Below are 72,089 nucleotides of genomic sequence, written 5' to 3'. Positions count from 1 at the left end.
TTTTGAAAAGAGGATATAAGATGAACACCAACAAAAGTAAATCAAGGATTGTTGTTGTGGTCTTAAGTCCTGAGACTGGTTTGATGCAGCTCTCCATGCTACTCTATCCTGTGCTAGCTTCTTCATCTCCCAGTACGTACTGCAACCCACATCCTTCTGAATCTGCTTAGTGAATTCATATCTGGTCTCCCTCTACGATTTTTACCCTCCACACCGCCCTCCAATGCTAAATTTGTGATCCCCGGATGCCTCAGAACATGTCCTACCAACCGATCCCTTCTTCTAGTCAAGTTGTGCCCCAAACTCCTCTTCTCCCCAATTCTATTCAGTACCTCCTCATTAGTTAAGCGATCTACCCATCTAATCTTCAGCATTCTTCTGTAGCACCGCATTTCGAAAGCTTATATTCTCTTCTTGTCCAAACTATTTATCGTCCATGTTTCACTTCCATACATGGCTACACTCCACACAAATACTTTCAGAAATGAGTTCCTGACACTTAAATCTATACTCGATGTTAACAAATTTCTCTTCTTCAGAAACGATTTCCTTGCCATTGCCAGTCTACATTTTATATCCTCTCTACATCGACCATCATCAGTTATTTTGCTCCCCAAATAGTAAAACTCATTTACTACTTTAAGTGTCTCATTTCCTTATCTAATACCCTTAGCATCACCCGACTTAATTCGACTACATTCCATTATCCTCGTTTTGCTTTTGCTGATGTTCATCTTATACCCTCCTTTCAAGACACTGTCCATTGCCTTCAACTGCTCCTCCAAATCCCTTGCTGTCTCTGACAGAATTACAATGTCATCAGCGAACATCAAAGTTTTAATTTCTTCTCCATGGATTTTAATTCCTACTTCGAACTTTTCTTTTGTTTTCTTTACTGCTTGCTCAATATACAGATTGAATAACATCGGGGACAGGCTACAACCCTGCCTCACTCCCTTCCAAACCACTGATTCCATTTCGAACCCCTAGACTCTTATAACTGCCATCTGGTTCCTGTACAAATAGTAAATAGCCTTTCGCTCCTTGTATTTTACCCCTGCCACCTTTAGAATTTGAAAGAGTATTCCTGTCAACATTGTCAAAAGCTTTCTCTAAGTCTACAAATGCTAGAAACGTAGGTTGGCCTTTCCTTAATCTTTCTTCTAAGATGAGTCGTGAGATCAGTATTGCCTCAAGTGTTCCAACATTTCTACGGAATCCAAACTGAACTTCGCCGAGATCGGCTTTTACCAGTTTTTCCATTCGTCTGTAAAGAATTCGCGTTAGTATTTTGCAGCTGTGATTTATTAAACTGATAGTTCGGTAATTTTCGCATCTGTCAACACCTGCTTTCTTTCGGATAGGAATTATTATATTCTTCTTGAAGTGTGAGGATATTTCGTCTGTCTCATACATCTTGCTCAACAGATGGTAGAGTTTTGTCAGGACTGGCTCTCCCAAGGCCGTCAGTAGTTCTAATGGAATTTTGTCTACTCCCGGGGCCTTGTTTCGACTCAGTTCTTTCAGTGCTTTGTCAAACTCATCACGCAGTATCGTATCTCCCAATTCATCTTCATCTACATCCTCTTCCATTTCTATAATATTGTCTAATATTGTCCTCAAGTACATCACCCTTGTGTAGACCCTCTATATACTCCTTCCACCTTTCTGCTTTCCCTTCTTTGCTTAAAACTGGGTTTCCATCTGAGCTCTTCAAATTCATAGAAGTGGCTCTCATTTCTCCAAAGGTCTCTTTAAATTTCCTGTACTCAGTATCTATCTTGCCCCTAGTGAGATAAGCCACTACATCCTTACATTTGTCCTCTAGCTATCCCTGTTTAGCCATTTTGCCCTTCCTGTCGATCTCGTTTTTGAGACGTTTGTATTCCTTTTTGCCTGTGTCATTTACTGCATTTTTATATTTTCTTCTTTCATCGATTAAATTCAATATTCCTTCTGTTACCCAAGGATTTCTACTAGCCCTCGCCTTTTTACCTACTTGATCCTCTGATGCCTTCACTACTTCATCCCTCAGAGCTAGCCATTCTTCTTGTACTGTATTTCTTTTCCCCATTCCTGTCAATTGTTCCCTTATGCTCTCCCTGAAACTCTGTACAGCCTCTGGTTTAGTCAGTTTATCCAGGTACCATCTCCATAAATTCCCACCATCAACATCTACATCTATATCCATACTCCGCAAGCCACCTGACGGTTTGTGGTGGAGGGTACCCTGAGTACCTCTATCGGTTCTCCCTTCTATTCCAGTTTCATTCGAGGAAAGATGGATTGTCGGTATGCTTTTGTGTGGGCTCTAATCTCTCTGATTTTATCCTCGTGGTCTCTTCACGAAATATACGTAGGAGGGAGCAATATACTGCTTGACTCTTCGGTGAAGGTATGTTCTCGAAACTTTAACAAAAGCCCGTACCGAGCTACTGAGCGTCTCTCCTGCAGAGTCTTCCACTGGAGTTTATCTATCATCTCCGTAACGCTTTTGGGATTACTAAATGATCCTGTAACGAAGCGAGCTGCTCTCCGTTGGATGTTCTCTATCTCTTCTATCAGCCCTATCTGGTACGGATCCCACACTGCTGAGCAGTATTCAAGCAGTGGGCGAACAAGCGTACTGTAACCTACTTCCTTTGTTTTCAGATTGCATTTCCTTAGGAATCTTCCAATGAATCTCAGTCTGGTATCTGCTTTACCGACGATCAACTTTATACGATCATTCCATTTTAAATCACTCCTAATGCGTACTCCCAGATAATTTATGGAATTAACTGCTTCCAGATGCTGACCTGCTATTTTGTAGCTAAATGATAAGGGATCTATCTTTCTATGTATTCACAGCACATTCCACTTGTCTACAATGAGATTCAATTGCCATTCCCTGCACCATTCGTCAATTCGCTGCATATCTCCCTGCATTTCAGTACAATTTTCCACTGTTACAACCTCTCGATACACCACAGCATAATCTGCAAAAAGCCTCAGTGAACTTCCGATGTCATCCACAAGGTAATTTATGTACACAGTGAATAGCAACGGTCCTATGACACTCCCCTGCGGCACACCTGAAATCACTCTTACTTCGGAAGACTTCTCTCCATCGAGAATAACATGCTGCGTTCTGTTATCTAGGAACTCTTCAATCCAATCACACAATTGGTCTGATAGTCCATACGCTCTTACTTTGTTCATTAAATGACTGTGAGGAACTGTATCGAACACCTTGTGGAAGTCAAGAAACACGGCATCTACCTGTGAACCCGTGTATATGGCCCTCTGAGTCTCGTGGACGAATAGCGCGAGCTGGGTTTCACACGATCGTCTCTTTCGAAATCCATGCTGATTCCTACAGAGTAGATTTCTAGACTCCAGAAAAGTCATTATGCTCGAACATAATACGTGTTCCAAAATTCTACAACTAATCGACGTTAGAGATATAGGTCTATAGTTCTGCACATCTCTTCTACGCTCTTCTAGAGACCTACGGTACACCGCTGCAAGAAGGGGGGCAAGTTCCTTCGCGCACTCTGTGTAAAATCGAACTGGTATCCCATCAGGTCCAGCGACCTTTCCTCTTTTGAGCGATTTTAATTGTTTCTCTATCCCTCTGTCGTCTATTTCGATATCTACCATTTTGTCATCTGTGCGACAATCTAGAGAAGGAACTACAGTGCAGTCTTCCTCTGTGAAACAGCTTTGGAAGAAGACATTTAGTATTTCGGCCTTTAGTCTGTCATCCTCTGTTTCAGTACCATTTTGGTCACAGAGTGTCTGGACATTTTGCTTTGATCCACCTACAGCTTTGACATGAGACCAAAATTTCTTAGGATTTTCTGCCAAGTCAGTACATAGAACTTTACTTTCGAATTTATACCGGCCTGTGTGGCCGTGCGGTTCTAGGCGCTACAGTCTGGAACCGCGTAACCGCTACGGTCGCAGGTTCGAATCCTGCCTCGGGCATGGACGTGTGTGACGTCCTTAGGTTAGTTAGGTTTAAGTAGTTCTAGGTTCTAGGGGACTGATGACCTTAGAAGTTAAGTCTCATAGTGCTCAGATCCATTTCAACCATTTTTGAATTCATTGAACGCCTCTCGCATAGCCCTCCTCACACTACATTTCGCTTCGCGTAATGTTTGTCTGCAAGGCTTTGGCTATGTTTATGTTTGTTGTGAAGTTCGCTTTGCTTACGCAGCAGTTTTCTAACTTGGTTGTTGTACCACGGTGGCTCTTTTCCATCTCTTACGATCTTGCTTGGCACATACTCATCTAACGCGTATTGTACGATGGTTTTGAACTTTGTCCACTGATCGTCAACACTATGTGTATTTGAGACAAAACTTTTGTGTTGAGCCGTCAGGTACTCTGTAATCTGCTTTTTGTCACTTTTGCTAAACAGAAAAATCATCCTACCTTTTTTAATATTTCTATTTACGGCTGAAATCATCGATGCCGTAACCGCTTTATGATCGCTGATTCCCTGTTCTGCGTTGTTTCTAATAGTTCGGGTTCACTGGATTCTTTGTCCTTGCCACCCGGTTTGAACGTTTGAGTCTCCCAGTCTATATCCGGCAAATTAAAATCCCCACCCAGAACCTTAATGGTGGGGAAATCTACTCGAAATATTTTCCAAATTATCCTTCAGGTGCTCAGCCACAACAGCTGCTGAGCCGGGGGGCCTATAGAGACAGCCAATTACCATGTCTGAGCCTGCTTTAACCGTGACCTTCACCCAAATCATTTCACATTTTGGATCTCCGTCAATTTCCTTCGTTACTATTGCACTTCTTATCGCTATAAACATGACTCCCCCTTCACTGTCCAGCCTGTCTCTGCGGTATACATTCCAATCTGAGTGTAGTATTTCATTACTGTTTACGTCTGGTTTCAGCCAACTTTCTGTCCCTAGTACTACATGGGCGTTGTGACCGTTTATTAATGAGAGCAGTTCTGGGACCTTTCTATAGACGCTCCTGCAGTTTACTATTGTTGTTGTTGTTGTTGTCTTCAGTCCTGATTGGTTTGATGCAGCTCTCCATGGTACTCTATCCTGTGCAAGCTTCTTCATCTCCCAGTACCTACTGCAACCTACATCCTTCTGAATCTGCTCAGTGTATTGATCTCTTGGTCTCCCTCTACGATTTTTACCCTGCACGCTGCCCTCCAATGCTAAATTTGTGATCCCTTGATGCCTCAAAACATGTCCTACCAACCGATCCCTTCTTCTAGTCAAGTTGTGCCACAACCTTCTCTTCTCCCCAATCCTATTCAATACCTCCTCATTAGTTACGTGATCTACCCACCTTATCTTCAGCATTCTTCTGTAGCACCACATTTCGAAAGCTTCTGTTCTCTTCTTGTCCAAACTGGTTATCGTCCATGTTTCACTTCCATACATGGCTACACTCCATACAAATACTTTCAGAAACGACTTCCTGACCCTTAAATCTATACTCGATGTTAACAAATTTCTCTTCTTCAGAAACGATTTCCTTGCCATTGCCAGTCTACATTTTATATCCTCTCTACTTTGACCATCATCAGTTATTTTACTCCCAAAATAGCAAAACTCCTTTACTACTTTAAGCGTCTCATTTCCTCAGAGGTACCCGCGACGATGTCTCGACAGCAGGGACAGTGAGTGAAGCATGTAGCACCTGGGGTGTACCATGCGACGCATCAGACTCCCCACTGCCGCTACATTCCGAGGCAGCAGCCTGAAGACGGCTGAGCGTGGCCATCAACATGCTCAGCTGTTCGCGAACAGTGGCCAGCTTCTCCTGCGTCCGTATACAGCAGTCACACATCCTATCCATCCTAAGGAATCAATTTTCTGTAGAGAGTTAATCAACTTTTAACTAGACTGCTAGTTCACTAAAGGCGGCTGATTGTTGAATAAACTGTCATTGCTAGCCACTTCTTGTAGAAAACAACTAAAATAGCACCACCTGTCTCTGGACTGTATTGAAAACAAACACTAGCACTACTGGCACTATGGTTGACTAAAGGGACTCTCTCTGACTGTATTCAAAATAAACACGAAATTTATGGAACACTATAACTAGCACTCGACAATTAAAGCTTCCTAAAAGCAAAAACAAACGGAAGAAGAAGTGACAAGTAAGAAAAATGTAGTTAATACTTAAATTAAGGTAGCTCGCTGCACAGCTGGCGTGAAGCATACGGCAGTTACGACGACACTGACACTACTGGCACTACCGCTGACTAAAGGAACTCTCTCTGACTGTATTCAAAACAAACACGAAATCTATGGAACACTATTACTAGCACTCGACAATTAAAGCTTCCTAAAATCAAAAACACACGGAAGAAGAAGTGACAAGTAAGAAAAATACAGTTAATACTTAAATTAAGGTAGCTCGCTGCACAGCAGACGTGAGGCAGACGGCAGTTACGACGACACTGCATATTTTGCAGTTTCTTCAGTCTTAATCAACAGTTCATAAACAATAGATTGTGGTCAGAGGTCACAACTGCCCCTGGAACAATTTAAAACCGGGTTCCTAAATCTCTATCTTACCATTATATAATCTATCTGATACCTACATCTCCAGCATTCTTCCATGTATACAACCTTCGTTTATGGTTCTTGAACCAAGTGGTAGCTATGATTAAGTTATGCTCTGTGCAAAATTCTACCAGACGGCTTCCTCTTCCATTTCTTAACCCCAATCCATATTCACCTACTACGTTTCCTTCTCTCCCTTTTCCTACTCTCGAATTCCAGTCACACATGACTATTAAATTTTCGTCTCCCTTCACTACCTGAATAATTTCTTTTATCTCATCATACATTTCATCAATTTCTTCATCCTCTGCAGAGCTAGTTGGCATATAAACTTGTGGTACTGTAGTAGGCGTGGGCTTCGTGTCTATCGTAGCCGCAATAATGCGTTCACTATGCTGTTTGTAGTAGCTTACCCGCACTCTTATTTCTTTATTCATTATTAAACCTACTCGAACAATGATGGAGCATAATTGAATTAAAACAGGTGACGCTGTAAGATACAGGTTGTGAAACGAGACACTTAAAGTAGTAGATGAGATTTGTTATTTGGGCAGCAAAATAACTAATGGTGGCCCGGCAGTGTTATTTGTTCCTTGACAGAGACTTGCTGCAGTATGGATAGATTTACTGATAAAGGCCGATACGTGCATCGTGTGTGGGTTCACTGCACGCAGTGTGGGAGTCGTGCAACGACGCTACGCTGCTCTGTTCCCATAGTGGCAGCAGTCATACCACATTACTTTGGCATCTTACGGTTTGAATTACTCTGTGTTTAGCGTTGCACGAATCGGCGAATGCATATTACGGAGTTTTCACGTTGAGGAGGTATTTTCACAGAGTTAAATGTAATGGGTGTAAAAAACAGAATTAAACATAGTTATTGTCCTGTAATGAGCCACCAAAGACCATGTTCCCTCAAACTGACATAGAAAACATCCATAAAGAACCTCTGACATTTTGGCGGCATATTTCGGATTCACCGAGTAAAATGTTAGAGGTGCGTCCATAGGTTACCGTACCAGTGACTGGCTACGGGACGTTCCATTAGTTAACGCAGCAGCCGTCGATAGTGTAGTGCCACGGCAACACAGAAGCCCGTCTCGGCGGTGACAATGACAAGCGTCATGCATGTAGGCCATAGCGATGACGCACTGACGCGCTATGATACAGCAGACAGTGTAAATCAAGCATGACCAAACAGCGCTCCGTGGGTGCGAGCGCTCTCCGGCCAGGCTGCTGATTACTGCTCCGAGCTCAGTGTTGAAGGGGGCTGACAGTGAGGAATGAGGAGGGGCAGGAAGGCTGCAGCTAGAGCGAAACGATCACCTTGACGCGCAGCAAGCACTTTACTAGCAATAATACGTGTGAAGAAATATGTTTAAGTTGTGCAGTAGCAGCACTGTGACTTCTACTAAGTTGTGAAGAATGAAATAAATTTAAATAAAATAAAAACACTGGAGAAATCACATTATTCAACTTTTCCTAAAGCTCAAGGCAATGTAAAGTTCTTAATATGCCATCGCACTATTGTAAGATGGTAAGACACTTACTGGAATCTCATTACAACTCAGTTCAAATGGCTCTGAGCACTACGGGACTTAACATCTCTGGTCATCAGTCCCCTCGACCTTAGAACTACTTAAACCTAACTAACCTAACGACATCACACAACACCCATGCCTGAGGCAGGATTCGAACCTGCGACCGTAGCGGTCGCGCGGTTCCAGACTGAAGCGCCTTGAACCGCGCGGCCACCAACGGCCGGCTAATTACAACTCAGTCACAAAGACAGTATCATACAGTTGTCTTGTGAGGAAGGAGAAGGAGTGGTGGCTGAACCGAAGGCGACCATTAGGAGGACACATGGAAACATATCTGAAGAACATTGCATAGTAGACTGTAAAACACAGAAAATGGAAAATAGTTTTACATGCCTAGAAAGGCCGCAACACTAACAGTTACGGCTCTCATTATTAAACCTACCTGTGGGAATCACAGCAACTGCGCGGGTGCATGCCGTGGATACACCTTGGCATGTGGAGGGATGGGTCAGTACTGGAGGCGTGCTCTGCTAGCTGAAGTGGTTCAGGTTACCGCTCTCGTGAAGCGGGAATTCCGAATTCGAGTTCCAGTGCGGTACAAATTTTCATAGACATATGAAAATTGACAGGTGAAGTCTAATCGTACTCACAGTTGCATACACACTTCTTGCATTTGGAGAACGTTTTGGGTGAAGTCTACGTAGAGTGGTGACGTAATTTTTATGGTCGACTTCACCAAAGTTATGAATTCATTAGATCTCTTAATTGAAGGGGAAATCATTTGGTAACAGATATGGCGGTTAAGATTGCTGCTGTCAAGCAAAAATTAAACCTATGGAAAGATCAGCTTCAAGTTCATGACACTAAACATTTTCTGGAACGCCAGACCGTCATTTGTGACCCAGACATGACTACGTTTCAATCATCATCATCATCATCATCATTTAAGACTGATTATGCCTATCAGCGTTCAGTCTGGAGCATAGCCCCCCTTATACAGTTCCTCCATGATCCCCTATTCAGTGCTAACATTGGTGCCTCTTCTGATGTTAAACCTATTACTTCAAAATCATTCTTAACCGAATCCAGGTACCTTCTCCTCGGTCTCCCCCGACTCCTCTTACCCTCTACTGCTGAATCCATGAGTCTCTTGGGTAACCTTGTTTCTCCCATGCGTGTAACATGACCCCACCATCTAAGCCTGTTCTCCCTGACTGCTACATCTATAGAGTTCATTCCCAGTTTTTCTTTGATTTCCTCATTGTGGACACCCTCCTGCCATTGTTCCCATCTACTAGTACCTGCAATCATCCTAGCTAATTTCATATCCGTAACCTCAACCTTGTTGATAAGGTAACCTGAATCCACCCAGCTTTCGCTCCCATACAACAAAGTTGGTCGAAAGATTGAACGGTGCACAGATAACTTAGTCTTGGTACTGACTTCCTTCTTACAGAATAGAGTAGATCGTAGTTGAGCGCTCACTGCATTAGCTTTGTTACACCTCGCTTCCAGTTCCTTCACTATGTTGCCATCCTGTGAGAATATGCGCCCTAAGTACTTGAAACCGTCCACCTGTTCTAACTTTGTTCCTCCTATTTGGCACTCAATCCGTTTATATTTCTTTCCCACTAACATTACTTTCGTTTTGGAGATGCTAATCTTCATACCATAGTCCTTACGTTTCTGATCTGGCTCTGAAATATTACTTTGCAAACTTTCAATCGAATCTGCCATAACAACTAAGTCATCCGCATATGCAAGACTGCCTATTTTGTGTTCACATATCTTAATCTCACCCAGCCAGTCTACTGTTATCAACATATGATCCATAAATAATATGAACAACAGTGGAGACAGGTTGCAGCCTTGTCTTACCCCTGAAACTACTCTGAACCATGAACTCAATTTACCGTCAACTCTAACTGCTGCCTGACTATTCATGTAAAAGACCTTTAATTACTTGCAAAAGTTTGCCTCCTATTCCATAATCTTGTAGAACAGACAATAACTTCCTCCTAGAAACCCGGTCATATGCCTTTTCTACATCTATAAAGCATAGATACAATTCCCTGTTCCAATCATAACACTTCTCCATTATTTGCCGTAAGCTAAAGACCTGGTCCTGACAGCCTCTAAGAGGCCTAAACCCACACTGATTTTCATCCAATTGGTCCTCAACTAATACTCGCATTTTCCTTTCAACAATACCTGAGAAGATTTTACCCACAACGCTGAATGACACTTTTGCAATAGATTGAACTGTTGAAAAAGAAGATCTTTTCCATTGGGCCATCAGAGCTAACCGGGTACAAAAGTGCCCACTGAAATCCGAGTCTGAACTGAAGAACGAAGGAAGAGGATCTGTCGATGTTTGTGTTAACACAGAAGATCTTTGTGTCGCTCGCTGGCTCGATAATAGTGCTGTCACTCTCACTTGCTCATACGTGGGTGCAAACATTATCGATAAAGTGATGGAGTGCAGCAGAGAAGCAACGTCTGGAGGTCACAAGACCAGCGATCGCAAAGGGATTACTGTGCATTTATGGGCGGCGTTGCCAAAATTGATTTTTTGACCTCTCTGTACAGAATACGCATGAAAACTAAGAAGTGGATTGTAAAAGCAATTTTCACATGGTCGCTCTCTCCAGATGCAACTCACGGCTACAATAGCTGTGGGATTTGGGTATCAAACGAAAAAGACATAAAGAGAAAATGTATCTGCTGAAGTTCAGAAACCAGGTAGCTGGAGCTTTAATTCTGATGGAGGAATGAAACAGCTTCACATCGAGGAAAATAGGACGTCCGCGGTCGACTGAGGATGAGTTTGAAGCTAATGAACCTACACCGGATGCGGTAAAAACATAGCAGAGAGAGGTGAGGCTAGTTTCAGATACCAAATATGACGGGTTTTCTCGTTGGCTACATAACACTGAAGGGAGAGAGCAAAGATGCAAGTTAGAAAAATGCACTGGCAGAAGCCGAGTTCAGTGTCCCAAATACCATGTGATACTTTGTTTGAACAAAAATAACAATTGTTTGTTAAATTTCATATTAAATAATTTGTTGTTATAAATTTTGTGATTTGAATGGTGTGCTTATTATTTTTGTACCATGATGCTGTTGACCAATTCTTTAGTTATATGTACCCAAAGCGACACATTGGTGTCAAATGACAACATTACGTTTTTCAAAAACCAATTTCAAAATTTCTTTTTTATGAGAAAACATGTTGAGATAAATCATTTTATCAAGAAATCTGCAAAAATAAATTCTTTCATTGGCGAAGAAAAAATAGGTGATAACACAGCAGAAGTACACCTTTCATGAATTTGGCTTCACTTAGAAGTTTCTCTATGGCAGCATCTTATTCTTTTCTTGAACTGGACGTTTAACCACCAATAGAAATCGCCGTTATTTTGCAGTGTCAAACATTGTTTAGTTTTCCCTCATGTAAATTAATTTTCAGTTGTAAGGTTGCACCAAATTCGTGGCACGCCGCAGCAAAGCAATGACCCTACATTCCTGCTGACCAGCGACTGCCTACTACAGCGTGCTAACTTCTACAATTAGTTCACTGACAAGCTTCGGCCGCTCCAGGCCGTTACAGCGGAAGACGTTATTATTAAAAATAGTTGAAAATTTCATTAAAAGTTTGAAATTACAGGCAGAGCATTCAGAGACTATATACGAATTCACGCTTTGCTTAACAGTAAAATGTTTCTATGAATTAAATTAACTGTGGTGTGCAGCGTATCGCGCGTCGCACGGAGCAGCAGCGGACTAGGGAGTTTACTGTGTCGCCCGTGGAGCCATGTTACTCTGTTCAGTTTCCTGTTCCCTTGCAATTAGAGTGCAGTTTAAAGATTAAACTGCATCCGATTTGCAGGCAATTAGGAACATGTAGAGAGTAACATGACGACACATGAAACTTCATCATGTCGCGATTCTACTGCAACTTGACTCAACCTATAAGTGTAAGTGGATGGCACTGTGGTGGGGGGGGGGGGGGGGGGGGGATGTGTGGTGTTAATCAGGGCCACAAAGTATAAGAGAGCATAAGCTTTTATTTCCTCAGTCTGATTATTTTGACAAAACAAATATATACACCTCACACCATCCTGTTGCACACTATGATACCTCTTTCTTTTCTTTGTGACTAGTCACTTCGTGAGGTCGATGACTATTATGGCCCGAAATCCAAATCTTCCAGCTGGGTTTACATCAGCAGCTGTTGTGAAACATTTGAAACACATGCTACATTTTCCGTAATACTATACCACAGCTGTTTACAATATGCAGTTTCTTCCCACATTTGCCACTGACACTACGTAGCCATGTAGTCGCTATATCCTTTTGTAAGACAATATGATAACTAACAAGTAGATGTCACTGCTTTTACTAAACGATTTGCCTCTTGTGTCATCAGACTTTCCGTTATATGTATATTACCTCTTCAATCAACTTTTCACGTTGTTGTGGTCTTCAGTCCAGAGACTGGTCTGAATCAGCTCTCCATACTGCTCTATCCTGTGCAAGCTTCTTCATCTCCGAGTACCTACTGCAACATACATCCTTCTGAATCTGCTTAGTGTATTCGTCTCTAGGTCTCCCTCTACGATTTTTACCCTTCACGCTGCCTTTCAATACTAACATGTCCTACAAAGCGATCCCTTCTTCTAGTCAAGTTGTGCCACAAATTCCTCTTCTCCCCAATTCTGTTCAATACCTCCTCATTAGATACGTGATCTACCCACCTAATCTTCAGTATTCTTCTGTAGCACCACATTTCGAAAGCTTCTATTCTCTTCTTCTCTAAACTAGTTATTGTCCATGTTTCACTTCCATATACGGCTAGAATCCATATAAATACTTTCAGAGAAAACTTAATGACACTTAAATCTATACTCGATGTTAATAAACTTTAGTTCTTCAGAAACGGTTCCCTTGCCATTGCCAGTCTACATTTTATATCCTCTCTACTTCCATCATCATCAGCTATTTTGCTCCCCAAATAGCAGAACTCATCTACTACTTTAAGTGTCTCGTTTCATAATCTAATTCCCACAGCATCAGCTGATTTAATTCGACTACATCCCATTACCTCGTTTTGCTGTTGTTGAAGTTCATCTTATATCCTCCATTTCGTCCAGCTGCAGTTCCAGGTCCTTTGCTGTCTCTGCCTACTACAAATTTTTCGTTTGTTTCCTTTACTGCTAGCTCAATATATAGATTGAATAACGTCGGGAATATGCTACGACCCTGTCTCACCCCCTTCCCAACCATTGCTTCCCTTTCATGCCGCTCGACTCCTATAACTGCCATCTAGTTTCTGTACAAATTGTAAATAGCCTTTCGCTCCCTGTATTTGACCCCTGCCACCTTCAGATTTTGAAAGAGAGTATTCCATTCAAAAGTTTCAAAGGTTTCTCTAAGTCTACAAATGCTAGAAACTTAGGTTTGCCTTTCTCTAATCTGTCTTCTAAGATATGTCTTAGGGTCAGTATTGTTTCGCGTGTTCCAACACTTCTATGGGATCCAAACTAATCTTCCCCGAGGTCCGCTACTACTAGTTTTTCCATTCGTCTGTAAAGAATTCGTTTCAGTATTTTGCAGCCGTGACTTATTAAACCGATAATTCGGCAATCTTCACGCCTGTCAACACCTGCTTTCTTTGGGATTGGAGTTATTATACTCTTCTTGAAGTCTGTCTCAAACATCTTGCTCACCGGATGGTAGAGTTTTGTCAAAGCTGGCTCTACCAAGGCTATCAGTAGTTATAATGGAATGTTGTCTACTCCCAGGGCCTTGCAAATATATTGTCTAAGGCAGTACAACTAACACATCATTCGGTCCAGTATTGTGCAGAAACACCACTGTACGAAACAGCTGTAAAATATATGTTACACTGTAACTAGAACCACGGCAACCCTCAGTGAAATTATTAAAGTAATTATCTTATCTTTTTCTTCTCTAAGAGTGAAACAAATCTCCAAGGGGTAGAATTCATCACGAAGCTCCCCACTTGCTTCTCACCGCATTAATATCGAGAGGGGACATCAAGTAATCAAAACTGTCCTCGTTGTGGTTCTTCTGATAGATGATTTTAGATGATTTGAACCGGATAATGAGGAATGCATTACCTTGTGTTAATATTGCTGTATTATGTGCTGTACGCTAATTAAATATAGGCTGTCCAGATTAAGAATCGATTTTGTAGAAAATGGTGGCATAGCGGTAAGATGTATATTCTAGTGCACTGCAGCTGCAGCGTAGATCTAAAAATTGTAGCTGTTGCTGTAAATACGGCTGGCTTCTTGGTACCGCTGAATATGTCTTCTGTTGTTAGGTTATAGGTACCTGAAGAAGCTTGATGTTAACTGTGCAGCAGACGATAGCCGTTGTGGCGTGCAGGTTGCAGAATTTGCAGTCGAACGATGACATTCGGACGGGAACTAATCACCTACTCCATATACCTGGATCTACTGACAAGGCAACTGAAAGTTAGTGGACAGGATTAAGTGCACTGGTTACATTAAGAACGAGCTCAAGCAAGGCCGCCCATTATCGTCAACTGACCGAACTGAAGACATTTGTATATCCACTGAACGCAGTCCAAAGTCGTTTCGGCGATTATAGGTTAAACTGGACATTCACGATCGACCGTACCTAAAGAGTTGCTACACACGCTGAAAAACACGCCGTATTATCTGCAGGTTCTCCATCAATTACATGACGAGGATTTGACAGAGCGTATGAACAAGTGCCAGAATTTCATTGGAGCAGATGCAAATCTTAGCATCCTCAACCAGATACTCTTCATCGATGAGTACTAAGCGACATAACTGCATCATCTGGGCTGATGGACTGCCCGTGAAGCTCCTGGAATTCACGCGAGTCTTCCCGAAAGTCAGTGTATGGATGCGAATATCCACACAAAATCTACTGCCCGTTCTCCTTAGGCGAATACTCCATCAATAGGCAATGTACCTGGATGCGCTATAACAGTTTCTTTTACCACTGCTTGGAACCTATGTATACTTCCAACAGGACACTGCACCATACCATTACTTGACAGATGTGAATAAGTTTTTGAATGATGTGTTTCCGGGTGCATGGGTTGGGTGCACGGGACTCATGATCTGGACGGTGCGTTCTCCGTACCTCACTCTCGTGATCTTCTTTGTCTGGGGATTTATCAAGGGAGTGTGTTTCGACGACACCGTGATAGTTCCTTGGCGGAGCTCCAAGACGGAAGTAGATAAACTGCTGCAGCTATAACATCATTAATTTTCAGGAAAAAGCCGGGAGACCGGAATTTTGACGAGATATGACGAGATATGATTGATGCTCCTGCTGAATGTAACATGTGAAAAACATATTCAACTACAAATAACAATAATTCAGCACTTATTTCAATAAAATAGATGCTGAATTTCTGGGTACCTTCTGTAACGATAACTGCCAAAACTGTTTTCCCTTTATTGAAAATTGATTTGAGTTAGCAACGACTTGTACGCAGCAGAATAAATTGGTCTTTTAAAGTACTGGAAGTGACAACTAGCACAGCTGTTGCGCTTTGCCAGATAGTATCAGCGCCACAGCTGTCGGTTAACGTGGCAGCGGTCACATTACAAGAGAACAAGTGGTATCATTGATAATGTTTTTATCTGCAAACTCGATGCGCAGGACTCTCTGCGAAGCCTCTGCCCTCATTCACTCGCAGCTTAGAGAGTTACAGTGACTAACAAGCACGAGGCTTGGAGGATTCTGCACGTGAATACATCCCGTGTCGACATCGTCTGGAGAGCTGCACACTTGCACAGTCGGCCGCCGTAGCTAGTGTGTTTTCTCCGCTTCGCATCTTTCTTCTGAAGATCGAAAACTGCAAAAATGTCATCGGGGCTGCCAGAGGAGAACCCCATCTACGGACCGTTCTTTGGTGTCATAGGGGCATCGTCTGCTATGATATTTTCCGGTGAGTCTCTTGTTTGTCTCGGCTAAATAACAGTTGGTGGCAGTATGCGTAGGCATCGTAGTTAGTATTTCTATGAAATACAAGAGATAGTCGTGTAAAACGCAAGCGGCCGTTTTGCCACGTGAAACAATGAACAGCTGGTCACTGCGCAATGAAGTGCTGTTACCTCTTGTACTACTAATTGCTAATACTGGATAACGAGAGCATCTGTACATGTTCGTGCGACAAGTAGTAAAATATGTATATAATAACACGTAACTGATACCTTCTGGAATAAATTGCCTTGGAAGTCGTACCACTTATTATGGGGCACCACATGAAATATTTGTAGAATCACACATACAACAAGCTGACATCAGTGAACTGTAAAACTGTGTAACATACATTATGCTCGCAAGTGATGATTGTTTTGGACACACAAAAGTCCTCTTAGGAATGAACAGGAATTTGACTAATACCTATCGTGTGAAACTCAACTTCCGTCTTCGTTTACGGGAGTATGAAAGCTGTAGTTGGCAGAGCCGAGGTTGACGCTTTGTTCAGCTTTCTAAAACCAATCTGCAAAAAGTGATTCCGTTACGGCCACTGAGACTGCGTCACTCACACATCCACTTCTTGCCACCAATGAGCCGGCCGCTGTGGCCGAGCGGTTCTAGGCGCTTCAGTCCGGAACCGCACGTCTGCCATGGTCGCAAGTTCGAATCCTGCCTCGGGTATGGATGTATGTGATGTCCTTAGGTTAGTTAGGTTTAAGTAGTTCTAAGTTCTAGGGGACTGATGTCCTCAGATGTCAAGTCCCATGTACTCAGAGCCATTTGAACCATTTCTTGCCACCAATGACGATTAATTGATTAGCAAGAGTATTAAAAAATATGTTCTCTCGATCCCTGCAAATGTATCGGTGCAAGTGAATAAAGCACCGTTCACTCAGATAGTTGCTGTTACATACTTAGTGGCTAATGTTGCACGTCCGAAAGATAAAAGATCTTTACTATTAGAAATTTGGGCAGAAATAAGTCACGAAATTGTAGCGGAAACACGATATTTGAGAAATGTATTCGGATGATATTCTAAAGATGTAACGCAACCAAGAAGCCAATCTTTGAAAACTACGAATTGCACACAGTGATGTTTGGAGACTATGTTTATCTGCGTGTTTCTGGAACTGAAGTGTTAGGATTTTCGTAAATAATGGAGAAAATAAATCACGGGGTTTTAAAATGTTCATAAGTAACTAATACGTAAGATGAATTAAATTCGGTTTCACAGGACTTTTGGTCTTCGTTTGCAACGGTTAGGAAATAAATTCCAGAATTTAAGGTTGGTCGTTGATTATTAAAGACCATGAGCTCTCAAGATGTTAAAAAAATGTCCATGGATGTAATTCCGATTTGCTACATACATCTATCTCGAAAAATCGGGATAAAGTAATAACAACCGTTTCGTATTAAGATGTCATTCAATTTTCGATCTCTTTACCAGAGAAGATAACGTATTGAAGGACATAAGTCATCGATGCCGGATTGTAGTTGCTCTTGGACAGCTCAGTCGTTACACCATGTGCCCGGAGAAGGGAATGGTCCCAAGTCGAGTCCCGGATCAGGACAGAATTTTAATGAGCCAGGAAGTTTCTTACAGACTAGTATAGTAGTTGCAGAATAGATAATAAAATATTTACAGCATACAGCGAAGGTCTGTAGTAGCTTCATCTGCATCTACATACATATTCTTCAAGCCTACGTACGGAGCGTGGGGGAGGGTACTTTGTCCCCCTTCCTGTTCCACTCGCAAACAGAGCGAGAGAAAAACGACCGTCTACACTTCTCCGTATGAACCTTAACTTATCGTATCCTATCGCCGTGGTCCTTAGGTTGGCGGCAGTCAGCTTAAAATGCCAGTTCTCTAATTTCTCTTAATTGTGTTAGTCGAGAAGATCATCGCCGTCCCTGCGAAGATTGCAAATTGAGTTCTCGAAGCATCTATGTGCCACTTGTGTGTTATTCAAATTAACCGCTAACAAATTTAGTTGTCCGCCTTTGAACTGCTTCGATGTCTTCCTATAATCTCACCTGGTACGGATACCAAACACTTAAGCAGTACTCAAGGATAGGTCGCAATAAAGTCCTCCTTTTCACAGATGAACCACACTTTTCCAAAAAATTCTCCCAATGAAGTGAAGTCGATAATTCGCCTTCCATACCACAATCACCGCGCGGAGTGGTCGCGCGGCTAGAGGTTCTTTGTCCCGGTTTGCGCTGCCCCTTCCCCCCGAGATTCGCGTCCTCCTCGGACATGGGTGTGTGTGTTCTTCTTAGTATAAATTAGTTCAAGTACTGTGCAAGTCTAAGGACCAATGACCTCACCAGTTTGGTCCCTTAGGAATTCACAAACACACCCTCCCACAACCCTCACATGATCATTCTTTCGATATTGCTTTGTGGCATTACGCCCACATATTTAAAAGATGTGATTGTATCTAGCAGGATTTTACTAATGCTGTATAGGAACATTACCGATTAGTATTTTCCCAGTCAGCGTCACTTAACTCGTGTTTTCATACATTTAGAGCTAGCTGTCATTCTTTACACCAACTAGACATTTCGTCTAACAAGTGAAACGTCCCCTTAGAAAAATTATGAATTACTGTGCTGGTAAACCCCTTACGTTACTTGATTTTCAAACAGCTGAGCAAAACTGAACGTACTCAGACATTTCTCTCTTTACTTATTCTGATCAACACTAAACTGACACACAATATTTTTACCGCAACGCAATCTGACTCTCAATAATCCCTGCAAAAGAATGGCCCTGACTAACAATAACCTATACCTTTCATGACTAACTTACCTCACAAATATCTTCGTTACTCGAACTACTCCAATACAGAGAGCGCCAATACTGCCAGCAGAAAAAAAGATTCTAACTATGGAAGGCACTAACTACTGATAGGCATAGTTAGAAAACGAAAGATTTTGATAGAGAACAAACAATGTATTTACCTTAATACCGTTCAGAAGTCGTAATATATATGTCAGTACATGACATTCAGTCTTACAAATTTCCTTTTCCTGATGGACACACGTCCAGATCGTCTGCTCTCAAAACTCTGGCATCTCTCTCCCCACATCTACCACTGCTAGAGGCTCACCTCCAACTGCACAACGCTGCTTGCTGTTCACAGCCAACAGCCCAACAGTACACTAGCGAATATTCCAACAAAGAGTCCAACCAGCCACAGACTGCACACAGCACAGTCAGTGATTTTCATACAGAGCGCTACGTAGCGTTACCAACACGAAAACCTAAACAGCTTACTGACACAAGTAGCAGTACCCGAGTGCCTCTCGCCGATTCCGATACATTTCTAGGTCAAAATATGAGAGATGTATTTTTTATACGTGTCCATACGGCCGTTGAAGAGGTGAAAACTCTCCCAAAAATATGCAGTTGTTATCTTTCTGGGCACATGTCGTCGAAACAGTAGGAAATATAACAAAAATGTTGGAACATAATTTTCAAGGTTGCTGCTGCACTTTACAACCCTGAACATTTTTATATATTTCGAAATCCTCCCCTCACCTCACAATTTTTGAAACGGTAAAAAGTTAATGTTTAGTAGAACTAATAGTACATTTAACAACAAATTCAACCATATGTGATAAAGTAACATCCTGAAGTCGCAGTAGTCAGATATAAGTTGCAAGTATCCCTAATACCGCTGTATGTGTACTCTGTCCGCCGTATGAAGCTTGTCATACATGACGATAATGTTGTTTGCAATTGCACAGTGCAACTATGAAAGAGAGGCTTCTGAAGGATTTAACTGAAAAGATATAGTCTCGCTTTCTGACGAATCCGGGAATGGCCACCATGGAGTGGCGAGAGGCGATTCCCATTTTGTTTTCTCGTGGGCTTTGTTTCATTGGTTTCTGTTTCACTTCGTTTCTTTAGTTGTTTGGTTTTGGATATTACGTTTGACCTCTACGCCGTTACTTTACAGTATTTAGGTTGTCTTGCATTATTTTTGACAGTCAGGGGTAGTTGTATTATCCATTGCAAAGAAGTACTGCATACACATACACATTGTGCACCACGCACGTCTGATTATTGCAATATTATTGCACAATTTACAGCATGTATCACAATTTTTAAAGCAATAATTAACAGGAGGATCACATTTATTAGGTTTCTCTGTGATGTATCCGCTCTTGTACCACACATACCTCTGACGTCGATCTGTTGTAGAATTTTAGAACATGTTTTTTGCTCGCGTATCATGTCATTTCTGGAAACCCAGAATCTACTATGTAGGAATCAACATGGATTCCGGAAACAGCGATCGTGTGAGACCCAACTCGCCTTATTTGTTCATGAGACCCAGAAAATATTAGATACAGGCTCCCAGGTAGAAGCTATTTTTCTTGACTTCCGGAAGGCGTTCGATACAGTTCCGCACTGTCGCCTGATAAACAAAGTAAGAGCCTACGGAATACCAGACCAGCTGTGTGGCTGGATTGAAGAGTTTTTAGCAAACAGAACACAGCATGTTGTTATCAATGGAGAGACGTCTACAGACGTTAAAGTAACCTCTGGCGTGCCACAGGGGAGTGTTATGGGACCATTGCTTTTCACAATATATATAAATGACTTAGTAGATAGTGTCGGAAGTTCCATGCGGCTTTTCGCGGATGATGCTGTAGTATACAGAGAAGTTGCAGCATTAGAAAATTGTAGCGAAATGCAGGAAGATCTGCAGCGGATAGGCACTTGGTGTAGGGAGTGGCAACTGACCCTTAACATAGACAAATGTAATGTATTGCGAATACATAGAAAGAAGGATCCTTTATTGTATGATTATATGATAGCGGAACAAACACTGGTAGCAGTTACTTCTGTAAAATATCTGGGAGTATGCGTGCGGAACGATTTGAAGTGGAATGATCATATAAAATTAATTGTTGGTAAGGCGGGTACCAGGTTGAGATTCATTGGGAGAGTGCTTAGAAAATGTAGTCCATCAACAAAGGAGGTGGCTTACAAAACACTCGTTCGACCTATACTTGAGTATTGCTCATCAGTGTGGGATCCGTACCAGATCGGTCTGACGGAGGAGATAGAGAAGATCCAAAGAAGAGCGGCGCGTTTCGTCACAGGGTTATTTGGTAACCGTGATAGCGTTACGGAGATGTTTAATAAACTCAAGTGGCAGACTCTGCAAGAGAGGCGCTCTGCATCGCGTTGTAGCTTGCTCGCCAGGTTTCGAGAGGGTGCGTTTCTGGATGAGGTATCGAATATATTGCTTCCCCCTACTTATACCTCCCGAGGAGATCACGAATGTAAAATTAGAGAGATTAGAGCGCGCACGGAGGCTTTCAGACAGTCGTTCTTCCCGCGAACCATACGCGACTGGAACAGGAAAGGGAGGTAATGACAGTGGCACGTAAAGTGCCCTCCGCCACACACCGTTGGGTGGCTTGCGGAGTATCAATGTAGATGTAGATGTAGATACCTAAACGTGTTCACAGATCGAGGGGATGAAAACTTATTATGAAACAGGATTGAATTTTCGGGACAAATTTACATTATAGCCGTATAGTAGGATTACATCAAAGAACTGTTTCAGAAAATTGTTCCACTGTCTGACTGTGTAAACATCAAGTGGCTGGATTATGCCGGTTGTTGTAGCAGAAGTCATCATACATCGTACGTCCTTGTTTCCTTATTCCACATATTTGCGATACATTGCCAGAATAGGGTATTACCGAAAGACCAATCTACACAGTAAACTATTACAAAGTTTGCGATAACTATGAGCGTGTAGGAAGCATACGTAATTATCGTGGCCACATGTATATTGCGACCTATTACCAGACGGTATACACTGGGTGGGAGACAGCGGCGAGGAGAACACGACGCTCTCTGTCTACACAATACCTCCGCTCATGCGCGCATGGACGCCTCGTGTTTACACCAATACTCGTAATGTGGTAGGGAGGGTATGGACATCGAATCTCTCGGAGGGAACACGATGATGAGGTAAGTACTGGACCGCCGGACAGTAGGACAGGGATGCATTAATGTATGCATGCACTTCAACTGCATGCGTACAGTTGCACGTACTGTCATTCGAAAATCACCGCTCCCATAAACAGGCGGCCGGAATTTGCAGACCGAACGTCGGACTTAAATCGAATAGTATATACAGAGTGTGACACATTGATTCTATACACACTTATTTCAAATATAGCACGACGTATTCGAAGAATGTATTACACCTGTTACCCAAAAGCTTCCATCATCCACATTACGCTATCGAATCTATGATTACCGACAAAGAAACATCGTTCTCATTACATTTAGCTAATCTGATTAAAGAGTCCATCAACACCGACGTATTTGTAGACGTTTATAGTACTTTGACCTATGATGACGCAAGTGGATTTCCTGAGGCTGTCGCAGTTGAAGAGGTGTTTGAAGAGGATTATGAGGATATTGTGGAAGACAGTAAGAAGAGTAAAATAGCAATAGATTTTGAATATAAAAAAGGCAGTTACATTTTGGCGTGGAAACAAGAAAAATAAGAGTTTAAAAACCATCCAACATAATTTCAGAAAAGTTAAGGATACAAAATGACTATAAAGATGGGAAACACAAGTCACTGAATGTGGAACACGAAGCGACAAATTGTTACAGAGTTCCACTTATGTATTGGGAATTTCCAGAAGGCATGAAATATATCACTATCTATTCATGGCTTGGACCTGACACGATGGGCTTTGATGATGACGGTTGAAGTTAGTTTGTCGTGTTATCTGTTATCGACGACTACGAAATAGGTTCATCATTTTAAAGTGAGGCAGAGAATTATTCCCAAAAATATTAATAAATTTGTTGCTCAGAAACAATTAACCAATGCACAACAACTAGTAGTGAAAGCTAATGCACTTGTGGCAAACTTAATACCAAATATTGCATTATTAGGAGAGGACAATATTTACAATTCGGAACAATCTGAATTAATTTGGAGACAGATGCAGGTCATGCCATATCCTTCAAAGGAACACTAACAGTTGAATGTCTCGTTCAATCTTTAAATTTGTTCATCCATAGCTACACCACACAGCCAGTCCTATCTGGTGTTTTATCATCCCCTTTGCTCATACTCCTGCAGGAAATACGTGGCCAGTTTGGACACATTTTTCAACAAACTATGTATAAAGCTAACATTATTGTTGCATTTGCTTCGCCATCTGGTAAATTAACATCATATATCGCTATTAAATGATTGGCGGGGGTTTACTTACCTACTGTGGGTGAACGAACTGTTCAGTGTTTGGATTCCTGGACAGGACAAACAGAAAAGAAGTTTAACAACACAAACAAAGGTAATAAGGACGTAAAAATTCTAACGATTCCTGCTGGATCGTACTGCATAATCCATCGACTTGCTGTTTACACATTCAGACAGAGGAAGAATTTTGTAAAACAATTCTCTGGTGTAATCCTACTAAACGGTTATGATGTAAATTTGCACCTGAGGAGTAATATTCCGAAAATTCAATCCTGATTCATAATCAGTTTTCATCCCCTCGATTGTGAACACATTTAGGTTCGCGTGGTTCAAGAGCGGGTGCTTCACAGAGGAACCTGATAAATGTGAACCTCCTGTTCATTATTGCTTTAAAATAGTGATACAAGGGGAAAATGTGCAATAATATTGCAATAATCAGACGTGCGTGGTGCACAATGTGTATGTGTATGAAGCAAATCTTGGCAATCGATAATACAACGTCGCCGGCCGGCGTGGCCGAGCGGTTTTAGGCGCTACAGTCTGGAACCGCGCAACCACTACGGTCGCAGGTTCGAATCCTGCCTCGGGCATGGATGTGTGTGAAGTCCTTAGGTTAGTTAGGTTTAAGTAGTTCTAGGTTCTAGGGGACTGATGAGCACAGCAGTTAAGTCCCATAGTGCTCAGAGCCATTTGAACCATTTCAATACAACGTCCCCTCATTATTGTAAAGACTATCAGAGATAATATAACACAACCTGAATACCGTAAAATAACAAAGTAGATGTCAAACGTAATACGCAAAAACCAAACAAATAAAACAGACCACGAAAAAACAAAAAGGAAATAGCCTCTGGCCATCTCCATGTTGGTTATTTCCGGACTCCACAGAGAGTGAGACCTTATTGTTTCAATTAAATCCTTCAGGAGCCTAAATTGCAAACAACACTATCACCATATGCATCATATGGAGGAAAGAGCGCGGGTATAGCAGTGTATAGGGGCATTTCCAACTTATATCTGACTACTGCGTCTTCAGGAAGTAACTTTATCATACATGATTGAATTATTCGTCAAATTTACTATTAAATTTGCTACACATAAACTTTTTAGGGTATCATAAATTGTGAGGTGAGTGGAGGATTACGAAATACATCAGAAAGTTTAAATATGTGACCGCACAGTTGTAAAGTGCAGTAACAACAATGGAAATTATGTTTCAACATTTTTGTTGTATCTCCTACTCTTTTTACGATATGTGCTCGGAAAAATAACAATTGCGTTTTCTTTGGCGGATTGAGGGAGGGGGGGTTGTTCAGGGGGGGGGGGGGGGTTGTTCACCACTTCAACGGCCTTCTGGGCACGTATAAAAAAGACGTGTCTCATATTTTGACCTAGACTGCAACATACTCGAAATTTATCGGAATCGGCGAGTGGCACTTGGGTAGCATTAGTTGTAACCCATGTTGCATCGTCCTATAGTCGCTGAAGTTCGACGCTTTACCCCACACCATAGCATTACCAGCAAAAAATTGCAGATTGTATTTCACCATGTCAGCCAGATCATTTATGAATATCGAAAATAATAACGGTCTTATCACACTCCCCGGGGCACTCCAGACGATACCCTTGGCTCTGATGAAAACTTGCCGTCGAGCAAAGCATACTGAGTTCTTTTACTCAAGAAGTCCTCGAACCACTCACGTATCTGGAAACCTATTCCAAACGCTCATGGATCACGGGGTTCCGTGTTCTATTCCCGGGGACTGGGTGTTGGTGATGTCCTCATCATTTCATCATCATCATTCGAGACACTGGCTAGATTGGATTGTGCAAAATTGGACTGTGTAACAACTGGGACTTCGTACGGGCGCTGATAACAGCGCAGTTGAGTGCCCCACAAACCAAACATCATCATCAGACGCTCATATCTTTGTTAAGAATAACAGTACACCTCACACTGCTTCGAATTGAAGTGTCCAGTGAAAATTACGTCGTTGCTGGTGTTAAGAGTCGCTCGGCTTCATACCGAGCTACGGGAGCATGAAGCCATTCAACAGTTTTTTCTCTCTGAAGCCCCTTAAGATGAGCACCAGCAACGAGCTGTCCAATGTCGATATATATTTAGGAATACTGACCGAGTGTCTAGGCAGTGACGAGATGGCCGGCATTTCTGTATCTTAAGTTCGCGTGCTGGCGTGACCGTAGATCGATGCAAGCAGGAATTTTAGTTTTCTGCCCAAGTTCACACTGAGCATGCAGATATCGCGGACTGTCAGTCGACGATCAGTCGAACGACCCGTGGGAGTCGTGACGCGTCACATCCAAGCAATACTTGACCGTCGGTCGCAGGGTCGACATTATGATCAAAAATCTTCGTTGCACCGTTGTACACTCCTTTTTGTGCTACAGGTACCTTAATGTGCAGTAATAAATGTCATTTTTCCAGTTCGTATTGTAATTACACAAATCAATAACAGTTTTGAACCACTCCGGTTCCCAGAACTGAGAGAGACGCTGACTTGGATATTTTATCCCAGACACAGACCCTTCGACTGTTCAGAGATGTCACTAAACTCTCCCAAAGATGTAAAAAACCATTCATGAGCAGCGTGTATTAGACGGAGTGGGTCCGACAGCCGATCAGTTCCAGTCATTCGAACAGGAAGGAGGTACACGGCTCGAGTTGTCCGTGGTTCAACCATGCCTAGGCGTTCGGTACCAGGATTCGATCGCATCCGCATTGTTGCTGTGTGCTAGGCAGGGCTTCCAATAAGGGAAGTGTCCCGGCATCTCGGAGTGAACCAAAGCGATGTTGTTCGGACATGGAGGAGACGCAGGGAAACCGCTGGTGGCCGAGCGATTTTAGGCGCTTCAGTCTGGAACCGCGTGACCGCTGCGGTCGCAGGTTCGAATTCTGCCTCGGGCATGGATGTGTGTGATGTCCTTAGGTTAGTTAGGTTTAAGTAGTTCTAAGTTCTAGAGGACTGATGACATGAGATGTTAAGTCCCATAGTGCTCAGAGCCATTTGAACCATTTTCAGATACAGAGAGACAGGAACTGTCGATGACATGCCTCGCTCAGGCCACTCCTTAAAAAGATGTCTAAAAGCCGATCATGGGTGAGCACCACACATAAAGATCAGGCCTTAGTGTCTCTCACCATATACAACGTTCAAATGACTTACGGGAACACAGACGGGTGGCGTCGTCGACAACGGCCTGCTGCATTCCCGTAAGTTATTCGATCACTGTATACGTCCGAAGAAACTAAGGTCTCACATTGTGTACCTCTACGTGGAGGAAATGTATCTTAGCTTCCGGAGGTTGGATGATTGCAATGTGCGTTGTCGTTTTTGCAGATGTGTCACGATCAAAATATTGTTCCTACGCTGGCCAAAGGTGTGCATCATATAAATTCTCTGGCCACTAATCGTATCAAGCTACGTGCTGGTTTAGCTTTTGTTCGTGATAGGATCCATTACACTCGTTGACAGTTGGATTTTGTTTCAGAGGAATTGTTTCAGCTTCATATAGCGATTGCTTCTAAAGTCTCGTCTTTTTCTTGGGACTGTCTGAGCGGTGTTTCATGGCCGCAGTCTGATTGGGGATTCTTTCCTCTAACTGCCCTGGCAAAGTATGAACTTTTCCCTGGCTCGGACTCTGACTATTTCTCGACTTTCTATGACAAATCTCATGGAGGAAGCTTTTGACGACTCACCTTTACCAGTGCGAGGGAAATTTTACACCACTCCCAGGCGTTTGCCAGTGGTTGATTTTATTAATTCTGTTGGACAGGCTGTTTTTAAACTACCTCGTGATGTTGCAGATGATGCTAGGAGGGAGACATGTTATGTCACGTGGGGCACGTTCAGCATAAGTAATATCACAGCGCTCTAGGCTCTTCCGTCCGGAACCGCGCTGCTACTACGGTCCCAGGTTCGAATCCTTCCTCGGGCATGGATGTGTGTGATGTCCTTAGGTTAGTTAGGTTGAAGCAGTTCTAAGTCTATGGGACTGATGACCTCAGCTGTTAAGTCCCATAGTGCTTAGAGCCATTTGAACCATTTTTTCGCAGTGTTAATTGCCTGACTAAACATATCGTAGTATCTATGCTGACCCACAAAAAGTGTTGAGCAAAAGAACTAACAGCCTCCTGAAGAAAGGATAGTCACGGGTCTCAATTCTTACTGTACTGCGTTCCCTAGGTTATATGGCCTCCCTGAGTTCCGTAAGAAAGGGGGTCCTCTTCGCCCGACTGTGAGTAGTATTGGTACTCCGACATTTCGTATAGCAAAAAAATCTTGCTACCTTTTTGAGCTCTATAGTAGGTAGGTGTGAGCACCGCATTAGGAAATCGTTAGATTTCTTACGTCGATTATAGCGATTGTGTGTGTATAATTCTGATGTTCTAATAAGTTTTGATGTGATCTCTCTTTTCACTCATGTTTCTCTGTCTGATCCGCTACGGTTCATTGAGTGAGGTTAGGTTTGATGCTGTTTTAACGAACCTATTTCGACAGGTATCGATTTCCACTTACTTTTTATTCAATGACCTGTACCACGAGCACACAGATGGATTTGCTGTGGGAAGTCCGTTGTCACTTATTATTGTCAGTTCGTTTATGGAAGATCTGGAGGAACTTTGAGTCGGCGGCTTTGAAACCTACGTGGTTCAGATATGTAGATGATACTTTGGCCTCATGGCAGTGAGAATTCTAACGACTTTTTAGAAAACATGAATTGAATCCACCGGAATATTGGAATCAGAACGGGGATGTAAAGGGATGATAGTCCTCCCTTCGTCGATGAGTTGGTCTAGTGTAAGGTGGATGCTACGTTGGGACGTGCTGTTTATAGGTAGCCTACTCACACTGATGTGTATCTGCAGGGCTGACAGTTGCTCAATATGAAGTGTTAATTTATAATTTGGATCACAGGGCCCATGTCGTCTCGGACCCTGCGAGTTTGTTGATTGAGTTAGCCCATCCAGATTTCACCTTTCGTCTGAATGGTTATAGTGAAAGACTGGTTAGATGTGCTTTATGCTATCGACCAACTGCGCACCGGGTGAGTGGTGGTAATGCTATGGTAACACCAAAGTCTTAAAGCCTTTTTGTCTTACGTAGGGAGAATTTCGAACGGAATTGGTTGTATTTTGCGGAAATATGATGTGAAGTGTGATTTTCGACCTTCATCTGAGATCTGGGTCCTTTTAGGTCCCGTAAAAAATAATCTTTGTTTGCGTAAGGTGGGTGTCTACAGTGTTTCTTGCATTTGTGACATGTCATATATAGGTCGGACTATCAGTAACATAAGTGGCACACACGCTTACAACAGCGGGGGAGATCTGCCATTGTAGAAAATTGTCTTGACACTGGTCATTCTATGGAATATAACAATACCTATATTCTGGCATGGACTTCCAGCTATTGGGATACTGTGAGCTGTTGAAATTAAATTAGCAAGTAACTTTATAAATAGAGATGGTGGTTTTTGTTTGAGTTCTCCATGGAATCCCGCTCTCTCACTTGTCAAAAGACAGAGGGGCAGTGTTTATGCTACCTCACTCGTTGATTATTAATTTCACTATCGATAACTTCTGGCGTTGGCCGCCTTTGGTTTATGATGGCACTAGTGTTTACAATGTGTGTTCAGGTGTTATTTTCACGTAGTTTATACGAAAACCAGTTTTTAAATACGCTTACGCACTGCTTACTTGCTGCAATTTTGCCTTGAAAATGGCAGGGTGTGCACCTGCAGAAATATTGGCGTCTGTCGACGACTTCACCCGGCTGCATTCCCGTAAGTTATTCGAACACCAGATATTATTCTTACAGCACGTTTGAGAGCAATGCAGGCTTTCTTTCTTAAAGATGAGTTCCCCATAACATTATACCATATGACCTTATTGAATGGAAATATGCAAAATATGTCTACATATTAATTTGTCTCTTGCAATGATTCTAACAGCAAACGTGACTGATTTAAGTTGTTTTAGGAGTTGCGAAAGTGCTTTTGGCAGTTTAAATTCTCTTCCGTGTGGTCACCTAGGAATTTGGAAATTTTCACCCCATTTATTATTTCCCCAGCATGTATTGCACTTGTCATTTGTGTAATACCGCTAGACGTGGAGAACTGAATGTGTTGTGTCTTTTTCAAAATTGGGGATGAGACTATACGCAGAAATCCAGTCAATGATATTTTTAAGAACATTGTTTACTATTTCTTCTGTTTCTTTGTGTATGTTTCGAATGATTAAAATACTAGTGTCATCTGCAAAAAGGACTAATTCTGCTTGTTGTACATTAGACGGAACATTGTTCACACATATAATGAACAAAAGTGGAACTAATACTGAGCCATTGCGAGTCCCATACGTGATTTCTCGCCAGTCAGAATTTAAAACCCGGTTAAATTACAAAGTACAACAGTCTGCATTCTTTTGGTCAGATATGACATTATCCATAGGTTGGCTGTACCATTAATCCCATAAAACTTCAATATATATCTAGGAGAGTTCTGCAATTCACAGGCTAAAATGCTGTAGATAGGTCGCAGAAAATACCAAGTGGGCTATTCAGTGCTTGTAAAATTTGGCGAGTAAACGTGTGAACGGCATTCTCAGTAGAGCAACCCCCGTGAAACCCACACTGTCATTTTTTGGTGGATATTAATTTTCTCAGTGCTGGCACTAACCACGTACATGTGGCACATGCAGTTATGATGTTGCGTGAAGATGTTGTACGTCTCCACGGGGAAGTGTAGTAAACGTCCCTAGGGGGACAGTGAAGATAATCTAAAGCGGTTGCCTATCCTGGGTTATGTGAATCAGATGTATGACTGCAAGCAACAATTTGGGCGGTGCATCGTTGGTCGTTCGCATGCATTCGCAGTGTTTCTACTTGCTGAATACTCTCTCGTCATGTAGCGTCTCCAGTAAGTCGTTGTAATTGATGTTGTCATTAACTTCCATCAGTTGAAGCAAGTCATATTGTTCTTCCGTTGGCAATTCTGTCTCTTCAGCTTCGGACTTTCACATATCTATCAACTTATTCATTAACACTTCTCGACAAATTAAAACTACGTGACGGACTGGGACTCGAACTCGGGACCTTTGCCTTTCACCGTCAGGTTCTCTGGAGCTAGCCAAGCACGACTCACTACTCGTGTAACAGACCCATCTCACAGCTGTAGTTCCGCCAGTACCTCGTCTGCCAGGAAGTTCCATACCAACGCACACTTTGTTGTAGAGTAAACATCTCATTCTGGAAACTCATTTGTTAGTACCTCTTGTCACTGTCTGTCTGGTTTTCTCAACGCTTCTCCATGATTTCCTTCTCGCATTAGTGATAGGTCTCCAGGTAACGACCAAGCTCCAACACCATGATTTCCTTCTCGCATTAGTTATAGGCCTCCAGGTAACGACCAAGCTCCAACACATCGACAGACTCCATTGAGAACGGCAGATGCAACGTTACTAATTTACGATTATAATTGCGCATGTCGTCTAAATTGTAAAAATAGCTGTGCACGACTCGTGGCTCACAAGGGATCATCAGACGTGTTAAACTCGGATTTTGATGAGCCTCAGCTACGTTTTACAGGTGTCTGTCCAGAGTGCCTAGCTAGCGACTTTCCAGACGACCGCCCCTAGTTTACGAGAAAATCCATTTTTAAGTTTTATGGGTACCTTCTACACTCGTAACGTTTGTCATGTTTCGGCTAAATCAGAGTAGTGCAGTGTCTAAGGTTCCCGGCTACAACACTGGCGGTATGGAATCGGATTTTGTTTTTGAAATTTTTTTCCCAATTTTGTCATACAAAATATCGTTAAATATTATACCGAAGAGAAAAAGAAACTGATAGACATCTTTAATATTGAATAGTGCCCCCGCGGGCAAGCAGAAGAGCCGCAACACGACGTGGCATGGACCCGACTGTTGCATGGGGGCTTAATTAAATATAAATATGAAATGCAAATACTTTAAAATTTTTTTTTTTTTAGTAGCTGTAAGTCCGATTACGAAGTCCCGTAAACGGTTGACCCTGACTAGTTTTAGTACGCAATCTGACTGCATAGAATAACAACAAAGAATGAAAGAAAATTTCCGTTAACACAATTAATTAATTAAGTCCCCAGCAACTATAAAATCTACGAAACCAAAACACAAGTGTAATTGTTCTGTGTGTGGAAGTGTGATTCAACGTATACATCTGGCACGGTTCTTCTTCAATAAGACAAGAAATTTTAAATATCATTTATATTGAAGTAATTAAAAAAATAGAAATACTATAATTGCGCAAGAAAACCAGAATTACACTCTAATACAAGAACACAAGCCAGATGCTTTGTTGACTGAACCTGTAATGACACATTATTTAAGACATTGAAATAATAAGAAGAATAGGGAATTTTTTTTTTACCTTCATATATATTGACGAAAAGCACTCGGATCATTACAATATCTCCATTCGAACTACATCTGCTGTCTAGCCCATCAAACAACTGCATAAAACATGGAACAAGCACCCTCCACTACGACTTCTCGACAAGAACTTTTCACTACGACATCTCAGCAAGCTCTCCTCTACGAGTTCTCGACAAGCACTGCCAGTGGAGGCGGCGGAATAATACTCTTTGGCGCAATCTCTGGCGCTGTGCCTCAGTGTAGCCACCTTTCATTTGCCCCTCCTCCACGGGCCAGAATTTGATGGTATTTTTGCCAGCATTGGTGGTGAAAATACCACCAAATTCGTCCACAAAAATACAGACAAAAATAAAAGATAATATTAATACGTAAATATCACATAATTAGATAAAATTTTGGCTTTGCACTGACCTTTCAATAATCTAATATATGAAATACAGTAAGCAATGCAACTTCTTTCATACATGTGACTTTACATAATAGTTCACATAATACACAAAAAATCAGTTTATACAAATGTTCACATAAAATGCTTTTTAATGATTAGTTCCAGCAGTAGCACCCAGCAATGGTCAACAGGTGCAGACACCAACAAGTGACATCATTCAGCAGAAGCTGTTCCATTAGTGGCACTCAGCAATGTTGAGCAAGTACAGACACCAACAGGTGACATATTTTCAATAGAAGCAGTCGATCAGTGGCACCCAGCATTGTTGAACAGGTGCAGACACAAACAAGTGACATTATTTCAATAGAAGCAGTTCCATCAGTTGCACCCAGCAATGTTGAACAGGTGCAGACACCAACAAATGACATTATTTCAGTAAAAGCAGTCCATCACTGGCACCCAGCAATGTTGAACAGGTGCAGACACCACAAGTGACTTCATTTCAGTAGAAGCAGTTCCATCTGTGGCACCCAGTAATGTTGAACAGGTGCAGACAGCAGTCCATAATATTCACTATCTCTAATCACACTGTTCATCAGAGTTTATAAGCAGAAATTAAACATGTCCTAGTGGCACCAATCATGTAGAAAAAGTGCAAGTAACAGTCCATAATATTCACTATCACTAATCACACAGTTCATCAGCAGAAATTAAACATTTCTAAGTGGCACCCATTATGTTGAAAAAGTGCAGGTAACAGTCCATAATATTCACCATCACTAATCAGACAGTTCAGGCATGAATAATAGTTTGAATGCACACACAACTGCATTTACAAAATTATTATCAATGCTCTTACACTAAACATGCAAATTATAACAAACACACAAATGATATCAGATAATTGTCATATTAACTATTTCAATACACAAATAACAGTAAACCTATAATATTTTTGGGTGTCAGTGCAAGCCACAACAAACAAATAAAATAATATTTACGAGATAGGTTGGTACCAATTATTTGGGATAGGAAAGGAAACACTCACTGACCTTTCATCCACATTAAGTACTACTGTGTAATTGAGTAGTGTTAACTGTGTAAATGCAATTCTGTCAAAGGTTTGATGTTCGACATGTGTATCTAGTAGTAGTGGCAGCAATGTATAACTGTCAATAATAGTTAGTCAACGTCATAGTCATCATGTCAAGACCAATGTTTGCCAAGCCAGGTCAAAATGTACGGTTGCTGAACAACTGTCAGTGAGCCAAGATATGCAATTACTTCCTCTCTCCAAAAATAAAAGTATGTACTGCTTATTGATTTAACAAAGTATGTGTATAGACAATCTTCCTTCTACTTGAGTGTTCTAGTCTGCCATCTTCATCCTCCTTGTTCAATATAAAACAACAAAAAAAAATATGCTCCTCACTTAGTTTACCTCTTATCCATCAAAACTCCATAATCATCAGCATCACATAATCTTAATACTTATATAATACCTCTTACTTCGTTACATAAAGACCTCATCATCAATATCATTTACCTTACCTCTTGTCCACCAAAACTCCAATAATCATCAACTTCACACAATCTCAATACCTCAATAATACCTCTTCAATACGTCGACACATATAAACCTTACCATCAATATCATTTACCTTACCTCTTGTCCACCAAAACTCCAATAATCATCAACTTCACACAATCTCAATACCTCAATAATACCTCTTCAATACGTCGATACATATAAACCTTAGCACCAATATAATTTACCTTCCATAACAACTCTTTCCTCTAGTCAGTCTCCTCGAACAAGTACAGATAAAATTCTAGTGCAAACTTCAGTTCATCATCCCATACAATCTGAAGACGCAATGTCACACACAACCTCTGTGTAGTCCACCTGACCCATATCTTCTACTCATTATGAATGATAAAATACATTTTGGTTACCTTGTCCATCATTGAATAAAAGAAATGCATACATGACCTCTAACAGACTTTAGTTCGAATAACTCTCAGTAATTAAGTACGATTACGGAATGTGAATGATCATAATTTTTCACAGTGTGTACACCACTTCAAGAATCATGGCAGAAGCAAACATGTGGAGTATTTTTTGTGTCAAGTGTCACTTGCTATTTCAATTGCTCACGAAAAATGCAGTGTAATAATTGTTAATGGTCTAAACCTAGTAATGGTATGTCATGTCGTTAGCTTCCTTCCTATTAGCATAAATTTATACGGCTTCCATAAAAGCTCCAGCTCATATGACTTCTATGAAGTTTCTTGTACTAATGTCGTTTGTGTCGAATTATAGCAGTTCATTTTCCTATCTTAAAAATATAAGGCACTGAGCGTAAGCAAAACATGCAATAGCGAGTAAATATACCAGTGGAGAACAGAATGTCAACAAGTGGATGCAGCACAATTCTTACAACGAGGCTCTGCCAAGCGAACAATCTATAATTAATACAATAGTGTGACCTACACTCTATGTTCGTACACAGTACATCAGCATTTCTACATACCAAATTAAAGAGTAGTTATGACAACAAAACAGAAATGTGTAAATATGCAATCCATACGCAAAGCAGCAAATATGTTATCTAACATAATAAACAGGTCATTAGCATCATATCAGCATAAGCAAATAAATGTTCATATGTAATCTTAATAAGTAAACATGAAGGCGCAAGCAGATAAACCACAAAGTATAACTTACATACATAACCACATCAGCACAATTAATCAGGTGACAATTATAATTTAAATAAATAAGCACAGCAGACATATAAAAAAATAATGTGACATCAGTGAAAAAGCATAGCAGCCAAGCGATGCATAATATACATAAGTAACAACCCTGTTCATTAATCAATCATTGTCAAAATCAGCAAATGTACACAAGCACGTCGCTTCACAAGTAAATTCATAGAACATAAAATTTAGCACAAAGTATGAATCACGTAATCGCGAGCAGCAAATTACGTCTAAAGTACATACCTAAGTGGAAAAATGTTACCTGAAAAATAAACTCAATTAACAGTTACCCTTTTAGTTTATTAGTTTCTTCTTGGAAATTACATTCTTCCTGAAATTTTCTCGATAGCAAGTCCTCTTAACGTCGGACACACACAGAATTTACCTGAAGTTCTTAAATATTTTATACAACCGTATCCTGAAAAATACTGAACGTTAATAACATAATTCATCAAGTCACTATAGCTTTATACTGAATTTAGACGGAGATATTTGACTATGTATTTGTTTACGGCTGTCAGTGCATTCGCACTGAGCGCTCGATCAGCTGTACGCGCGTGACGTAGGAAGTGATTGTTTGCGGTCAACGACTGCCTTGTGCGGCGCGCAGACTTGACTGTTGCTTTGAGTATGTGCCGCCGCCAAAACACAGCGCGGTATCCTTGTATTCTCTGCATGTTTACATGTAGCTGTTAGTTTCTCAAAAGTATGTCATTCCAGAAAAATTTTAACGTTAGATATATGGTGTATTCCCTTAGAGCGCCGAGATTTAAGAGTTTCTACTTCGACAGTGTTATCATGAATAATTTTGCGAACTCTATATGGACCGTTATAAAGCAGAAAAAATTTGCGACACAAGTCTTTTCCTTTGTGAGACAAACGATTAGATTTAATTAACACCTTTTGGCCAACTGAAAAAGTTTTTAAAAAACCAGGACGCTTAGCTGATTTCTCTCTTCTAGCAGCCGCAGACACAATATTTTGTAGAGCCAGGTTGACAACTTCAGAATGCCGCAGTTTCCATGTAGGCGGAAAAGGAACGATTTCAGAAATGCGATTTGTCGGTGCTTTGTTTTTTAATATCAGTATAGGCGGTAAAGAAGTTGAATCATTAGGAAGTTTCATTCAGAATGTTTTGAAAAATGTGAAGATACTGATCCCACGTTCTGTGATTCTGATGACAATAAAGTCGACACAATTTATTGATTTCCTTCATCCATCTCTCTGAAGCGTTAGATTGAGGGTGAAAAAGCGAAATGAAGATTGGTTTAATCTTACGACGCCGTAGAGTACGAAGCCAAATTTTAGAGCGAAACTGTGATCCATTATCTGATATAACCTTATCAACATGACCCACTTCTTTAAGAAAATGTTTGATGAAAGCATTAGAAACTGAACGAGCTGTTGCTTTGCGTAAAGGTGTAAAACACACATATTTTGATGTCAGTTCCACTGCTACGAAAATGTACGCAAAACCATTAGTAGAACGAACCCCTGGACCGAACAAATCGACTGCAGCCATCTCCTTTAATTTCGTTGGAATGATAGGGAACAACGGTGCTCTATGAGAAATAGTTGGCGGCTTAGCCTTTTGACATAATTTGCATTTGGCAAGAACAGATCGGCAATAGTTTTCTGCATTACAACGCCGTCTTCTTCTATCTCTTGAAATAAATGTGCACCTAGGCCTTTGTATGATGAGTCCGTCGCCAAACAAAAATCTTTAGATAAATCTGGATGTGAAAGAAGTGGAGCAGCAACTAAAGCATCATGAAGTTGTTCAAATTCTGATTGAGCTTCCTCATCCCAACACCAATTAGAATTCTTTCCAGATAGTTCACATAAACGAGGTGTGGCCTAATCGTCCAATCTAACATGGCGTCTAAGAAAATTACAGACACCAAGGAAACTACAAGCATCACGTTTTGTCGTAGGAACAGCATAATTACGAATAGCGTCTAGTTTCTCTGGATCGCGAATAATACCTTCTGTAGAAATAATATGACCAAGAAATTTCACCTGAGAACGACCAAATTCAGATTTTTCCAAATTCACTGTACTGCCAACTCTTAGAAAAATACGTAATAATGAATCCAAAATTTTGTTGTGCTCACTCCAAGAATGTTTAGCAATCAGAATATCATCAACATATGAAGTAATATTGTCACGAAGATAAACAGGTAAAATTTCGTTTAAACTACGAAGAAGATACAGTAAGTCCAAATGGTAATTTCCGAAATCACTTTTGGGTAAAATAGTCATATCCGGTTATTCTTTAACGATTCTCTAGATAGATTGATATTAGAAGAGTTGTTTTTGACAGATGCAAAGAATAGTAAAAGAGTAGGCAGCGGTGCAGAAAACTAAAAGGGAAATAGCACCACTACAGCTCGGGGCCCTGTGCACGCTACGGCACATATTCACTTAGCGTAGTGAATCCCCTGAGGACTTTAATAGCTGCACATAATTTCCAGTTTGTGACTTAATGGCCAATCTGGTGGAAGTGCGTACGTAAATTGATCTAACCATGAACATGGATGTACGTCATTCTTAGAATTACAAAAGATCTTAAATTTCCAAACAGTCAAAAAGTGTTTATAGTCAAAGTTTTCGCCTCTTGGCGACGAAGACCTACCGCGTCTGTCCCAGTCCGAATGTCGATTATTGTCAAGTTCGCGCGCCTGGCGCTCTCTTGTTGCATCCCGTAAATGAAATAAATTATTTTCTTCAAAGCCCTCTGCTATCTGTGATTCAAAATTTCTTCTGCTGTCTTTTCCTACGATTTCGCCTTCAATTTGACTTGCTTTCGTAATGCCTCAAATTCCCTTTGACGCGTTCATTAAATTTTCCCTGAATTTCAACATGCTTATTTATGTTCTGGTACTCTTCGGTTTCTGCAAATGGCAATGGTGCTGTATCATCTGAATCTCTGTCCCCATTTAAACTAAGACTTGTCAATTTGTCTGAAATCTCCTCAACTCTTTCCGATAAATCACCTATTTGTTCTTTCTGTTTATTTACGTCTTCCGTAAGTGTCGCGACTCGGGTTTCAGTATTAACACATTTGGTAGTTAACTGTTCATATTGTTGTGTTAGATTATTTATTCTGTCATTTGGTATGGGTTCCTGGATTCTCTCAAATATTTCCTCCTTATCGTGTGCACGTTGTAAATTTAACTCTGAAAATTTTTGTACTATCATGCGATCTCTTTCCTCCTGTTCTCTATCCTGTTCCTTTTGTCTGATTTCTACTGCCATTAATCTATTATTGTGAGAATTCAAAATCGGTTGTACTTCTTCTCTAATTTCTTTCTTTAATTCATCTTTCATGTTTTTGAAACATGTCCCTATTCGTGAATCTAACCGTGTTTCCATTTAGATTAAAGTTCAGTCTTGATCACGTTATGTCTGTTTTAATGAGTAACCGGTTTCGGTTTTTTCTATAAAACCATCATCAGACCCATTGGCTCCCTTGGGTTGGTAGGTGGAGCTCTCCTTGCTGCTGTGCAGTCAGATCAGTTGACTGCACAGCAGCAAGGAGAGCTCCACCTACCAACCCAAGGGAGCCAATGGGTCTGATGATGGTTTTATAGAAAAAACCGAAACCGGTTACTCATTAAAACAGACATAACGTGATCAAGACTGAACTTTAATCTAAATATAACAATTGATCACTGTATTCCAAAAATGTTTACCAAAATTGTGCGTGTTTCCATTGTTTCCATCTCTGTTTTAATTGTTCCTATTTGTGAGTCTAACCGTGTTTCCATTGTTCCCATCTCAGTTCTAATTGTTCCTATATCAGTTTTAATTTCAGATCGCAAAGTTCCCATCTGTGTTTTTAATTCAGATCTAAACTATGTTTCCATTCGTGCTCCCAAATTTAATATAGCACCCATCAACTGCTCCATATTAGCCGGTTCGAAATTCTTTTCGCCCCTAACATTTCCCGCAAAACTAACTTCCTTCTGCATAGCCATAAAGCTATCTGTGTTCGATACTATTCCAGAATCTTCTATCGTTAATCTCGTATTCTGTGAATTCTCTGATTGAGAAAAGTTTTGAAATGGTTCCGGACTATTTTCCCGACTTATTAAATTGTTTCCCACTTCATTATTCATCATACTGTTCTCCTGTGTTGGCGAGTTCGCCATGTTAACAATTTCGTCATTCTCACTATTCATCATTTTTGCCTTTTTCATCGATCGCGTAATCATTTACAAAACATACAAAATTCGTCACTATATGAAAGTTACACACAATGACTCTTTATCTCCAACAATACCATTCACACGAAATGCTTCCGTCAAACACGATTAACGAACAAATGAAATTTTCATAATTGCACAAAATTGTCAAACGCGTATACAAGACAACATAATTAAATTCTGAAATACCATTAGAAGAATGACAATTACCAAATCTACACATGCAAAAGAGACTACAATTACTAAACTACAAATTACTACAACAATACTACTGTCTACAATTTTTACAATCAGAAGATTTCCAAGGGACGATCCGAAGCAGCGGTCGCCACGTGCATGGGGGCTTAATTAAATATAAATATGAAATGCAAATACTTTTAAAATTTTTTTTTTAGTAGCTGTATGTCCGATTACGAAGTCTCGTAAATGGTTGGCCCTGACTAGTTTTAGTACGCAATCTGACTGCATAGAATAACAACAAAGAATGAAAGAAAATTTCCATTAACACAATTAATTAATTAAGTCCACAGCAACTATAAAACCTACGAAACCAAAACACAAGTGTAATTGTTCTGTGTGTGGAAGTGTGATTCAACGTATACATCTGGCGTGGTTCTTCTTCAATAAGACAAGAAATTTTAAATATCATTTATACTGAAGTAATTAAAAAAATAGAAATACTATAATTGCGCAAGAAAACCAGAATTACACTCTAATACAAGAACACAAGCCAGATGCTTTGTTGACTGAACCTGTAATGACACATTATTTAAGACATTGAAATAATAAGAAGAATAGGGACTTTTTTTTTTTTTTACCTTCATATATATTGACGAAAAGCACTCGGATCATTACAATATCTCCATTCGAACTACATCTGCTATCTAGCCCATCAAACAACTGCATAAAACATGGAACAAGCACTCTCAACTACGACTTCTCGACAAGAACTTTTCACTACGACATCTCAGCAAGCACTCCTCTACGAGTTCTCGGCAAGCACTGCCAGTGGAGGCGGCGGAATAATACTCTTTGGCGCAATCTCTGGCGCTGTGGCTCAGTGTAGCCACCTTTCACTGTCTGAAGTAGTGGTGGAGGGAACTGACAGCATTAATCTTGCAGGGCTGTCCTTAAACCCGTAAGAGTACAACGGGTTGGGGCTCTCTTATTAATAGCACATTGCAAGGCATCCCAGATATGCTCAATAATGTTCATTTCCGGGGAGTCTGATCGCCAACGGAAGTGTTTAAACTCAGAAAATGTTTCTGGAGACACTCTGTAGCAATTCTGGACGTGTGGGGTGTTCCATTGTCCTGCTGGAATAGTTCCGTCGGAATGCCCTATGCACATGAATGGATGCAGATGATCAGACAGGATGCTTACGTACCTGTCACGTGTCAGAGTGGTATCTAGATGTATCATTGGTTCTATATCACGCCAAATACACACGCGCCCGCACAATTCTAGAGCCTCCAACAGCTTTAACAGGCCTCTGCTGACATGCAGTCTCCATGGATACATGAGGTTGTCTCCATACCAGCACACGTCCATCCACTCGATACAATCTGAAACGAGACTCGTCCGACCAGGCAACATTTTTTCAGTCATCAACACTCCAATGTCGGTGCTGATGGCCCCAGGCGTTGTGTCGTGTACTCATCAATGGTACACGAGTGTGCCTTCGGCCCATATCGATGATGTTTCATTCAATGGCTCTCACGCTGACACTTGTTGGTGACCCTGCACTGATATCTGCAGCTGTTTACGAAAGGGTTGCCTTCTGACACGCTGAATGATTCTCTTCAGTCGTCGTTGGTCCCGTTCTCGCAGGATCTTTTTCCGGCCGCAGCGATATCGCAGATTTGATGTTTCACCGGATTCCTGTTATTCACGGTACACTCGTGAGATGGTCGTACGGGAAAATCTCCAATTCATCGCTACCTCGGAGGTACTGTGTCTCATCGCTCGCGTGACAACTATAACACAACATTCAAACTCACATAAATCTTGATAACCTACCATTTTAGCAGTAATAAAGGATCTAACAACTGTGCCGGCACTTGTTCTTTTATATAGGCGTTGGCGACCGTAGCGCCGTATTCTGCCTGTATACATATCTCTGTATTTGAATACGCATGCTTCTTCCAGTTTCTTTGGCTCTTCAGTATGTATGTTATTCAAAATTATTCAGAAACATTTATTTTCGCAATAGTAATTTCATTAATAAATCATTATAACAGGAAATTTTCTTCATATGCTTAATCCGTTCGTTACGGAATAGACTGCAGAATCGTCTTACTCGCCGTCGTTTGCATCGCTTGCTGTGCTACAACAGAATTCCGGTGGTGTTTGTTGTAGAAGCAACCGAAACTAAAATTCGAGTAGTACCACGCACATTTAATCAAGACTGCTGCCTTGGATGCATACTGATTTTTCGGAAGCGTTCAGAAAACAAAGTTCTTATGTATTCAAATAGATTGTTGTTTCTTCGATCGACGTGGATGCGAACCATGCGTACTTGATCATTAATGTGAAACCAGGTGTCCTAAATTGATGAACATTTAAAGAATGTTTTGTTACAGAACCTTCTGTCGAAGCGGGTCTTACGTAAGTCTTCAGCATTTTGCGATTTTTCGTCAAAATTTTAACCTATTTCTATAAAAGTAAGCATCACAGTAGTGGCAAATCCCTACCGTCAGCGTGGTAGCCGTGAAATTTGGCCATTGGGCTGCGCTCTCTTGATCGAAACGAGACTAAGTTACAGGCACAGGAAACACGCGTAGCACTTCAACACTGATTTTCTAATAACTAGGGACAGTTGCATGAAAAACCGCTAGTCAAAAGAGGGTCCTCTACAGCATACGTAAGATTTATCAAAATACATTATAAACGGGTCCGGTGGTACCCTTGTGAGCGTGTTGTATGTATTTAGTAGTTGCGTCGTTGAACTCCACCTCCAATGCTTTCTTACTTTTAAAATCAGCCGTAGCATCATCACCATCGTCTTCGCTTTGTTCACCCTTCTCGTCTTGCACTGACCAAACGGGTAGCGCGACTGAGCGCTGATCGTGAGTGCTATTCATTATCTCGCGTCTCAGAAACGTTTACTCAGCATGAATAGTGCTTCAATTCTCTAATATTTCCATTGTGTGAAACTGGGGATAGAGAGCCCTGAAACTTGTTGCAGTAGGTAATGACACCTTGCAGAACGTAAGCGAAGTATAGGCCATGTATCCGTGGATTTAAATAGGTTCTATATGCAGATAAAAGTCACCAGTTCCGTGTGTCGTTTTCCAGAGCTTTAGGAAGTGACTACCAACATCAGCGGTGCTTAGAATTAGCTAGGGAGAGCTAATTGTAGGAGTATTTGTGAAACAGTTATCCTATTTGATGCCGTACAAATGGCGTTGCATGCAGTCATAATAAAGGAAGCAGACTCTGCTGTAGGTGGGCACTTGTGTACAGTTCTGTTGTGTTTATTTAGCACGGCCACTCCGTAGCAGAGTCATTCTGTTAAATAGGTAGTATAGTGGTTGCTGTGACTACATCACACATACGCCTTTTTTGTACTGAATAATAGTAATCGTTATGAAAACTTTATGTTATGTGTAAATTTATAATTGCCTCAAACATAAAAATGCTGTGAACTTGCAGCCTTGAGCAACATAACGACAACAAAGCAGGAGTTTAGATTTCAAAAACAGGTTATGGGGATTCGCTTTTCATATACGAAAAATGAAATATAGATGAATCCCAACACCATTGGCCGTCAGTCGGCTGTACGAGGTCCACGGAGTCTAGCCATTTCTCTAATGCGGCACTCTGGATCTATCAGGTATTTGAATTCACTGTAGATAAATGGCTCTGAGCACTATGGGACTTAAAATCTATGGTCATCAGTCCCCTAGAACTTAGAACTACTTAAACCTAACTAACCTAAGGACAGCACACAACACCCGGTCATCAGGAGGCAGAGAAAATCCCTGACCCCGCCGGGAATCGGACCCGGGAACCCGGGCGTGGGAAGCGAGAACGCTACCGCACGACCACGAGATGCGGGCTGTAGATAAATAAGAGTGGCAGGAACATGTACAGTGCGAGCACTTTACCGTGGCCGTCGGCCAAGGGTTGAAGAGTGATGTAGGGAATGAAGCCTCGCCTCCATCTCGGAGAGCTGGCAGTCTACAACTATTTTTTGTGCTTTAGCAGAAGCAAAACTGGTTCATTCGTATCGTCGCTTCTCTATAGCGCTGTGAGAGTCACTGTCAAGTCTCATGATGCATCATTTAAAATTAAGAAAAGAAAACAATTAGCAATGCATAAACGAAAGTAAGTGCTGGTACACAGAGAGTCGGGCAACGGCTACCATATGATAACTAGCTTAGGTTGGCAAGGTTGTAAAGAAGGTAGTTCAACCCTGATCTCTAGCGGTATCTTACGCAACCACAGGTCAAAACACGACCCAACTGAAAATTCCGCGTTGATATGTCCGCCTAAAAACCACAGTGACTTTATTTACGTGTCCAACAACCATTCGTATTTCTCTTGCAGCACTGGGGGCAGCCTATGGCACCGCAAAGTCTGGCACGGGCATAGCTTCAATGGCAGTGATGCGACCCGAGCTGATCATGAAATCCATCATCCCCGTCGTCATGGCGGGTATCATCGCCATCTACGGGCTAGTCATAGCCATCCTGATCGCCGGACAGATCAAAGGTCCCAAAGAATACTCTCTCTACATGTAAGTCACAAATATGATTCATGGTGGTACATTACGTATATTTGCACTCATTGACCAACAGTTACAACTGAAAATGGAGTGTTCCAAGAAGGTACCTCTTTCAGAAGAACGTAAAGTTAAGCAGACGTTAAATTCTCAATTTGCTTGAGGGTAAAGGTCTCAGAAAGCTCCAGAGTTGACGCCCAAAATGCTTCCATTTCTATCTTTCTTTCTGTCTCTGTCTTTGATTTATTATTAAATATTATGTTGTTCTTGTTGTTTACTTCAGTCCTGAGACTGGTTTGATGCAGCTCTCCATGCTACTCTATCCTGTGCAAGCTTCTTCATCTCCCAGGACTTACTGCAACCTACATCCTTCTGAATCTGCTTAGTGTATTTATCTCTTGGTCTCCCTCTACGATTTTTGCCCTCCACGCTGCCCTCCAATGCTAAATTTGTGATCCGTTGATGCCTCAGAACATGTGCTACAAACCGATCCCTTCTTCTAGTCAAGTTGTGCCACAAACTTCTCTTCTTCCCAATCCTATTCAACAACTCCACATTAGTTTTGTGATCTACCATCTAATCTTCAGCATTCTTCTGTAGCACCACATTTCGGAAGCTTCTATTCTCTTCTTGTCCAAACTATTTATCGTACGTGTTTCACTTCCATACATGGCTACACTCCATACAAATACTTTCAGAAACGACTTCCTGACACTTAAATCTATACTCGATGTTAACAAATTTCTCTTCCTCAGATACGCTTTCCTTGCCATTGCCAGTCTACATTTTATATCCTCTCTACTTCGACCATCATCAGTTATTTTGCTCCCCCAATTGCAAAACTCCTTTACTACTTTAAGTGTCTCATTTCCTAATCTCATTCCCTCTGCATCACCCGAATTAATTCGACTACATTCCATTATCCTCGTTTTGCTTTTGTTGATGTTCATCTTATACCATCCTTTCAAGACACTGTCCATTTCGTTCAAGTGCTCTTCCAAGTCCTTTGCTGTCTCTGAAAGAATCGCAATGACATCGGCGAACTTCAAAGTTTCTATTTCTTCTCCATGGACTTTAATACCTACTCCGAATTTTTCTTTTGTTTCCTTTACTGCTTGCTCAGTATACAGACTTAATAACATCGTTCCCAGCTCGTGGTCGTGCGGTAGCGTTCTCGCTTCCTACGCCCGGGTTCCCGGGTTCAGTCCCCAGCGGGGTCAGGGATTTTCTCTACCTCGTGATGACTGGGTGTTGTGAGTTGTCCTTAGGTTAGTTAGTAGGTCTAAGTTCTAGGGGACTGATGACAATAGTTGTTAGGTCCCATAGTGCTCATAACCATTTTTCTTTTAATAACATCAGGGACAGGCTACAACCTTGTCTCAATCCCTTCCCAACCACTGCTTCCCTTTCATGTCCCTCGACTCTTATAACTGCCATCTGGTTTCTGTACAAATTGTAAATAGCGTTTCGCTCCCTTTATTTTACCCCTGCCACCTTTAGAATTTGAAAGAGAGTATTCCAGTCAACATTGTCAAAAGCTTTCTCTAAGTCTACAAATGCTAGAAATGTAGGTTTGCCTTTCCTTAATCTATTTTCTAAGATAAGTCGTAGGGTCAGTATTGCTTCACGTGTTCCATTTCTGCGGAATCCAAACTGATCTTCGCCGAGGTCGGCTACTACCAGTTTTTCCATTCGTCTTTAAAGAATTCGCGTTAATATTTTGCAATTGTGACTTGCTAAACCCATAGTTCGGTAATTTTCGCATCTGTCAACACCTGCTTTCTTTTGGATTGGCATTTCGCCTGTCTGATACATCTTGCTCACCAGATGGTAGAGTTTTGTCAGGACTAGCTCTCCCAAGGCTGTCAGTAGTTCTAAAGGAATGTTGTCTACTCCTGGGGCATTGTTTCGACTCAGGTCTTTCAGTGCTCTGTCAAACTCTTCACGCAGTATCGTATCTCCCATTTCATCTTCATCTACATCCTCTTCCATTTCCATCCTCAAGTACATCGCCCTTCTATAGACCTTCTATATACTTCTTTCACCTTTCTGCTTCCCCTTCTTTGCTTAGAACTTTGTCTCCATCTGAGCTCTTGATATTCATACAAGTGGTTCTCTTTTCTCCAAAGGTCTCTTTAATTTTCCTGTAGGCAGTATCTATCTTACTCCTAGTACATCCTCACATTTGTCCTCTAGCCATCCCGGCTTAGCCATTTTGCACTTCCTGTCGATCTCATTTTTGAGACGTTTGTATTCCTTTTTCCCTGCTTCATTTACTGCGTTTTTATATTTTCTCCTTTCCTCAATTAAATTCAATATTTCTTCTGGTACCCAACGATTTCTTCTAGCCCTCGTCTTTTTACCTACTTGATCCTCTGCTGCCTTCACTACTTCATCCCTCAGAGCCACCCAATCATCTTCTACTGTATTTCTTTCCCCCATTCCTGTCAATTGTTCCCTTATGCTCTCCCTGAAATTCTGTACAATCTCTGGTTCTTTCAGTTTATCCAGGTCCCATCTCCATAAATTCTCACCATTTTACAGTTTCTTCAGTTTTAATCACCGTTGATAACCAATATATTGTGGTCAGAGTCCACACCTGCCCTTGGAAATCACTTACAATTTAAAACCTGGTTCCTAAATCTCTGTCTTACCATTATATAATCTATCTGACACCCTCTAGTATCTCCAGGCTTCTTCCATGTATATAACCTTCTTTTATGATTCTTGAACCAAGTGTTAGCTATGATTAAGTTATGCTCTGTGCAAAATTCTGCCAGACGGCTTTTTTATTTCTCTCCCCCAATCCATATTCACCCATTATGTTTCCTTCTCTCCCTTGTCCTACTGTCGAATTCCAGTCACCCGTGACTATTAAATTTTCATCTCCCTTAACTACCTGAATAATTTATTTTATCCCATCATACATTTCATCAATTTCTTCATCATCTGCAGAGCTAGTTGGCATATAAACTTGTACTACTGTAGTAGGCATGGGCTTCGTGTCTATCTTGGCCACAATAATGCGTTCACTATGCTGTTGGTAGTAGCTTACCTGCACTCCTATTTTTTTATTAATTATTAAACTTACTCCTGCGTTTCCCCTATTTGATTTTGTATTTATAACCCTGTATTCACCTGACCAAAAGTCTTGTTCCTCCTGCCACCGATCTTCACTAATTCCCACTATATCTAACTTCAACATATCCATTTCCCTTTTTAAATTTTCTATCCTACCTGCCCGATTAAGGGATCTGACATTCCACGCTCCGATCCCTAGAACGCCAGTTTTCTCTTTCTCCTGATAACGACGATCTCTTGAGTAGTCCCCGCCCGGAGATCCGAATGGGGGACTATTCTATCTCAGGAATATTTTACCCATGAGGACGCCATCATCATTTAACCATACAGTAAAGCTGCATGCTCTCAGGAAGAATTACGACTGTAGCTTCCACTTGCTTTCTGCCGTTCGCAGTACCAGCACAACAAGGCCGTTTTGGTTAGTGTTGCAAGGCCAGATCAGTCATTCATCCAGACTGTTGCTCCTGCAACTGGTGAAAAGGCTCTGCCCCTCTTCAGGTACCACACGTTTGTCTGGCCTCTCGACAGATACCTCTCCGTTGTGGTTGCACCTACGGTACGGCCATCTGTATCGCTGAGGCACGCAAGCCTCTCCACCAACGGCAAGGTCCATGGTTCATGGGGGTAGAAATAAATATTATATGTATTACTATACATTCTCTCTCACTCCCTCTCTCTCTCTCTCTCTGTCTCTCTCTCTCTCTCTCTCTCTCTCTCTCTCTCTCTCTCTCTCTCTGTGTGTGTGTGTGTGTGTGTGTGTGTGTGTGTGTGTGTGTGTGTGTGTGTGTGAGTGTGTGTGTGTGTTTGTGTCAGCTCGAGCCCTTCCATGTGACGCATACTCTAGCGGTGTGGAGGCCGTAATCCTTTGAATGGAGCTGCCGTACGTGCCGTGGTCTGGTTCGAATCGCTGACTGATGGACGTGGATGGTGGTGGGTGTTTCAGGGGCTTCAAGCACATGGGCGCCGGCCTCACGGTCGGCTTCAGCGGGCTGGCCGCTGGCTTCACCGTGGGCATCGTGGGCGACGCGGGCGTGCGCGGCACAGCGCAGCAGCCGCGTCTTTTCATCGGCATGGTTCTCATTCTCATCTTCGCAGAGGTGCTGGGCCTCTATGGGCTAATCGTCGCCATCTTCATGTACGCCAGCTAGCGCACCCACCGTGGCAGCCGCTCGCCCTGTCGACTGTGCAAGAAGTCCTCACAGGGCCTGTTCCCCTTTCCAGATGATAGGTAAAGACCTCGCGGCCTCTTTTGTTGCTCTCTAGAACTGCAGTTCAGTAAAACACAGGACACTCAGGAAAAGGCTAGGATATGTGTGTCAGAAGTTTTGCCTCATTGAAAAACAGGAAGAAGAGATTAATCAGGACCGGATACAAGAGAAGGAATATGCTGATTCGGCATCTCGTGAATATCATTGGCAAAGGAGGGGAATCTCCTCAGCACATCACAGTTTTCAAGTTCTTTCTTTGTTTGTCTTTATTGGTATCCAAGATGAGGTGGTTTCAAGGTTGAAAAAGAAGCAGGCTTAGCACGTGTATCCAAATAATGTAAGATTTCGTTGTTTGTCTATAAACTATCCAACTACTTAAAAATGAAATCATCAACCCTGAATGTTCATACGTGAATTGCTGTATAACATTCCCAGTTTATGATTTCGGGTCTCACAAACGGGAAAGAATACTCACCTACGTCGACGAGATATATTGTAAACGGTGCTTTTCATACCCATAACTTTTGAATAAAAGTAATAAAATTTAATTTTTTGCTCCTTTCTCTCTTTCTTTGAGAAAAACCCAATATCCTTATAAGCCAATGGTTTCAAAATGAACAACTATACACGAATTAAGACACCAGAACACGTATTTTGTGTTCTGCATGTCTCAAAAGACGCTACAGTAAAATATCATACACTATTGAGCAAAAATAAAAACAGTTTGAAAAATAATCAGACGTCTTCAACATATTTAAAACCGCAATTCAACTATAGACTGTTTCCTTCACAATGTTACTTCTCAAGCATCCTCCACATGAAATTCCTCAAGATGAACACTCTGTGAGGATCGTATTGATGGGGGTTTCTGAATGCTTAAGCGCAGCTCATTCTATGGCGTCATACTTAGGAAATCGGACTATTCAAGATTAAAAATGGAATTGTTACATTTTATAGCGCCAGACGACCATTGGAGATATGTGGGAGGTTAGGGGGTGTTTGGAGTGAAAGCAGAAACTTGGTGACTGTATGTTGTTAGTGGACCGTTTAAGTGCTTATATTGTGGGAACGTCTCATGTGTGGCCCAGTGGAAGAAGTATCGGGAACCATTGTGTTGAATGCCAAGTGCAAGCCAGAGGTACTGCAATAAAATTCCCGCATCTTTACGTAACATAACATTGCAAGTCTGAAAACAGGACAGCACGTGTCACCATGGGAAATAAGATTATTTAAATACACACCTTGTAGCTGTATTTTCGTTGAGAAAATCTATAATACTTGTAATCTAACTGACATGACCCATATCATAGCCCGCATCTCGTGGTCGTGCGGTAGCGTTCTCGCTTCCCACGCCCGGGTTCCCGGGTTCGATTCCCGGCGGGGTCAGGGATTTTCTCTGCCTCGTGATGGCTGGGTGTTGTGTGCTGTCCTTAGGTTAGTTAGGTTTAAGTAGTTCTAAGTTCTAGGGGACTGATGACCATAGATGTTAAGTCCCATAGTGCTCAGGGCCATTTGAACCCATTTCATAGCCAGTTGTAGCAAATATGACACAAAGACATGCAAATTATTACCTAACCAACCATAGCTAAGATGCCCACTCATGACTGATATTTTCCTGCAATTGACTGCAAGGCAGCACACAAAAGCATCTAGAATTATCTAATTATATGTTTCTAATTTATTCTATCTCCTATTGACGGAATCTTGGGAACCCAGTCATATGATATGTTGATACTGAACCTGACTTATCTCAGGTTGCAATAAAGTGAACTTCAGTTTTATTTTAACACAACTTATTTTGAGGGCTCTAGCCTCATCCTCAAATGTACCTGATACATATACATCAAACTGATATGCTGCCAGCCACTCAGTTTGTCACTTCATGAGTGATGCTCTGGTCCCTGGTTACTACAGAACAATTGACTACTCCAAGACGTGGTCCAAAGATAAACACACCTCACATCAGTTTTATGTACATGTGTCAGGTACATCTCAACAAAGGCTAGAAGCCTTGAACTCGATCGTGTAAAAAAAAAAACATTGAAAATCAGTTGACTGCAGTCATTCTTAGTCTCAGTACACATTTTGTGATTATTCATCCATTTAATTTGATCACCCTAAAAGCAGAGTTCTGCTGCTAATTTTCGTAAGTGGTAACAGATCGTGATGATGTCAGTAGAGGGACCAGTTACATCCACTAATGAAAAATCGTAGAACACGTAAAAACTAATAAAAAAATTCTTGAATCATTGTTCCTGGGAAACAGTGATCTAAAATTACAATAAAAGTTTTTAATGAAACAGTGTTTATCGTCTCCATGTAAAGGGCCGCTGCTTGCCATTTTCCTCAGCCGTCATTGTGGAGTTTTGTTTGGTTCATAATTAACGTACCACTATCGAAACGGGTCATCTGATTTATAAATTTTAAATCCTTACATGCGATCCTAGATGTTTTATTGAAAACGTTTTTACAATAAATCTTTATTCTGGAATAAAATATCTGAATCTTTCCTTAACCCTTCAGCATTCTGGCACTGAGCCGTTTTCAAAAAGGATCTGAGTGTAAGAGATGTAGCTTACAGTGAGAAACATTGAGAAACCTTGAGAAAGGCATGAGTAATACCATGAAATAGAAACGAACGCAGCTGAACCTACACCGTGTAAAGGCCTATGGACATAAATTGTCGCCTCGAATTTCATTAAGCATAAATGCAAATTGTCCTACCTATGGTCACGAAACTGTAAGGAAAATAGCTCCGCTAGATGGCGTTAACGTAGTTCGTCCCTGACCGACACGATGTCCATGTTCCTCGCGTTGGAAGGGTTGCCTCTCCGACTGTGTGTAGGCGCGCCCTGCGCAGTGGCAGACAGAAGCACCCACCCATAAACTTTACAACTCCAGCATCCAGGCGGTGGCCGTAGCGGCTGTTAAGCTGTTCCCAGGCTAAATTATAGTTTTATGCCGCGGAAATTGCGAGCAGCCTGCACATTTTATTTCGCCGCTCTAATGTACTGCATAAGTATTGCCGCCGCGCAGCTCGGGAGTCCCCCAGAGAAAGGATCTCCCTGTTCATTTATCTGCGACGGAAGGACCACAACTGAGATATTTATTACCTCTTTCGCACATACGCTTTCACCGGAAAAATACTACTGCATTTCTTGTATACTTGTTCTAGATCAGTCTACCGAAACTGGAGGCAACATATTCCAAGGAGAGGAGGTGATGTATGATGTAGCAAATGGACTAATCGAAAACTATTCGTCTTTAAGCCACTCAACAGTTTCACTACTGCAGGTTAATAGCGAGAAAATGAATTGACTGTTACAAATGAAGGACAACAGAGTGTCGAGATCCTACGGGTTTGTGCGTATTGGATTAAAGAAAAAGTGGCTTACAAGGCTGTCGAGAGGGTATATGAGCCATATGTGAAACATAAAAAAAATCTAACTAAATAAATAAAATGATGTGAAAAAATCCATCTAGCATAAAATATGTCATTAATAATGCAACAACTGACGTGAACTCAATGCTGCAAGAATCTCCACATCTCTGAAGAGAGTGGAGATGACGTTTAAAATGGTGTATGTGAGTTCACAACTGACGTGTGTAGAATACCGCGGATCGTTTACACCAAAATCCTTGCGCCAATGCCGTTGTGGCCAAAATTCATCTTCGTTCACACTCTCAACATGATTCAATCAATGTTGTTTCAATCGGGTGGTAGTTTGACAGCCTTTCTAACTACAAGGCGTATTGTTTTAAAATCTAAAATTCTAGGACAAGCTACACTGTTTTAGAGCTGAACTGCTACGAAATGTAAAATTGTGCAGCAAGGTAATTTATGAAATGATTGATCGGTGTTAGACACGATGCAGTATTTGGTACACGATTTTCTCCAAAACGACGGAACTTTTCTCAGTATTACACATATAAATATAATAAGGGTGTATGACACGAGTATACGTCAGTTCCTTTTTCTGTCCCAAGGACAACACATGTTTATTATACAGTAGCCGACAATCTCGTGAGCCCGGTTCTTTATTTATCCCAGTTTTGTGTTAGGCGGAACAACAAACGGTGACTGAAAAAAGTGTGACATATTCGTACTTGATTTTTTTCTTGTCAATCGTCTGACTGGTTTGATGCAGCCCGCCATGAATTCTTCTCCTGTCCCAAACTTTTCATCTCAGAGTAGCAATTGCAAACAACGATCAATTATTTGCTGGATGTATAGCATTCTCTGTCTTCATCTACAGTTTTTAACCTCTACAATCCGCTCTGGTAGCACGAACGTTATTCAGTGAATCTTAAACTCGTATATCCTATCATCTTGTTACTTCTTCATGTCAGTTTTCCGTATATTGCATTCCTTTCCGATTCTACAGAGAACCACCTCATTCCTTACCTTAGCAGTCCACCTAATTTTCAACATTCTTATGTAGCCCAACATCTTAATCCTTCGTTCTCCTCAGTTCTGGTATTTCTATGGTCCATGGTTAACTATCATACAACGCTCAGTTCCAAACGCACATTCTCAGGAATTTCTTCCTCAAACTATGGCCTACAGTTCACATAAACTTCTCTTCGCGAGAAATGCCCCTTTCTCTGCCCATCATGTGTAATTTTGCTTCCTACATAACAGATTTCCTCAACTTGGACTATTTCGTGGTCCCTACTTGTGATGTCAAGTTCCTTACTGTTCTCATTTTTGCTACTTCTCGTTACTTTCGTCTTTCTTTGATTTAGTCTCAGCCCATATTCTGTACTCATTAGACTGCTCATTCCATTCCACGCTTCCTGTAATAGTTATCACTTTCGCTGAGGATGCCAATGTTATCAGCAAATCTTATCACTGACATCCTTTCTTTCTGAATTTTAACCTCACTCTTGAACATTTTTCTTTTTTCCGAAACTGCTTCTTCGATGTGTAGATTGAACAGCAGAGACGAAATACTACATCCCTGTTGTACATCCTTTTTAATCCGAGCACTTCGTTTCTTCCTCTTTGTTCTTGAACTTTCTGTATATTATCCGTATTTCTCCATAACTTACCTCCATTTGTCTTAGAATTTCGAACTTCCCGCACAATTTGACATTGTCAACTGCCGTTTCAAGTTTGACAAATCCTGTGAAGGTATCTTGATTGTTTTTCAGACTTTCTTCCATTATCAACCGCAAAGTCAGAACCGCTTCCCTGGTCATCTAACAGATCCTCACTTTTCTTTTCCTTTCTTCTCTATATTATTCTAGTTAAACACTTTGATATATGAGTTGTTAAGCTGATTCTGCGTTAAATCTGGCACTTTTGGGCTCTTTCTATCTTCGGTTTTTGTGAAAGTCTGATCGTATGTCACCAGCCTTACAAACTCGTGAATAGTTGATTCGTTATCATTTCCCCCAATGATTTTAGATATTCTGATTGAATATTATCAATTCCTTCTGCCTTATTTGATCTTAAGTTGCCAAAACTGTTTTAAGTTCTGCTTCTAACACTAGAACCCTTATCTCTTCCCTGTCAACACCTGTTCCTTCTTCCATCACGTCATCAGGCTAGTGATACCCCCCCATAGATGCCTTCAGTGTACTCTATCCACCTACCTACTCTTGACGCTTGAGGGATAGAAAACATGAAGTATAACCTATATTCCAGTAGATACTGAACAGCACTACTACATGGCGGTAACAGTGGGCGCGGGCCTGGGTGGTGCTGCCACTGCTGGAGTTCTGATTATGTTCTTAGCATTCTACTGTCCCTGTTAATGCGTATCGGGATAACAAATATCGCGCTGGACTAATTTTGGACTGCTCAGTCGCGTGGTCAAACAAAATTCCGCTTTAAAAATAATTTTGTTCTTAACGGGAAACAAACCTACGGTTTCCATGTGCAGAGGGCGTCGCATGAAGGCGCGATGAGCAGCATTTGTTTGGGATGACTCCAGCTAAACAATGCGAAAACTAAACTGCAAGTACCTGCTCAAACACCGGAGAAAGTCCACCTGTCGATCTGTAGGAGAGGCACCCTGTACGGACGGCGCTCTCGACTATTTCTGAATAACTGAATGGTTGCAGTCCATCCTCCTTTCACATATGTTGTTTCAGTATTCTGTGGTTCTGTCAAGTTTGACGAAATGTCTTTTCTCTGTATTGCCTTCTATTTTTCCATGCCATGGAGGAAAATCACGCTGGGAACATAAATTGAGAGTGTTTTTATTTTCATTTGTACAATATCTGATATTCAGCGGACCATGTACCTAAAACCACAAGTTCTAAAGATGAATGATTGCTGGACTGAATGAGTGGTGGGAAAATTATGAACACGTGCAACTGGGTGAAGTCAAGTTGATATCCTTGGTTTAGCTTCGTAGCAGAGGCCTGGGAACAACGGTTGAGTTCAGCTTACAAAGCTGTCGGGAGGGGCCTATAAGGTGTCGGTCTTTTGTAACGGGTGACCCTGCGATTGGGTCTCTTAGAAACAAAGGAAAATTATGAGAACGGGTAAACATGTGTCGTCTCTCCTGCCTTTTGACTGGTGAAGGTGCCTGGAGCCAATAAAGAATTCGTCTTGCTGATTTGTCAGTGCGCCTCCTCCAAGTTTTTTAGTCTCTCAGATCGGAGGCGAGGCAGATTGATTGTGGGCAGATGGGAGAGTCGAGTCGCGGATAAGTCTCTGTACCAAGGGCGCCGATACCTATAGGCCAGGAGAGGGGGGAGGGGGGGCTCTCAGAAAAAGAAAGAAGTATAATGTATTCAGGTGTTTTTCTTATAAGAAAATGGTTTAAAACTCATTATTATACAGGTTTTTAACAAGATTAGGTATGAAAATACACACGTCAAAAAAGTTTGCCATCACCCCGGTTCCCAGAACTCCTGAAGACAGACGTGGACTGTGGATATATTGTATTACTGGCACAGTCCCTTTGACTGTTTAGTGATGTCAATAAACCCGCCCAAAGATGTAAACAACCATGCATGGGCAGCGCCTATTGGACAGAGGGGGTCCAACAGCCGATCAGTTCCAGTCATTCCACCAAGAAGCAGGCTCGTGTTGTCTCTAGTTCAACCATGCCTAGACGGTCAATGCCGCGATTCGATCACTTCCGCATTGTTACTTTGTGCCAGGAAGGGCCCTCAACAAGGGAAGAGGCCAGGCGTCTCGGAGTGAAACAAAGCGATGTTGTTCGGTCTTAAAGGAGATAAGAGAGACATTAACTGTCGATGAAATGCCTCGCTCAGGCCGCTCAAGGGCTGCTACTGCAGTGGATGACCGCTACCTACGGATTATGGCTTGGAGGAACCCTCACAGCAACGCCATCTGGTTGAAAAACGCTTTTCGTGCAGCCACAGGACAACGTGTAATGACTCAAACTGTGCGCAATAGGCTGCATGATACGCATCTTCACTCCCCACGTCCATGACGAGGTCCATCTTTGGAATCACGATACCATGCAGCGCGGTACAGATGGGCTCAGCAACATGTTTTCTTCACCGACGAGTGTCGCATATGCCTTCAACCAGACAATCGTCCGAGACGTGTCTGGAGAAAACCCGATCAGGCTGAACGCCTTAGACACACTGTCCAGCCAGTGCAGCAAGATGGATGTTCCCTGCTGTTTACGGGTGACATTACGTCGGGCCGACGTACGCCACTGGTGGTCATGGAAGGCGCCGTAATGGCTGTACGATACGTTAATGCCATCCTCCGAGCGATAGTGCAACCATATCGGCAGAATATTGGCGAGGAATTCGTATTCATTGGCGACAATTCGCGCCCCCATCGTGCACATCTTGTGAATGACTACCTTTAGGATAAAGACTTCGCTCGACTAGAGTTGTCAGCATGTTCTCCAGACATGAACCCTATCTCACATTCCTGGGATGGACTGAAAAGTGGTGTTTATAGACGACGTGAACCACCAACCACTCTGAGGGATCCACGCCGAATCGCCGTTGAGGAGTGGGACAATCTGGACCAACAGTCCATTGATGAACTTATGAGCAGTAAAAAGGGGGATATGACGTTTATGTCATCTCTATTCCAATTTCCTGTACAGGTTACGGGAACTCTTGGGACCGAGGTGAGACAAAACTTTTCATGATGTGTATATTTTATGGCTACTTATAAGCTGCATTTCGTCTTCCAAAATATTAAAAATTCACCTTGCCCACAGGTCTAGCACCCTCCTCCCCTAGTTAGAACTATTGTATGGAGGCTGCTGCTCTATTCTGCTAAGTATGATGTGTTGCTTCGGTGCGGTTTTAAGCATTGATTATGGATGGCATTTAGTTCACAGTTTTAGAGTAGCATGCTTTGTATAATCTTAAAGTTATTTGTCACAAGCACTGAGGAGTTCTCGCAAGTAACAATTTTGCTAACAATAAGCTAAATTCAGATGGGCACAGCTTGCTCTTTACCCAGTCACAATTCAATTCCTGCATCGTGAGTCTGATCACGTTTCGTGTTTTCCTTCCGATGGGACGCATAAGCCAGTTCAGATGATTCAGCGTTGGCGATAAAGCCGTGAAGATTGTCTTCAGTAATTCTCTGAATGTATGAGACTTCCCTTGCTGAGTAATTACAATTTTTATCGCTTGGTCTTACGGAATCATGGTGGTAGGATTTTATACGTCTTTCATGTATAACGCTGTTGAGGAGGACTCACCAGATTGTAAAGATCCTCTCAGTTTCAATTTAGTTCGTCAAACTTTGCCCATTGTGCATACCTGCATGCCATCTTTTATCCTGTGGTCACTGACCTCGTGCAACCTGTAAGAGAGCATTACTGAGAAGCATTTAGTGAAATCCAATTGAACTGTGAGAACTGTATGAAAGAGTGTGTCTTGTTATGGCTTAATGAAGCATAGTTTAATTTGGAGTATTTGTGCTCATTTATCAGACATTAATTTTAGTTTCTCGTTTTTCACTCTTTACTTTTATGATTGTGCCTTTCGTTGCACGCCGTGATTTGTGGGCTGCAGAAGCATTTTATGAACAGTGATAAGATACCGTCTTGCATTACAGACCACAAGCACGGTAATGAATTTGATTTTTGACAGTCTCATCGTTACCTTAATAGTAACAACTTGCAGAACAGACGAGTATTCCGTGTGCACAGATAGGCCAATGAATTTAATTAACATCACCATTCATGTCCATTGTCAGAGTGTTGTTTGTGAAAATAATATACTATTTAAAGGCACATTTGCATGCTGAGCTTTTCTTAGCAGAAAACGTAATTGTAAGCAGCACAAAAAAGAAATGATTTAAGCCATAAATATAGTCCACGGCTGTATAAATATTGTCTGCAGTCGCTGGAAACAGATGAAGATTTTATATAGTCACCTGATTAGATTAAGAGGCACGTTTGTGGTTTTCTTGGTCTTGTCCAGATCGGACGTATGTGGCACACTGCCATTAATACTACATTATTTCATTATTATATTCACGAGTTGCAACCAAACGGCACTCGTAATCATATAATATAATTGTAGTTTTAATTATGTTTTTATTCAAGAATATATCGTAATTACTAACCAATGTATGTTTCAGTTTCTTGTCTCTGTGATTTCTCTAAAATCGTACATCGTTACCAAACAGCACCCAAAGACAACGGTGGATTGAGCTGTGTCTTTAGTCATTGTAAGATTGTTGGGTGACTTGGCATGGCAAAAGTTTCCGTTCTTTTAAGTAAAAAGTCGTCCAACTCGATCCACAGTTGTCTTCGGTGCTGTTTGATAACGAAGTACGATTTTAGAGAAATCACAGAGAGAAGAGAAACGGTTAAAAATACATGAAAGAGCCTTTAACGAAAATAATGCCATGTTCAAGCGCCGAGAGTTTTGTATACATTTTTTAAAAATTCATTACTATAATTCATTGTATGGCCTCTATCCAGTTACGAATGAGCCAAAAAAAATTAATTACATGGGCGATTTCGTGTCTGAGCCCATTATTATATGTACTATACTTTTTGTCTTACTTCTGTTACATGTTTATTGCAAATGACATACAAGATACGAGACCGGAATACACTGAAGTACGACTAATTACTGGAATGTATGTCGACACCTGAAATTACGGAGCAATCGTGGATTCAAGTTAAGGCACCACATCTTTACATCAGCAATCTTGCCCAAGCGCTTTGTACTTTCGTAGATTGCTTGGTAGATCCATCACCATTTTTCGTTTCCCTAGCAGAGATTTTAAGCTACATTGCGGTTTCCAATATTATTTTCATGATTTATTCAGTGCAACAATAGAGTTTTATCAGGCCACGATATGACCGACTTCAGTTCTGTGCGACGTATTATGGCGAGCAGCCATTAGTATTCCACCAATTACTTTCCACAATTGTCGCACATCGACATTAGTTTTTACATTTATTCTGATTACACATACAAGTTTACATTTTTATAGTGTCATACATCACGTGTGGCATGGTACTGACAACAAAACCATTACGAAAGATGGAGAAACAGAGACTACAAACACAGACGCAGTCCGATTCTGACATGCCATTAAATAATGAAAGTGACGTTACGGTTGACTCGAATACTAACGAGGGCATATTGTTGACTATTCTGGTGACGTAAATGTAGAAAATAGACCGTCTACCAGTAACATGCATAAATTTAGTTCCGAACATATTTTGGTGTCTGACGTCATGTATACCGATGTGGCGGTGGCGGAACAGTTGCACATCACTAGTATTGCCAGTATGTTCGATGCTATAAGGAAACAAATGACACAACATAAGCAGAACATTAACGCCACATTGAAAACAGCTCATGACGAGATGAAAACACGAAATTATGAAATTAAATATGATTTGGTAGCACTTAAAGCGTTAACTGCACGTCAAACGACACTTTGTGCAGCCGTGTTGGAACCGAGCGACCGCAACGGTCGCAGGTTCGAATCCTGCCTCGGGCAAGGATGTGTGTGATGTCCTTAGGTTAGTTAGGTTTAATTAGTTCTAAGTTCTAGGCGACTGAAGACCTCAGAAGTTAAGTCGCATAGTGCTCAGAGCCATTTTGAAGCCGTGTTGAGGAGATAAACTATAGACTGACTGGACAAGCGTCCGACCTCAACGCCAAATTTTCAGAGGTTTCATTAAAACAAGAAAACACAAATATTCACGTGACAGATATCCATGCACAAATAAACAATCTCAGTAAAACATGCGAGTCAGTAGTTACTCGGATTAAATCTTACCCGGCAGTGCATGATGATATAAAAACGCGTATTGCCGATGTCTAAAAGAAGGTTGACAAACAGTTTTCTGATAAAGTAAGACTACGCACTGACAACCTTTTCTCATGCATCAGTAGAGAATTTCACAGTTGGGGAGAGCAAAAAGACAAATATTTTGCCGAGTGCTTACAAGAAAAATTGCCTGCTGTTGTCCACGACACTGTCGCTGAATTTATAATTAACAACAAACATGTAATCAGCCAAGCAATACAATCTACAGCTGCAAAATCGAAACAGTTTGACAATTACCTACAACCAGTGAGCAAATCCCCCCCAAGAAGCATGGACCTTCCCGTTGGAGGGGAGGCTTGCGTGCCTCAGCGATACAGATAGCCGTACCGTAGGTGCAACCACAACGGAGGGTTATCTGTTGAGAGGCCAGACAAATGAGTGGTTCCTGAAGAGGGGCAGCAGCCTTTTCAGTAGTTGCAGGGGCAACAGTCTGGATGATTGACTGATCTGGCCTTGTAACACTAACCAAAACGGCCTTGCTGTGCTGGTACTGCGAACAGTTGAATGCAAGGGGAAACTACAGCCGTAATTTTTCCCGAAAGCATGCAGCTTTACTGTATGGTTAAATGATGATGGCTTCCTCTTGGGTAAAATATTCCGGAGGTAAAATAGTCCCCCATTCGGATCTCCGGGCCGGGACTACTCAAGAGGACGTCGTTATCAGGAGAAAGAAACTTGGCGTTCTACGAATCGGAGCGTGGAATGTCAGATCCCTTAATCGGGCAAGTAGGTTAGAAAATTTAAAAACGGAAGTCGATAGGTTAAAGTTATACACTCCTGGAAATTGAAATAAGAACACCGTGAATTCATTGTCCCAGGAAGGGCAAACTTTATTGACACATTCCTGGGGTCAGATACATCACATGATCACACTGACAGAACCACAGGCACATAGACACAGGCAACAGAGCATGCACAATGTCGGCACTAGTACAGTGTATATCCACCTTTCGCAGCAATGCAGGCTGCTATTTTCTCATGGAGACGATCGTAGTGATGCTGGATGTAGTCCTGTGGAACGGCTTGCCATGCCATTTCCACCTGGCGCCTCAGTTGGACCAGCGTTCGTGCTGGACGTGCAGTCCGCGTGAGACGACGCTTCATCCAGTCCCAAACATGCTCAATGGGGGACAGATCCGGAGATCTTGCTTGCCAGGGTAGTTGACTTACACCTTCTAGAGCACGTTGGGTGGCACGGGATACATGCGGACGTGCATTGTCCTGTTGGAACAGCAAGTTCCCTTGCCGGTCTAGGAATGGTAGAACGATGGGTTCGATGACGGTTTGGATGTACCGTGCACTATTCAGTGTCCCCTCGACGATCACCAGTGGTGTACGGCCAGTGTAGGAGATGGCTCCCCACACCCTGATGCCGGGTGTTGGCCCTGTGTGCTTCGGTCGTATGCAGTCTTGATTGTGGCGCTCACCTGCACGGCGCCAAACACGCATACGACGATCATTGGCACCAAGGCAGAAGCGACTCTCATCGCTGAAGACGACACGTCTCCATTCGTCCCTCCATTCACGCCTGTCGCGACACCACTGGAGGCGGGCTGCACGATGTTGGGGCGTGAGCGGAAGACGGCCTAACGGTGTGCGGGACCGTAGCCCAGCTTCATGGAGACGGTTGCGAATGGTCCTCGCCGATACCCCAGGAGCAACAGTGTCCCCAATTTGCTGGGAAGTGGCGGTGCGGTCCCCTAGGGCACTGCGTAGGATCCTACGGTCTTGGCGTGCATCCGTGCGTCGCTGCGGACCGGTCCCAGGTCGACGGGCACGTGCACCTTCCGCCGACCACTGGCGACAACATCGATGTACTGTGGAGACCTCACGCCCCACGTGTTGAGCAATTTGGCGATACGTCCACCCGGCCTCCCGCATGCCCACTATACGCCCTCACTCAAAGTCCGTCAACTGCACATACGGTTCACGTCCACGCTGCCGCGGCATGCTACCAGTGTTAAAGACTGCGATGGAGCTCCGTATGCCACGGCAAACTGGCTGACACTGACGGCGGCGGTGCACAAATGCTGCGCAGCTAGCGCCATTCGACGGCCAACACCGCGGTTCCTGGTGTGTCCGCTGTGCCGTGCGTGTGATCATTGCTTGTACAGCCCTCTCGCAGTGTCCGGAGCAAGTATGGTGGGTCTGACACATCGGTGTCAATGTGTTCTTTTTTCCATTTCCAGGAGTGTATATAGTGGGAATTAGTGAAGTTCGGTGGCTGGAGGAACAAGACTTTTGGTCAGGCGAATACAGGGTTATAAATACAAAGTCAAATAGGGGTAATGCAGGAGGAGGTTTAATAATGAATAAAAAAATAGGAATGTGGGTAAGCTACTACAAACAGCATAGTGGACGCATTATTGTGGTCAACATAAATACGAAGCCCACGCCTACCACATTAGTACAAGTTTATATGCCAACTAGCTCTGCAGATGACGAAGAAATTGAAGAAGTATATGATGAAATAAAGGCTATTATTCAGATAGTGAAGGAAGACGAAAATTAAATAGTCACGGGTGACTGGAATTTGGTAGTAGGAAAACGGAGAGAAGGAAACGTAGTAGGTGAATATGGGTTGGGGCTAAGAAATGAAAGAGGAAGCCGCCTGGCAGAATTCTGCACAGAGCACATCTTAATCATTGCCAACACTTGGTTCAAGAATCATAAAAGAAGGTATGTACATGGAAGAAGCCTGGAGATACTGACAGTTTTCAGATAGATTATATAATGGTAAGACAGAGATTTAGGAACCAGGTTTTAAATTGTAAGACATTTCCAGGGGCAGATGTGGACTCTGACAACAATCTATTGGATATAAACTGTAGATTAAAACTGAAGAAATTGTAAAAAGGTGGGAATTTAAGGGGATGGGACCTGGATAAACTGAAAGAACCAGAGATTGTACAGAATTTCAGGGAGAGCATAAGGGAACAATTGACAGGAATGGGGAAAAGAAGTACAGTAGAAGATGATTAGGTGGCTCTGAGGGATGAAGTAGTGAAGGCAGCAGAGAATCAAGTAGGTAAAAAGACGAGGGCGAGTAGAAATCCTTGGGGAATAGAAGAAATATTGAATTTAAATGATGATAGGAGAAAATATAAAAACTCACTAAACAAAGCAGGCAAAGAGGAATACAAACGTCTCAAAAATGAGATCGACAGGAAATGCAAAGTGGCTAAGCAGGGATGGCTAGAGGATAAATGTAAGGATGTAGAGTTTTATCTCACTAGGGGTAAGATAGATACTGACTACAGGAAAATTAAAGAGACCTTTGGAGAAAAGAGAACCGCTTGTATGAATATCAAGAGCTGAGATGGAAACCCAGTTCTAAGCAAAGAAGGGAAAGCATAAAGGAGGAAGGAGTATGTAGAGGGTCTATACAAGGGCGATGTACTTGAGGACAATATTATGGAAATGGAAGATGATGTAGATGAAGATGAAATGGGAGGTATGATACTGCGTCAAGAGTTTGACAGAGCATTGATAGACCTGAGTCGAAACGAGGCCCCGGGAGTAGACAACATTCCATTAGAACTACTGACAGCCTTGAGAGAGCCAGTCCTGACAGAACCTCACCATCTGGTGAGCAAGATGTATTAGACAGGCGAAATACCCTCAGACTTCAAGAAGAATATAATAATTCCAATCCCAAAGAAAGCAGGTGTTGACAGATGTGAAAATTACCGAACTATCAGTTTAATAAGTCATTGCTGCAAAATACTAAACGCGAATTCTTTACAGACGAATGGAAAAACTGGTGGAAGCCGACCTTGGAGAAGATCAGTTTGGATTCCGTAGAAATGTTGGAACACGTGCGGCAATACCGACCTTACGACTTATCTTAGAAGAAAGATTAAGGAATGACAAACCTACGTTTCTAGCATTTGTAGACATAGAGAAAGCTTTTGACAATATTGACTGGAATACTCTCTTATAAATTCTGAAGGTGGCAGGGGTAAAATATAGGGAGCGGAAGGCTATTTACTATTTGTATAGAAACCAAATTGCAGTTATAAGAGTTGAGGTGCATGAAAGGAGAGCAGTGGTTGGGAAGGGAGTGAGACAGGGTTGTAGCCTCTCCTCGATGTTATTCAATCTGTATATTGAGCAAGCAGTAAAGGAAACAAAAGAAAAATTCGGAGTAGGTATTAAAATCCATGGAGAAGAAATAAAAACTTTGAGGTTCGCTGATGACACTGTAATTCTGTCAGAGACAGCAAAGGACTTGGAAGATCAGTTGACCGGAATGGATAGTGTCTTGAAGGGAGGTTATAAGATGAACATCAACAAAAGCAAAACGAGGATAATGGAATGTAGTCGAATTAATTCGGGTGATGTTGAGGGTATGAGATTAGGAAATTAGACACTTAAAGTAGTAAAGGAGTTTTGCTATTTGGGGAGCAAAATAACTTATGGTGGTCGAAGTAGAGAGGATATAAAATGTTGACTGGCAATGGCAAGGAAAGCGTTTCTGAAGAAGAGAAATTTGTTAACATCGAGTATAGATTTAAGTGTCAGGAAGTCGTTTCCGAAAGTATTTGTATGGAGTGTAGCCATGTATGGAAGTGAAACATGGACGATAAATAGTTCAGACAAGAAGAGAATAGAAGCTTTCGAAATGTGGTGCTACAGAAGAATGCTGAAGATTAGATGGTAGATCACATAACTAATGAGGAGGTGTTGAATAGGATTGGGGAGATGAGAAGTTTGTGGCACAACTTGACTAGAAGAAGGGATCGGTTGGTAGCACATGTCCTGAGGCATCAAGGGATCAACAATTTAGTATTGGAGGGCAGCGTGGAGGGCAAAAATCATAGAGGGAGAGCAAGAGATGAATACACTGAGCAGATTCAGAAGGATGTAGGTTGCAGTAAGAACTGGGAGATGAAGACGCTTGCACAGGATAGAGTAGCATGGAGAGCCGCATCAAACAAGTCTCAGGACTGAAGGCCACAACAACAACAACAGTGTGCAATGAAGGAAGTAGCAACCTAAAACACACAGATGGGCAATGAATACAAGTACAATATGACGCATACACAGCGCACACTATATACTCACAACAACAACAGTACGCACATTGACATGACACACTGCACGGCAGTCGTGATAATTATCAATAACATTTTCCTTGCCATTGGCCACTTGTACCTTGCAGTAATCATTCTGAAGCTAAACATTACTATAATGTCAAGGAATAGGAGAGATTCATAAAGCACAGACAATTTCAGCGATTTATACCTGTAAAAAGAACCGTGCATCATGTCATTATTCTTAAAGCCTTCGGAAATGCATTTCCTCGTACGTGGAGGGACGTAAGAGGATATCATATGTTGTCGGTTATATCCAAGGCGACGCAGCTGTATGGACGTATAATGAAGCCGACAGATGCGTCACGCACGAACAATTTGAGAGAGCCTTTATATCTAAATTTTGGTCACAATCTGTACAGGAACGACGTCGTAGGCAGATTGTGGATCCTGAACCATTCAATCCTAAGCACGGCAATTTGCGCCCGTATTTTGAGAAATATCTAAATATGGGAAAGTTCCTTGACGAGCCGGTTACAACGCGCGACATCCTCCGCGCATTGAAGGCAAGATTGCCGTTTAATATCAAAGAAAATATTTTGCACATCCCAGATAATAATGCAGAGTATTTTCTCACAGTGCTCGATTCTGTGGATACGCTTTACGAGGACCAGCGTTCCATACGGCAAATCAATTTCTACAATGTCTACACCAGCTCCTTGCAAAATACGCAGGATAGCCAACCCAATTCAGGCGCGCTGGCTGCCGTCGGATACGCAAGCCAACAGAATCAACCGCTTCACATGGCAAATCTATATACACAACAGAGTCCACATGCCAAACACAGCACAAACAGCAATTATAACACTCCTTATTCTACAGGCAGTTCAAAAATGGTTCAAATGGCTCTGAGCACTATGGGACTTAACTGCTGTGGTCATCAGTCCCCTAGAACTTAGAGCTACTTAAACCTAACTAACCTAAGAACATCACACACATCAACGCCCGAGGCAGGATTCGAACCTGCGACCGTAGCAGTCAGGCGGTTCCAGACTGTAGCGCCTAGAACCGCACTCTACAGGCAGCAATCAAATAAGAGAGAGCGCAACGCCAACAACAACAACAAGTACAACGCTAATAATAATTATAAGAATGGTAACAAAAATTTTAAGGGAAACAAAAATAATTATCAGTTCTCACCATACCAGCAACACAGCTGGATTAACAACAACTACGCTGTCCAGTGTCAAAACACTGCGACACCACCGCTGCAAAAGAATAATACGGGCCAGTGGCAATTGCCGCCGCCGCGAATGTAACCTCAGAACTGGAATGCATCTACGAATCCGCATGTGAGTCAAAACATGAAAACGTAACGACCGCCACATTTCGGAGACTGGAATAAACAATACCCAAATGCGAATGTTATCGAAGTAACTAATGATACTCCACCTCGATCTGTGCCTGCACCCAATACAAATGTAACGACTTCAAACCAAAAACAGTCGGTACTATGCCCAAGATCGTGGCTGTGGAAGAACCAAGAACCGGCGGGGGGGGGGGGGGGGGGGGAGGACTTCAAAATTTATTATTTTACACACTGACTTTGCAACGGCACAATGATCATGTACGGTCATACTCAAAAGTATCCGAACGACCTGAATTGCATTTCGCCTGATTCGCATGCAACAGGCATTACGCAGCTGTCTAGCAGGTCCTCAAATCGCTCCTTGGTACAGTCACCAATAGAAAACACTGCTCTGTATCGCAGTAGCTCATGATGTAAAGTAATACAAATGTCAGGAAACACCTTATCACAGATGAGACTGTCCTTAAGGCTTGTAAGCTCACATTTATTACAATAAATGACATACTTGAAGTGCTACCACTCTCATTATTACGACAGATAGGTAATGCACGTAGTAAGTTCGACGAGCAGCTAGTTGAGAATATGTATGAACTTCAAATGACACAACGAACCCTCTCGTTCTGCATATGGATTCAAACCCAGGTCAGGCAGACGAAGCAAAGATTTCGTGACTGACGCAAACTAACAGTCATTCCTGATTAGGCATACAGAGATGTTAATCTTCAAGCACGTGTGTTCCAGCAGCGGTATGAATAAAATGATAGTAATAATGACGGTAATAATCGAACTATTCGTTAACTTCGCACTTCACAGTGGATTTTCTCGAACTAAGAAATTTGCTCAATTTGTGAAAATTCAAAATGGCTTTACTTCCTGCCTATGATGCCTAGCAGAGTCTTTACATCCTGCTGACATGAGAATAGCATAATCTCCGTGTCAGAAGCTTACTTCTACTTAACCATTTAACAGGCTCGCATTTTTTCCACCGTGACTAATTTTGTAAGCTAAGCACATCATCCGTTTCAGCGCACTCTTGAAGCCGGGAAATGTGGCCACAACGGTCTGGTGGAACGAATTATCACAGATGCACTGCGTGGGTTCAGGAATTTACTTTTAAGAGGCAAAAACAGATTTATTATACCTCTGGTAACCTCAGGAGAAGGACGTTATAATCCATAATCCGCATTAAACATCACATTCCTTCATTACAAACTGGGCAGAGCCGGTTTACGTTGGGAAATGACATAGCAGAAGTCATAGCAAACAGAAATACAGTCGCCAGTAAACTCACTTACATTAGAAAATTTCATTTTATTTGATGAACCGATAGCCATTTAAAGGAACAGGTCTCTTATTTTACTTGTACTTGATTGAACTAGAGACGTTGAAAAATTTAGTGCAGGACTGTGATTCGAATTCGTATCTCCTCTTTCGAGGATCTGAATCTCTCAGAACAGTATAGTTCAATCATTTCGTTTCTTTTCCCAAGACTGCAATCTTCTCTAGGTCTCCTCCAAAAGATCCAGTACAAAAATATTCATAATTTCATTTGAAGCCCTATCAAGTGCACACCCACCTGCTAGTGAAAACTAACGTGCATTTTTAATGTCTGTTAATGTGTTGCCAACAATCGCAATAGGTGTCGTTATTTCTGGTCAAACACGCACACATACTACTGCTGGTGAGTAAGCAACTGATACTTAAGCTATATTCATGGATACACCGTAGGTGTGCAGTTCGATTGTCGCTTAGGCACAAAACTTTGTATCCTTATTTTAGATTCAAACACGTAGCAGCTCGTAAGAAAAACCGATACTTAACATTTGATTTTTCTTAGTTAACAGTCCGATTACGTGTTGGGTTCGTATCTCCGTCACAGAACTTCACACCTTGCACTTCATGTTTAAATGCATGCAAAATTTCTTACTTCAGAATGGAGGTATATCAGACATCTTTTGTGGTTAGCTAACAGGGACGAAAGGGTCTTGATAGGGGTCCCAGTTTATTACAAAAATTGTCGTCTTTTATTTTCAAGTTTAGATTTGGTTACAGATATTGGCAAATATTTCGGTAATTCATGGCTAGTCACCAATATGATGTGATTAGATCAGATTAGATTAATTCTTGTTCCATGGATCATGAATACGACATTTCGTAATGATGTGGAACGTGTCATTTTAAATGAAAGATTTCTTTACATATCATGATTCAATTTCTTTACAACAATTTTTAACACACACACTCTCTCTCTCTCATTCTTCTTTATTTCTCTCTTCTCTCTCTCTCTCTCTCTCACTCTCTCTCTCTCTCTCGCCCTCACTCTCTCTCTCTCTCTCTCTCTCTCTCTCTCTCTCTCTCTCACACGCACACACACACACACACACACACACACACACATAATTTTTTTATTTTTATTTGTTTGTTTTGCTTGACTATCAGCGAGCCACGAAAACGTCCGTGAATGAGTTTCTTAGTTTTGAGTACACTTGCGAAAGTATATAAAAACAACTATGAGAGTTACTGATTTATGATGCTTAGTTTGCAGTCAATTCTGAGTATTTTTAGTAACTACGCTCCAATCCCTAAACCTAGTTACAGAAATGCGAATCTGTCGTATTCGTATTCCAGGCCGTAGCAGCTGCGACTTGGAGACACCAGCTATGGTCATTTCGCAGCCCGTTGTAGGATCACATCGGTTCGTCTTCTTCCTGCTGGTACTGTAACTGAGATTTGGCGACAAGGCAACGTATGTTTGGCAAGTCTGTGATCGACGAGTTACTTCCTTGTGTGCACGGAATTAAGCTTCAAAGTTCACTTAATTTTACCTGTCATTTCCATTGAATAATCTCAGTTATTAGCGCTTGAGGTGTAACAAAAGATTGTAAACTTACGGTTTTCAGCCCAGGAAAGTCGTTGCAGGTGGAAATCGCAACTAATCTCGTCCTTTAAATAGCGGTTTATGAGTTCTAGGCACTATTGGCTTCGTAAGAGGAAGCTCGCACACATACCTGTTCGCCAGCTCTGTGGTAACGTGCTGACCTGTGAAGTAGCGTAAGTTATGGTTCGCAGTTCCAGTCCCACTGAATTTAACGATTTTACTTCTTCTGTAAAAGAGCTACAAGCAGTCAGATCAAACATCAATGAGGACATCGCAAGAAAATACTTTCGGCTCATAGTGCAATGGTGAAAAACTTACAATGCTGCACAACGATTCTTTCCGCTGCTGACAAGCAAATTTTGGGTTTCTAGAAATACATAACTGTATTTATGAAATGCCACATTTGCATACCTCTTGAGTATGACACAGCATACCAATTACACACACACCCAATCAAAATCTAAGTAAGTAGTATTTTACTAATTCGTGTCGATAGAGGTATGCTTGTGTACAGATACTCAGTTTTATTAAAAGAGACTTTCGTCGTAAGGTTATCGTGGGTAGTTTTATTTTATTTCTTATAATACAGTGCACAGTTTTCGTAAGGTTTCCTTTAGTGTAATTGAAACAATAGTAAACATGAGAGCGAAGTTAATAATCAACGATATATGCGAAGTCTCTGATGTTATCTATAACAGTCTGACGATGCATACGCAGATTATTGATTACATGAATGTAGAAAACGTGTTCTGAGTTAAAGCTGTCAAACAATGAAACTTCCTGGCAGATTAAAACTGTGTGCCCGACAGAGCCTCGAACACGGGACCTTTGCCTTTCGCGGGCAAGTGCTCTACCAACTGAGCTACCGAAGCACGACTCACGGCTGGTACTCACAGCTTTACTTCTGCAAGTACCTCGTCTCCCATCTTCCAAACTTTACAGAAGCTCTCCTGCGAACCTTGCTGAACTAGCACTCCTGAAAGAAAGGATATTGCGGAGACATGGCTTAGCCACAGCCTGGGGGATGTTTCCAGAATGAGATTTTCACTCTGCAGCGGAGTGTGCGCTGTTTGAAAATACTTATCTGTCGTATTTGGGCACGATGCGCTCTCCCCACACATAATACAAAAGCTTCGAGATGCATCTGCTGCCAGGCTGTCTATTAAACCTGAAAAGAACAAAATGTCACAGAAGTTAGCCCTTTTTCCACATGCGACTATTTTGGGTTGAGAAGTGAAGGGAATTATGTTCAAAGTTCCATTAGATTGGTAACATCAGCAGACAGCAGAATTGCGTTTTAAAAAAAAAGTAGTAGCAAATGTATTCGAACTCCCGACTTCTTGTCTATGGCGCACGATACTTATCATTACATTACTAACTGACACACAGCTCCAACAACTCCAGAGCTGAACAACAATTCCTCCAGAACTTCTGCATACCACAGCGCTGCGAGATAATGCAAATGGCCAGGTTTAGACCTCTGACAATAAGAGAAACAGTTACAGCTTTTCCTTTGCGCTGCACAACGTTTTTTACAAACAGATAGCGCAATAGAATAGCTCAAGTGGAAAGGAACACTTCCTATTTGAATTTCTGCATCCTACACTGTTGGAAGTTCTGTGCAGGTGGCAGTTACGTGATTTTATTCCGATGATTACAAAATAAAGTCGAATGTATGCACTGGGTAGCCGAGGCAGCTAGTTCATGGTGATTTGGTGAACCAAGTAAATGAATTTACTGAACATGCCGCAATTTACTATAGGGAGCCTGTGTGTCAGAATTCTCATCTAGTGTGAACAACGGCGTTACAATAGAAAAATGAGTCACAGAAAAGTGGGTTTGGTGGTCTGTTGGACTGATGGTGGGCTTACTTAAGGTCTGGGTTCGTTTCCCGCTTCTGTCAATGGATTTGGGTAGGGAGAGAAAGATTCAATTATTTTCTGACTACACGAAGTGAAGAAGATATAATGACAGTGTGGTCTGAAATTAATATTAAAGGTGATATTTCTTCTCTGCCAAGTAGACGTTAGGTTGAACCACAATAAATTCTGGAGTGGCGACATGTAGAAACTCTATCACCAGTAACCTTTCTTATTCTAGTTATTTATTTCTAGTGACGACCAAACGCTATGTAGAGTCACAGGACACATTCCATCTTTTATCTGAGCTTCTGTGTGTCGATAAAATATTGGTTGTGAACTGAGAACGCAACTCAGACCGCCCTTAACGCGGAATTTGATCCCTTCGTGGCAATACAGCTCGGCTACAATTTGTTGTTTGTTCAAAACTGCAGATTCCTCAACATCTCGACATATTACGTGTGAATGGGTTCGAATCCTGGCCCGGCACTAAAGATTTCATTATGAACGGGGGCCGTTCAGAAAGTAACCTCCGGTTGATTTAAAAAAATACACCAAGTTAAATAAAAATATTTTAATACATACATCTTACAACTACATCTTTGCACTATTTATCTACATAGTTTCCATAGCGACTGAGGCACTTATCGTATCTCTTCACAAGCTTTGAAATTCCTTCTGCATAAAAATCACCCGCTTGTGCCTGGAGCCAGCCTGTGCCGCATCTTTGAGCTCTTCGTCGTCATCAAACCGCTGTGACCCGAGCCATTTCTTCAAATGCATGAAGAGGTGATAATCACTTGGCGCCAGGTCTGGGCTGTAAGGTGGATGGTTGATAACGTCCCACTTGAAGGACTGAAGAAGGGCTTTTGTTCTGCGAGCAGAGTGAGGACGGGCGTTATCGTGCAAAAAAACGATACCGGAAGTCAGCATACCACGGCGTTTGTTCTGTATAGCCCGTCGTAACTTTTTTATTGTTTCACAGTACACGTCTTGATTAATGGTCGTACCACGTTCCACGAATTCAACCAACAACACCCCTTTGGCATCCCAAAACACCGTTGCCATCAGTTTTCTGGCAGAAAAATCTTGCGAGGCTTTTCTTGGTTTGGTAGGCGAATTTGAATGTGCCCACATCTTTGATTGTTCTTTTGTCTCAAGGTTCACGTACTTAATCCAGGTTTCGTCACCGGTCACGATTCTGTTTAACAATGGTTCTCCTTTGTCCTCATAACGTGACGGAAAGTCTAATGCAGAGGCCATTCTTTGAGTTTTGTGGTGGTCGGTAAGAATTTTGGGCACCCATCGTGCACAGAATTTACGGTAACCCAATGTTGCTGTCACTATCTCGTACAAGATAGTCTTAGAAATCTGTGGAAAACCAGTAGACAACTCAGACATTGAGAAACGTCGATTTTCACGAACTTTTGCATCAACTGTCTGAACGAGTTCGTCAGTCACCAATGATGGTCTACCACTCCTCTCTTCATCATGAACGTTTTCTCGTCCACTTTTAAATAAACGTACCCATTC

The 72,089-nt window shown here is 41.7% G+C and overlaps 1 protein-coding gene across 1 annotated transcript; it reads left to right on the top strand.

The window, feature by feature from the left end:
- Positions 1 to 15,788: 15,788 nt before the first annotated feature.
- Positions 15,789 to 48,697, top strand: LOC126481419 (V-type proton ATPase 16 kDa proteolipid subunit c-like). The gene is made up of 3 exons (XM_050105160.1): positions 15,789 to 16,054; positions 43,688 to 43,877; positions 47,887 to 48,697. The coding sequence occupies exons 1-3, from the start codon at positions 15,970 to 15,972 to the stop codon at positions 48,089 to 48,091; spliced, it is 480 nt and encodes a 159-aa protein (XP_049961117.1). The 5' UTR covers positions 15,789 to 15,969; the 3' UTR covers positions 48,092 to 48,697.
- The last annotated feature ends 23,392 nt before the right edge of the window (positions 48,698 to 72,089 follow it).

Source organism: Schistocerca serialis, chromosome 5, assembly GCF_023864345.2.
Source record: "Schistocerca serialis cubense isolate TAMUIC-IGC-003099 chromosome 5, iqSchSeri2.2, whole genome shotgun sequence".
Lineage (NCBI taxonomy): Eukaryota > Metazoa > Arthropoda > Insecta > Orthoptera > Acrididae > Schistocerca > Schistocerca serialis.
The sequence above is the reverse complement of the archived record's forward strand: the minus strand, read 5'-3'. Positions and strand labels throughout refer to the sequence as shown.

Excerpts from the sequence above, each read along its gene's own strand:
- LOC126481419 (XM_050105160.1), top strand. The coding sequence starts at position 15,970 with ATGTCATCGGGGCTGCCAGAGGAGAACCCCATCTACGGACCGTTCTTT. Across the intron at positions 16,055-43,687 it reads GTCTGCTATGATATTTTCCG|CACTGGGGGCAGCCTATGGC; the intron begins GTGAGTCTCTTG and ends TTTCTCTTGCAG. Across the intron at positions 43,878-47,886 it reads AAAGAATACTCTCTCTACAT|GGGCTTCAAGCACATGGGCG; the intron begins GTAAGTCACAAA and ends TGGGTGTTTCAG.